At 40.2% G+C, this 60,948-nt stretch overlaps 2 protein-coding genes across 3 annotated transcripts; one reads left to right on the top strand and one right to left on the bottom strand.

Moving 5' to 3' along the window:
• The first annotated feature begins 416 nt into the window (after positions 1 to 416).
• Positions 417 to 17,153, top strand: SERINC1 (serine incorporator 1). Its single transcript, XM_054822852.1, has 10 exons — positions 417 to 574; positions 6,426 to 6,587; positions 7,962 to 8,155; positions 11,332 to 11,411; positions 11,612 to 11,749; positions 12,708 to 12,877; positions 13,001 to 13,091; positions 14,153 to 14,294; positions 14,406 to 14,636; positions 15,497 to 17,153. Exons 1-10 carry the CDS (start codon positions 536 to 538, stop codon positions 15,633 to 15,635), a joined length of 1,386 nt encoding a protein of 461 aa, XP_054678827.1. The 5' UTR covers positions 417 to 535; the 3' UTR covers positions 15,636 to 17,153.
• A 994-nt stretch (positions 17,154 to 18,147) lies between these two features.
• Positions 18,148 to 34,126, bottom strand: HSF2 (heat shock transcription factor 2). Of its 2 annotated transcripts, XM_054822850.1 has the most exons (13): positions 33,908 to 34,125; positions 30,104 to 30,212; positions 29,766 to 29,893; positions 28,830 to 28,954; positions 26,391 to 26,466; positions 25,198 to 25,259; positions 25,002 to 25,086; positions 23,969 to 24,138; positions 22,445 to 22,714; positions 21,820 to 21,925; positions 20,169 to 20,222; positions 19,467 to 19,551; positions 18,148 to 19,102 (listed from the first exon to the last, which is right to left on the bottom strand). In XM_054822850.1, the coding sequence occupies exons 1-13, from the start codon at positions 34,040 to 34,042 to the stop codon at positions 18,813 to 18,815; spliced, it is 1,695 nt and encodes a 564-aa protein (XP_054678825.1). In that variant the 5' UTR covers positions 34,043 to 34,125; the 3' UTR covers positions 18,148 to 18,812. The 2 variants fall into 2 exon arrangements, with proteins under 2 accessions (XP_054678825.1, XP_054678826.1); XM_054822851.1 differs by lacking the exon at positions 20,169 to 20,222 and having other exon boundaries at positions 33,908 to 34,126.
• Positions 34,127 to 60,948: the final 26,822 nt, after the last annotated feature.

Here is a 60,948-nt window from a genome sequence, read left to right as displayed (position 1 = left end):
CTCATGGGATGACACACTACCCTTTAGTATTGCTCAGGTGTGGGAGACTACAGCCACCCAGCTCTGGCCCGTTAGCCAGTTTCAAGAGGCGCTGGGAAACAGCACCGCGAGCACTGGCGGCTGTCGCAGGGAAGCTGGCCTGTTGCTCCCAGCGACATCTTCCCAGCCTTCGGGCACTCCCTGTTTTAGGTATGTGTGGGCTGGCAATGAAGAAGCACAGGCCGACTCTTAACCACTTCACATCCTTTTAACGCATCAGGGGAGGTGACCGGACCGCCACGGCGACGCAGCCGCCTTTTCCAGGCCCCGTCTCAGGCAGAACGAGCCCCGAGCCACACCGGAGCGAGGGCAGAACCGGCCACATCACGCCCACGGAGCCGCCGGGCCCCGCCCCCTGCCTTCCTCCCCCCCGGAAGTGACGTTGCCCGCTGCCGTCACAGCAGCCGGAAGCGCCGTTGGGAGCAGTAAACAACCTCGTCGAGAGCCTGCGGCCGCCGCGCTTCCATCTGTGAGGAGCCGGAGTCCGCCGCGGACCATGGGCGGCGTTCTGGGCCTCTGCTCCATGGCGAGCTGGGTAAGGTGGGGGCCGGCGGCGCGGTGGTTCTCTGCCTCTCCTTGCCCGTCGCAGGCCTTGAGCGGAGCTGGCGGCCGGAGCTGCTACCCCTCCCGGGCCTCGTCCCCCCTCCCTTCCCGGGCCTCGCCCGTCCCTTCCTCGGGCCTTTGTCTCACAGGAGCGGGGGCGTCCGTGGCGCTGCCGTTCCGCCTCCTCAGGCGCGGGGAGGCTGCAAGCCCCCTTCCCGCTCCCACTCAGGCTTTCTCCGCCCCAGTGGCCGCCGCCCCCGCTCCTCCGGGGCAGGGCTTGCTTCTCGGCGGGCTGGAGGAGGCGGGCCCTGGGGCGCGCTCCCGCGGTGGTCCCCCCACCTTGGGCTTCTCCGGGGGTCCCAGGGATCCGCCGAAGCCATTTCGCTGGGGCGATGGGGAGCTTCGTACTTATTCAGACAGACGGGTCTGTCGCGCTGCTGGTCGCCGCTTAATCCGCGTTACTGTGCGGAAGGTGTTACCGTGTCTGCTGACGTTCCCCCTGCCCAAATCTGTAAAGGAGTCAAAATCTAATTAAATGCTTTTGAGGTTCGACGTTTCTTTCGGGAAGAGTAAAACTCTCGTGTTTCTCTGATCCTAATGATTGTATTTAATTCCTCTTTCTTACGGCTTTGTCTTGAGCAGCTCCACCCTTTCTGGCACCTTTGTCTTGTCGAGGCATCGTTTTCTCACTGCACAGTAGTCTGTGGTGATGTGTCACCACCATGCTAAGCATCGTCAGGTGATTTTTTTGTAACGGGAAACAATAGTTTGAGAAAACTTGAAAACTGTTAGCACTATGCATAAAAATGTAGACTTCAGCAGAGATCCTGCATGGCAGTCCTCAGTTGAGGCGTTGCTGTCTTATCCTTAAGTGATACGTCTTGCCAAATCTAGTCCCTGTGTGAATAGACATAATCAGGTGGATTGTGACTCTTTAGACATTTGGGTTAAAAATGTCAGTGGGAGTGTGAAAACCTGAATTTTCCATGCCAAAAATATAGTATCATACTTGGATTAAATGTAATTATGTATATTTAAACAGTTCACACACACAGCGTAGTGGTCTAACAGAACATCATATTGATTCAAGCTCATGTTTTTTGTGCCAGCAAAATATATGACCTTCAGTTCCCCTAGTAGAGAGTGATATTTTATTAGAAATGTAATAGTTAACTCCTTAATCTCCTATATAAATTCTATGAAATGATCATAGAATTGGTAAATCTGTATGAACTAAGCTTCCACTGATATACGTGTGAATAAGCACCTAGACCACCGATAATATCCTGTTAAAGAAATACTGTCAGTGTTCATTTTGCTTTAATTAACACTTTAAACACTACTTAATGGTTAGGTAGTTAGGCTGTAATTACTAGCTGAATATAGTTAATATTAACATTTTTAATTATTGTCAAAGACTAAGTGACAGTATAAGTTCTAATTCAAATACTTGACTTAATATATAATGCATTTTTAAGTGCATAAACAGCCTTTCTGATAACTGGCTGATGTTTGTAGTGCATGATGAATCCCTGTATACTTCTTCTTGGGTTTGAGTGTTTATTCCTGTACAGAGAAACTTAGCTAATGGTCTTTTAGATAAAATGATTTACGTGAGCATGTAATCTTGATTAAGTCAGATTTACTGTGGGTAACTAACCTCCATCCCTTCCTTTAAAGTGCCCAATCAAATCAGGGGGTTTTGGTTAGTGTTTTTTTCCCCCTCTTTTTTTCTTCCCTGATAGCTTTAAAGTGTTGATTTTGATTCCACATTTAAAACCACAGCTAATCAGCACTTAAAGCCTATATGATAGCTCGTCAGGAGAAATCTGTCTGCGCTGGTCTCTAAGGATTGATATCCGTATAAACACCATTTGTGGCTCTGAAAGAGAAACAAACTGTAAGGGTGAGGTAGCAGGGGAACCAGATGTAGCAGATTTTGTGGCAGTGCAGGCTGTGCCATGGCCGGGATAACTACTCCTCTTGTCTGGGAAGATGCTGCTGGCATAGCTTTGGCTGTGGAGCTTCTCCACAAAGCTGCGTCTTGTGCCATGCAGAGCTGCTCTGGGTAACTGGCCTCGGCATCTGGCCTCATACCTTTATTTCTTCTGGATTTTTTTGTGTGGTGTTACCGGCGGTTGTAGCTCTGCCCTACTGTGTGCTGATCAGGCGGTGTTTCAGTTTAGTGGTTTTAAGAGCAAAGATAAATTTGTCAGAGATAAGAGCACTGTCATCTCACCAAAAATCTTCTGATCCTGATGACCTAGATTGGTCAGGCAGTGCTGTTTTCACTCTGCTGGGTCTTGCCTCTATTGCATTGTTCTCTGAAATAGCTCAGCTGCTGTTTTGCTCACTTTAATATTCTCTATCAAGGCAAAGATCTTGATTGAATCAGTTCCTTTAAGCACATGAGCAGGGATGATGTAGCTAAAACCTGACTAGGCCCAGCAGGGGGGCTTAGTGTTTTTGCAAATACTTAATTCAGTATATAATAATTTAGTCATTACCCCAGTAATAAGATTACATTTGATATTAAAAACTTGTTCTGTGTGCATCAAGGACAGCAACACTTCACTTTCAGTGTTTTTTGTGGGGTTTTCTCTCTCCTCTCTCTGTAATATTCATCTTGTTACGTGTTCCTCCTGCAATTTCCACTGCCCTGGAGAATGAAGTGACTGGTTGAGCAGGCATGAATTAACTTGTCTGCCCAGCTGGCTGCTCCCAGAATAGGTGCGTGGGTCATCTTTTCTTATTTTGCCTCAGTGAACACCACTGAGCTGCTTATTTTTCTCAAAAAACATGTAAGGGTGTGAGTTGGTTGGTAGGTGCAAAAGTTACTGGATGACAATAGGTTTATGCAGTTGTGACTTAGTAACTGCTGTCTGAGCTTCCTTAAGAAAGCAAGCTCAAAACTAATTGCAGAGTAACTTTGCATCTCTAAGCTGGGCTTCACCTGGGGAGTTAATATTAAAGCTTTGATCAGTGTAGTAGTATCTTACTGTTTGTACTGTAGTATTTTTTTTGTAGGAGGCGTGCTCTGAATTTAGGAAGAAAGTGACACAAACTCTCCTTGCCTCCTCTGCTGATAAACTCTATTTCATGGGCCAGATGTTTTTTGCTGTCTCTTCTTTTTGAAGTCTGTTACTTATTAGAAGTGGTTTTGTCAGTAGTACAATAATATTATTTTATTGGAATGGTGTATATTTTATTCTGTCTTGCTAAAAGAAAGAGGGACTTGGACTGTAATGTGGTTCTTTGTAGAAGTGGCCAACTTGTATAAATAGTATCAGTTATCAATGGGTGTCTCATGTTCAGAGATGTACATGATCATAGCTGGTAAGGATGAGCTGTTTGGTGGCAAAATGTTTTAAAAGCTTGTGTTGGAGCTCGGACGCTTAAACATGGCCTCCTTTGAGGCACATTGTTTCCCAGTGAGGGGAAGACAGTCATCTCTATTTCAGCCACTGCAAGTCTCCCCTGTCTCTAAAAACATGCATTTGTCTGTGTTCCCCTTGATGCACTCAGGAGGAAGCTGCTTGAATTACTTAGATATTTAACAAACAATTGAACACTGAGATTCTCCAAAGAAGTGACTTTTATGCCAGAAGGTCCTTGCACCAAATTTTCTGCAGCAGATGAGCCCAGGCTTATATTCCACTCTGCCAAATTCAACCTTTTATTCAACAGTATCTTTAAAAATATTAATGCAGACAGAATTAGTTCAAGAAAGTAATTTTTTGAACAGAGAATAGAAATAGTCTTCACCAGAAAGGTTATTTGTGTGTGTCGAGGAAATGGTGTAATACATTAGTACTGTAAAATCCTGATGCATCCTAAGCCAATATTCTCCATACACTTCCTGCTTACTAAGCATAGATGCCCCTAACGTAGTTGCTTGCAGTCATAGAACAGCCTGGAAGGATCATCTGGCCCAACCTTTTGTGGGAGAGGGAGCCTAGATGAGGTGATCTAGCACCCTGTCCAGTCGCGTCTTGAAAACCTTCAGTGATGTGAACTCAACCACATCCTTGGGGAGGTTGTTCTCACTGTAAAAAATATCTTTCTTACATCAAGATGAAACCTCTCCCAGAATCAACACCTTCATATGCTTTGTGCTATAATTATATTGAGTGGAGGAAGTAAAAAAGGGCGATATGTAACTGGAATAGTAATAATGAAAATCTGCCTCATTTTATTTTTTAGCAAGGAAAATTTAATAGTGAAGTTTGCTAATTTAAAAGTGATTCTGTAGCATAGTGGAGTGAAAAGTCTTGGCTCCTCCATCCTCGGAAAGGAACACAAATACAAAAAGAATACAAGAACATTATTTAAAAGACCACATTTGTGGGTCCAGTGTGAGAGTCTGGTTGAACCTGTAAGAACAAATAATCTGAGCCTTTCCCAGAGGGCTTCTCAGGAGGCTGCCAAGAGCGTTGTGGCAGTTTGTCTGTCTGCTCTTCCCTGCAAACCCTGGGGCCTTCCCGGTAGCAGCAGACTGCTGGCGTTTTTGTTTGTCATATGACTGGACTTTAATAACTCTCTCTGACACATGCCAGTCATACTGGATGATTGACATGTGGTGGTCACGTGGCCATGTAACTAGTCATGATGTTATGTGACTTCACTGGGTGTTTTTGACACAGTGATTAACACCTGTGGCTTTTGTCACATGGCAGAAGTGTCCCTGTGTGTGTGCACTAGGGGAGAAGCTGAGTTTTAGCACCCTTCAGTATCTTTGTCAGAGGTTGCATGATCTGTTGGGCAGTGCTTGCTAGGTAACCTTACCTTAGCTGAAGACTGTGTGGCCTCCAAAACTTAGCTGCTAATTGCTCTCTGGGATATTGTCTTCTAGGCAAAATAATCTATTTGTAAATAGGAAAAAAACCCACCAAAAAACCCTCAAACATTTTGATTGTACCTTTCCTCTTTTGGCTTATGTTTACTTACAGAATCTTGCCCTTCTTTCCCTTCCTGAGTTGTCACTCAGCAAGCAGCAGAAAATTGCAATGGGATGAAGGTTTTTAATTTTTTTTTTTTAATTCCCCCCTGGTGAAATGGCACTATCTGCTCCCTTTCCTTCTTCCCACAGTTTTCTATTTAAGAATTGAATACAGGTAACTTTGGTCCTAATTTTTCCCTCATAGTATTACAACTGTACAGCATTCCTGTCCACTTTTGCTGTTGATATTTGGCAGTGATGATAATGTGTGCTGTGTGTTTGCTTTGTTCTTGTGGTTTGTAACTTTTTACATTGCATAAGTTAATTTTGCTAGTTGACAGAGAATTATGTGATACATGAGTAGTTGCTAAATATGCAATAATTTGCAACCTAAGCTTTAGGCTATTTTAGTTGTTGTTTGTGCTCCAGTAATGTTTATGGCCCCAGTGAGGATTGTGGCCCTACTTTGCCAGAAACTGCAAGTGTACCTCAATCCCAGTTGCACTTCATTTTTCTTCTGTGATGTATCTGCTTAATCTCTGCAGCTGTGGAAGGGAGGATGTAGTTGTTAACTAAAAGCAATCCTTGCATCTCATTTAGCTGAAGTGAAATAAAATTCAAGAGAACAAATAAGCCTGAATCAGTCTTTATTTCCTCTGAATGGAGAAATGATTACTTTTGACATAGCACTAATTTCACTATACAGTGGTGCATTAGGAAGCGCTGCCGTGATTGTTAGGGGGCTGTGTAACATGTTTCAGTGACTTAGTCTACACTAGTGATGAGATGCATAGGATGAGTAATTTTCCATCATAACTTCTGATAATCTATACAGCCTGATTAAATATTGAAATCTAGTAATGCAAAATTTTTTCAAGAATTTGTTCTGTGTTCTGTCTGTCAGATACCGTGCTTATGTGGAAGTGCCCCGTGCCTGCTCTGCCGATGCTGCCCCAGTGGAAACAACTCCACCATAACTCGGTTGATTTATGCATTCTTTTTACTTCTTGGCGTGAGTGTTGCCTGTGTGATGTTAATACCAGGCATGGAAGAGCAGCTGAAGAAGGTCAGATTACTTCTTTGCTAACATGTTTGGTAGAACAAATGTCACAGATAATTGTAAACAACATCTTGAATGCCTGGATTTTATTTGGAAATACATAATTGTGCTGACACCTGTGCTTCACAGTCACCATTAATTTGATTGTCGCATGAGTTCTTTGTTTCTGATGTACAATCACCACATAGATGAAAAAGACTATTTAGAAATAAAGTCGTACTTCTTTAATAGCTCAGAGCAGAAAAAATAAAATCTCATCTAAAACGTGAAGAAAATATAATTTATATATGTGGAGTTTTAAATTAAATATTATCAAGATGACTGTATTTCTGGCACTTGATTAATTTTGATTGCTGTTAATAAAAGAATGAAGGATAACCACAATCCAAGATATCTTCCAGTTTCATTGTGCTGTACTTCTATTTTAAAGTCTGCAAATGCATAACAAATATTTTTTACTAAAGGTAGTAACATTTTTCAGTAAAGATATTAGGAAATGCTTACAGAATTTTAAAGTTTATTAGTTATATGAAGATACTATATAAAATTGAATTTTTATAAATTATATACCTTTTAATAAAATTTTTGTGTAAAATTATAGAGTGATAATTTCAGTTATAGGAGAGCTTACAGGTTCACTGAACTTGGGTTGCCTGTGCTTTGGTTCTGTTAACCTTTGTTTTGCTGACTTGAATTTTCTTCTGATAGGTAGTAACTTCTGTTAGGCATGCTTTTGATTTTTCTCCCCTTCCCCAAATGATTCATCTGAAAATGTTTATTTCAGTGTGGCATAGTAACCATATTAGAGCTTCAGCGAGAGCCACATTAGTCACCTAGGAAAGAAAATTACAGCCTTTTGGAGTATGATTTAACTTCAAAAAGGTGCTGCTCATGTCCTGGTAGTAACTGGAAAGGATATACTCAGCAATTTCATATGGAAGTTACAGATACTTCTAATTGATTGTGATGTTACTTTTTTGGGGAGGCTGTTAGAGATGTAAGCAGGCTGCCTTCTAGCTATGACATGAATTTGATAGTAACTGTCAAGTCAAATTTACCAAATTCCAGATCTTTTATTTATTTCCTGATTCAGATCAACGGGTGAAAATTGCATTTGTTTGAGAAGATCTGAAATTGCTAATAGCAAAAAAACCGCACACCACTGATAATAAGATTTTTTTGTTTGTTTAGAATTTGTCTATGCGTGATTTTTTCCTTGAATGTGTTTAATATTCTGGTTAGTTTGTAACTAACAATACAGCCTTTCTAGCAATGTTAATAGTTGCATAATTAATGAGTTTTATATTCATAAATTGCTAATACATACTTACTCACAGGAGACCTTTTACAAATCGCTGAAGTATCTTGCATTTATTACAGATTCCTGGATTTTGTGATGGAGGGATGGGAACAACTATTCCTGGTGTGCACGGCCATGTGAATTGCGATGTACTAGTTGGTTACAAAGCTGTGTACCGTGTGTGCTTTGGTATGGCCATGTTCTTCCTTCTCTTCTCCTTGTTGATGATCAAAGTGAAAAGCAGCAATGACCCAAGAGCAGCAGTGCACAATGGGTAGGATACCAAAACAAGAACTGAGATGGGTGGTGTGTGCGTGTGAGATACAGCTACTGTGAAAATAAAGCCTGTGGCTGAGCATGCTGGTCAAATTTACTGTTCCACAAAGAATTTCATAGTGGCTAGAGGAGTGTTGTTGCAGTGGAGGGCATTCAAAGCTATTAGAGTTCTTAGACATGGCAGATTAATTTGTATAAGAGGAAAAGATACACATGGCTGTCACTTTTGAGAGCCTGATCTGTGACAATGGACAATCTGTCCAGAGGCTTCCCAAGATTAGAGATTTTGGTTTTGTCCAAAGATGACAAAATTCAGAGGAGAATAAGGGTACTAAGTTTCATTCCACTGAGATTTTTTTCAACATATAGATTAAAAAGCCTGATCTGTCCTTTAGGAATTATATTTCTCTTAACTTTGATGTTAGTAAGACCTTGCTCTTTTCTGAACAGTTTTATTTTAAAGATTATAACCATTATATATATGTCTATATAGATATGTAACCTATCTCTTTCCGCTCTGCTATCTTTTCTTCAGTCTCCCTTCTTCATAAAGAGCTACATATTTAGTTTCTGAGCTTCCCAGTAAATTTTTCTTTTGTATTTTATTATAGTTAGAATTATCAGATAGAAGATAATAGTGGAATTTCAGCAAGTGATAGTTTTCATCCAGATTCAGTCTATGTGTAATGTAGCATCTTGAAACAGGGAGATGTAAATTTTTGTAGTAGAGCATGACACTAAAAAGCATAAAATGATTTGTGGTGCCTAGTCTTGGTGGTCACAGTGATTGCTTAGACTACTACTTTTTCAAGATGATTGTATTTAATGGAAGCTATGAACAGCTAAACCATAAAAATGAAGAAGTAATTTTATTTTATATTCAGCATAATAACATCAAACATTTCTAGCATAAAATGAGAAAAAAACCCCTCAGATAATTTCCGTAGGGGAAAATAAAATAATTAAGACTGAGCAGCATATCGGTCTGTTTACTTCTTTCTTTGTTTCAGTCTAAAGAAAAAGAGGCCAGGTGCAGTATTAAGATGCGTTAACAGCAGTAACTCAGTTCAGCCTTTCCCTCCACCCTGCTCTGTTCAGGAGAGCATACTTGTTACGAGCAAGAAGAAATGGTTCATGTACATTCTACATCAGCACTTCGTGGTTTTAACAATAACAGACACCTTTTACGTGATGTGGAATCTTTTTACTTAAAACCGCTTCTTAAGTGTTTGGGATATTCTTGATAGCCTTATCTAGAGTTGTGCTTTCCAGCACAAATTTTGGTACTATTTATGCAACCCATAGCAGTTTCCTCTTCTTAGCCAATCTAGTGTCAGCACTAGGATAAAAGGAAAAATGATACTTGTTAACTGTTACTGGTAAAATATTTAATAATGTTACCTTCCAGCACTTCTGTAATAACTAGTTGCTTCAAACAGGTAGCTTTATGAAAACCATGGCTTTTAATTTTTGAATTGTAGGTATCTTCAGTAATACCTTGCAGTGTAATCTTTCTGCCAGTGATTTGAAACATTCAGAATATTAGGTTTTCCTATGTATGTGTACTAAGTTTTTCATACTTGCATGCAAATTAAGCCCAGTAATGTGGTCCAGTACCAATGTTTTGCTTTTGTAACAGCAGTCAGAATCATTTCTTGCCTCAGGTTGTTGATAATAATAATAATCATAATAGAAAACAGTTATAATGTATTCACAGGATTGTTGCTGCCTTGCACAGAATGCATAGCAACTGTAGATGTTATTTCAGATGAGTATTGTTTTTGCCTGTCATGCACATTATATAGGTAGAGCGTTAAGACCCATTAAGAAGTCTGGAATTAGAGATGAAATTTGTACAAATTCGAACCTATTATTTCTATAATTGAGAATTACATTGATTTAAAAAATAAATCTACATGTGTGTTCAAAAGCTAGTTTAAGTGGGGTATGTATTACACAGCAAATGTTATAAGTTAATGCAGCTTTCAAACTGGGTATAGATAGTTTATATCCCACCGAATTAGTCCATTTTTGCCCATATTCTGCACTTGTGTCATCTCACATAGTTCCTCTCCACACAAATGGAATTTATTCCTCTGGTCACCATCCCCTGACTGTAACAGCCAGAAGGAGAGATTAAACTTGTTCAAAGTATGGGAAAAGATGGGAAGGGATAGAAAACTTGAGAACCCTGCAAGTGTTTGGTGTCACAGGGGTGTGGTACATGTCTTTGTGCTATATTCTGTTTTGAAGTACATGTAGATGGTACCGTGCCTATATTTGGAGCTGCCTGTCACTGTGATCAGAAGAAGTAGTCTTCACCTTCTTAGAGTTTTGTTGGCATATTTTTTTGACTTGAAGTTCCCTATGCAGAGTCTATTTCTACATAGTCTGTATTTGGGGTGAGTTTGGTGAATCTTTGGTGGAAGGTATTTCCTTGCCTCCTTTCTAGGAAACATACGATCTGTTTTGTTTGTCCATGAGTGTTTATCTGTTCCGGGGGGGGGGGGGGGGCGGGGGCGGAAATCTAATGCTACTGCGCTGGAAGAGGGACTTAAAATTTGATTGTGTCCTTTCTGTGAAGGATAAATCCTTTGCTTTTGTTGTTGTGGTAAATCCTCACCAGATGTAGGCCTAAAGAGTCTGAAGTTATGTAGGAAGAATCCAGGCTTTTGTACATCTCTCCCTTGTAGGAAATGAATCGAGACTGGAAGGGAACTCCACATGTGTTCTGTCATTGTAGGCACCAACCAGATCTTCTACCTTTTTGGTTTTGATACTCAGAACAGATAGAGGTTTTTGGGTTTACTCATTTTCCCGATATGCAGGCAGTTCAATATCAATAATCTCACTATGCTATTTAAAAACTTTCTTTAAAAAAAAAAAAAGCCTTCACAATTATATTCAAGCCTGGCTTCATTTGAAATACATCAGTGAGATGTGTCAGATGTGACTCTTTGTCAGTCTTAGCACGGTTTAAGCATATTTTTCTGGAGAACAAAAATCTTGGGCACATAAAATAAGATTTTTACCCTACTTCAAAAGAAACGAGTTAAGAATGAGTGAATTAAAAAACAGCTCTTAAGGATGTTCATTTTGTGTACTTTTGAGTTTTTTGTGAATTAGATCAGACTTCAGCAGTTGCCTGACTTTTTATTTTTTATTTCCCTCTAGATTCTGGTTCTTTAAATTTGCAACAGCACTTGCAATTAGTGTTGGAGCCTTTTTCATACCAGAGGGACCGTTTACGACTGGTAAGGGAACATTGTCTTCCACTGTATCGTGGTGCAATCATAACTGGTTTTAAAACAAAACTGAGTGCATGTTGATGTTTTAGTGGTGGTTGTTTTTTTTAATTGTAGCTGTGTAACTATAGCACTTTTCTGTGTTTAGAGACATTAAGACAGGGTGGTAAATTATCTATGGTTCTGAACTGGTTTTATTTCTCTTTTAGTGTGGTTTTATGTAGGTATGGCTGGAGCATTCTGCTTTATTCTTATTCAGCTGGTCTTGCTTATTGACTTCGCCCACTCCTGGAATGAATCTTGGGTTGAAAAAATGGAGGAAGGAAACTCAAGATGCTGGTATGCAGGTAAAGGACTGTCCTACAATCGAGTTTTAAATTTCATTGTGTGTTATGTTAAATAAATTATTCACTGAGTAATGCATTTTAGCAGAGTGCAGAAGGGCTGCTTTATGCATACATATTGTTTTCTCAGATGTAGTTCAGCTCTGTTGCCTGGCAGTCCTTTTGATGTCAAGTTAAATGGGGAGGGGAATGAGAGGGAGAGGGGCAGCAGCCTCTGAGTAGGAAGATCTAATTCCTAGGAGCAGGGCATCAGCTTATGATAGCAGAGAAGTGGCAATTGTAGGTTTTTGGGATTTTTTTCCAGCCACAGGCATTGTTGCACTTTAGTGCTGATTAAAACCAAACTAGCCTGTTACTGTTTCATAGTGAGCATAAGTATCTCATCAAATAATTGTTTTTTCTTTGTCTGCCAGTCGGTCATTCTTCGAAGATATTAGTGAAAGGCCAAGATAGCAAAATAGAGTACAGGTCATCTCACTGGAGAAACTATATGTTAATTTTAATGAAGTGTTTCAGATGTGAAAATTTAGGTACTTCAAAAGACAGCACACCCTGTCTTTGTGCGATGGCCACTTCACTCTTTAATGTTTTTAATAAGATCGAATTTGGAAATAAGAGTTTATTTTTTCCTTCTATTGGAGAAGTAGTTCTTCAGTTTCTTTTTTAAGCTTTTAGCCACAGTGTATGTAGTATAACTGTATATTCCTTCATACTTGTTCTTCTTGGTTGCTGTTAGAGCACTGGAGAATCTAGTATGGCTTCAGGCTTCCCATTTACTGTGTTCTTTCTTTCTAATACTTCAGAGTATTGAGAAGAACTTAGTTCCTTTACATTTCAGTGCCCAGAGCTGCTCTCTAATTGTTATTGTATACCATATCCAAAACATAATTGTGCAACATCATTTAATTTTTAATACGCTCCATTATTAAGCAGTTTAACTCTGTTTTGTCTCTTTTCACAGCTCTGCTGTCAGCTACAGCTGTCAATTATCTGCTGTCTCTAGTAGCCATTGTCTTGTTTTATGTTTATTACACTCATCCAGAAGGCTGTTCTGAAAACAAGACATTCATCAGTGTCAATATGCTGCTGTGTATTGGTGCTTCTGTAATGTCAATTCTGCCGAAGATTCAGGTACAGTTTTAATTCTGTTACCTTTGGGGTTTTTTGTGTTACCAGTCCCAGAAACCTGTAATATAATTGTGCCTGAGACCATTTAATTGCCTAACTGTGCTGTTTCGTGACTACTTTGCACAGGAATCTCAGCCAAGATCTGGTTTGCTGCAGTCTTCTGTCATCACTATTTATACAATGTATTTGACTTGGTCAGCTATGACCAATGAACCAGGTAAGTGTAGTAGCATTATATGGCTTTTGGGGTAACCAGCAGTAAGTTGTATCTTCACCTTTTTGTGAGGCAAAATGAAGTACTATAATGCATGCAAGTTCAAGCTAGGACTTATTGGTTTGTGTTCTCCCCCCCACTCCAACTTTCTGTAATAATACTGAAGAAATAGTTCTTCCAAAGATAACGTGTTTTTCACTTGCTCTTATGTTTATCGTGTGGAAGAATTTCTGCCTATTATTGGCAGGACTACAGTATTCTAAAACTTAGATTTTGCAGATTACCACAACCCTTTCAAGCTGTTGGAAAAAATCATCTCCCTACCAAGTTTCAAGATGCTACTGATTATATTTTTCTGAACTGAGGATTTTAAAAAATGTATTAATGTTCTCAAGGATTCTTGTCTCTGAAAACAGAAGAGCATCTCTTTAAAAAAATATAAATAAATTCAGAAATTCTGGTGATTAAATCAAACTACCAGATATTGATTTTGGTGTTTTTAATTGAGTCTCTGGCCCTTTTATCTTAATTATGGACAGTCTTCTGTGCAACAGCATACATATGAGTCATATCTAATTACTGCAATAATTATGGGGAAATGAGATTGCTGCTTTCATCTGTGTTATCTGTAGATGTTGGGTTGGGAACTGTTGATAATATGAAGCTCTGAGATGACTCTGGTACCCCATCTATAGAGTATATATGTTTGTCAAACTTGTTTTCTAGCGGTAGAACTTCTGAAGTTTCATATGCAGAGCATTTGTATTTTGTTGCATCTAATATGAGCTGGAACAGTAAAGCAGTTAATGTGTATCTTACATAAGTTTGAAAGCCTTTTATCTGCTCTAAGAGACAAATTTTTATGCCACATACTGTCATTTACCTGCTTTAGAGAGACTCAATAGGCTAAAATAAGATTCGAAGCTTTTTTTTACTTCAAGACTGTCACAATCACAAAGTTCCTTTCTATTACCATGCTGAAATTCAGTGTGGAAATGTACTATTAAATATTTGTTCTGTTCTGTTCTTGTTTTGTGTAAGTTCTAATGTAGTTTCCCCCACAGACAGGCGCTGTAACCCGAGTTTGCTGAGCATCATTGGTTACAACAGCACCACCACTCCAACCCAGGGGCAGGTAGTTCAGTGGTGGGATGCACAAGGCGTTGTAGGACTGGTTCTGTTTTTGCTGTGTGTTCTCTATTCAAGGTAAGATTCTTTAAAAAAAAAAATCCTTTTAACTTGTATTACTTCTCATTGTTGGATACTAAATTGTATTTATATGGGTAACTGTACTGTCTCCTTTCCTGTCGAACACAGCATCCGAACATCCAACAACAGCCAAGTTAATAAGCTGATGCTGACCAGTGATGAATCAACACTGATAGAAGATGGAATGCCCAGGAATGATGGCTCCCTTGATGAGGGAGATGATGTTCACCGAGCCATAGATAACGAGAGGGATGGAGTCACTTACAGTTACTCCTTCTTTCATTTCATGCTTTTCCTGGCATCACTTTATATCATGATGACGCTCACCAACTGGTACAGGTATTTACGTTTGATAATATATTGTGTTAATAAAAAGCAAACAAGATGCTATCTTTTGCTGGACAAGGAGACAAAAGTTGTATGCTGTGAGGGATGTAGGTCTTGAATGGGACTTCTCAAAGGAAGTATGCTGTTTATCTATCTTAAATTAATTGTATTTGAAAATTGGAGTAGCCAGCCTTGTTTACAAGTGCCTATCATATTTTCTAGGATAATTCTCAGGATTCACTGGACTGCTAAAATATGTCCTGCTGAAGTGAACAGGAGAGAGTCTTAAATTCTATAACAACTAAAAATAAGTAAACACCAGGCCCATGTCTGGTACAGAGGGCTGGAAAAAGGAGAGATAGGACATGTCATATTGGTAGGTTGAGGGAGAGTTGATCCTTCCCCTCTGCTCAGCACTGGTGAGACCACACCTGGAATGTTGGGTCCATCCTGGGCTTCCCAGTACAAGAGAAACATGGACATACTGGAGAGAGTCTGGCAAAGGGCCACAAGGATGATGAAGGGACTGGAGCATCTGTCGTATGAGGAGAGGCTGAGAGAGCTGGGGCTGCTCAGCCTGGGGAAGAGAAGGCTCGGGGGGATCTTGTCAATGTATATAAGTACCTGAAGGGAGGGTGCAAAGGGGATGGAGCCGGGGTCTTTCTAGTGGCGCCCAGTGACAGGACCAGAGGCAACGGGCACACACTGAAACGTGGGAGATTCCTTCTGAACATCAGGAAACACATTGTCATTGAAAGGCTGACCAAGCACTGGCACAGGTGGCCCAGGGAGATTGTGGCTTACTACACAAGTATGTCACATTGAAACAAGAATTGCAAATTAACTTTTTTTTTCTTTTCCTTCTTTCACAGTCCGGATTCTTCTTACGAGACAATGACCAGCAAATGGCCGTCTGTCTGGGTGAAGATATCGTCCAGCTGGATTGGCATTGTGCTTTACGTGTGGACTCTGGTTGCTCCACTGGTTCTTACAAACCGTGACTTTGACTAAGCTGCGCGGCTCTCCAGGGGGATTGTGCTAGCTTTACCGTGTCTTTGAAACAAACAGTATTCCAGATAATAGTGCAGTTGTAAATATGTGTGTGTGTGTGCGCGCTATCCATGTAGTATACCCTGCTTTATGCTGCATGATTACCTTGAATCATGTCTTTTGTCATTTCACTAAATGACTTTTTCTATCTGAGCTCAGTGACAATTGCTATAATGATGGCTTTCATAGCATTACTCCTAGATTGAGTGCTTCGGGAGCATTAGATGTAAGATCAAGCAAGACCTTTTGGAAAGAGGTTTTTTTCCCCCCTCAATTGCATTAAATAGTTGTAGGGAAGAAAAGTGCAAGTGTTAATTAGGGTAAGGAGAGTATTAGATCAGGCTTTGCAAGGAGGGGCTGGCTGCCTTTGATCCCTGTTGCCTTGATTCCAAAGTAAGTCTTGAGTAAGTGTGGTTAGACTCAAAACTGTGTGTTGGAATGACTGGATGTCTTGCAGCATTTTGGCACTAAAGCCTGACCTCTTCCCGCACGGAGGGTGGCAGTACCTTTAGCATGGATGTTGGGTGGGGATGTTGGGTGGGGAGGCTGCAGAGGAGCTGATGGGTGCCCTCCTTGGTGCTGTGGGGCCCACTGTGTCCCCTTGCAGACAGGAGACCCTGGGGAAAAACATCCTGGTATCAGATGCTCAGAAGCATGTTTTTAAAGCACCTGTTTACAATGTGCATCTATGTATTATTTTTTTAAAAAGTAGTTTAAATGGGATAGTTGTGCTGTAATTTATTGCTGTTTTGTGTACCACTTACTTGGCTAAGCTACAGTCACAGAGTTTGCAAGGAGATGAGTGGTGAAAACTGTGTAAGCCCTTTAGAGGAATTTTTTGAGTATTGTGGTTAAGAAAAAGAAGTGGAGGAAAAGGAACACTGCAATGACAGTAACTAGAAGAGGCTTACAGTAACTAAGAGGCTTGCATTAACTGAGGCTTCAACAGAAGTGTTTCTTAATATATTTGAGGCTCTAAATTTTGAAATCTTTTACTGTATTAGGCATTTACTGCTTGTTGGCCATTGCCAGAGATGGACTTGAGCCTAGAAGTCTAAATCTAGGCATGAGGGAAGATATTACTCTGATTGATTGAAGTACCATATAGTTCCTGTGCAGTTAGGAAATCTTCAGTGCTTTTGTGCTTGCAGCTTTGTAACTGATGTAAGCTGCTGCTGCTGCATTTCTCTCCCCTTGCCACTTCCTACAACTTGAGCCTGGAGCAGCCTGCCTGGGAGTGACTCTAGAGCCCTCAGCAGCTGTCATGCTGACCCGGTACTGTGGTGTTTATACCGCTACTTCCTGTTGCCAATTATTCTGTAAGCTCTTCTTTTAATTCTGCACCTAAACACTGACAGTTATGGCAGAAGTATGACATCTCTGCCAAACTTGGGATGGTAATGGAATGGTTAGTAAAGGCTTGTACTAATTTGGAATATATTATGTTATTAATAAAAAAATTTGGATGAAGATGTCCAATTACTTTGATGTCTCATACATAGGGGATAGTATCTTCTCATCCTGGGATGGAACAGCAGCAGGTTTATAGTACTTGTTGCCTGAGGATAACAGCTGACAGTGCCACAAAGTACACCTGTAAGGCTGTTGGTTCCTGGCTCCCAGGAAATCACCCATAGCCCCTGTGTGAAGTTTTCTGTCAGTTCTCTGTACCTTTTTCAGAGAGGGATGCAAACACAAACATGCCTCATGCTTGTACCTGCATTCCTACTTCAACTGGTACTGCACTGGATTGCACCTGTGTGTGTGTTAGGTTTGAGTAAAATACCTCAGCACCAGTTTTAATAGAGCAGTTCCCAAGTCCTGTGACAAGTAACTAGTCACTGAATTAGGAAGAGGGGACAGCTCTATCTAAAAAAAAAAAATAAAAAAAAATGTTGAATGCAGTGCCAGAATTGTGGAAGGTGGTGTTTTTGTGTTGCATGTATGAGATTACTACAATCCCATTTCTCCCTTCACTGGAACATCTTCCACATGGGAACTTCTCAAACCTCCCTACCTACAGCTTTGAGGGCAGAGAGGGTGAGATGATTTAGTTACAAGTGGGTGAAATCCACCTTCACCTGGTGGTATAGCAACCCTTCTGGCATGCAGCTGTGTAACAACTACTGCAAGTTCACATAACAGACATGCAAGGGCTTAGTAAAAGTTATAATGGAAAGACCTTTCGAGCAGGGGTTAAAGCTCTTCCAGCAGAAGGAAAGCTCCAGGGCTCTGCCCCATCTTTCAGTAAGGACAGAGGAGAAAACAGTCCCTTTGTGTAGTACTAGGGCAAAACAGAGTTTGCTGCATTGGCCACTTGCTCTGGAGGCTTGTAAGTAAACCTTCAAGGTTGGAGATAATGAAACCATTTCCCCATGAACACACATAGCAGCAGACCTCATTGCACAGCTACTGAGGCATAAAAACCACAGGCTGTTAAACCTCCATGGAATAAGAGCTGACTCTTAACACATACCACACTTAAGTAACATTTATTCTCTCAGAGTAGATGGTCCAAGTTAAAAGTACTCATGCAGTCAAGGGGCCTGGTGGCTGTAAGGAACTTTTCCCCAGTTTGTGCTATGTATGAGCACTTCCACTGAAGTGAAAGTAAGGCAGAACCAGATTTAGCAAGGTACAGGCACTTTGTTCCCAGTTCAAGCAGGGAAAAAAAAAGCCTACATCAGGTCCTGGTCCCCCCCACCCCAAAAAAAGCCTCATGTTTGTTAAACAAAATGTTGTAAAAAATAGAAAAAACCCAAGATACAGAAAGTCAGTGCTCCCTAACCATACACTACTAGTTTACATCATCATATGTAAGACCAAAAGTATAAGAAATCATAAATCAAAGCTTACTATTATCAAGTGTTTGGTTACCTGGGATATTTAGCGATATGCATAATACCAAGTGTTTGACATCAGTACAGTAACAGTCTGACTTGGTATTGCCAACCATGTCTGACAGCTTGTCTAACCCTGTAGTTAAAACAACTGCTTGCAGGAAGTAACATAGGAAAGGTGTTTTAGATTCCACGTTACCTGGTTACATAAAACAGTGATTTACAAAAAACTCATATACCAAACAATATTCTAAATAAATAGTTCATCTTCATGACTATGTACAGAGTCCCCATTACATCAGTTATCCAAGAAGGGCATGTCTGCATCCATGGGTGCTGGGGCAAGTTCACATAGATAGAACAACGTGGCTTCGCTCGCTTCTGCCTCTGTCAGTGGCTCCAGCCGCACCAGTTTGCTCTGAGTGGGCTGGGGGTCCAGGCTGCTCTCCAGGAGCTCGTCCACCTCCAGGGCTTTGTCAACAGAGGAAGGAGTTTCAGCTGCAGAGCTCCCACTCTCCACAGCAGAGCCAGGGTTCCCATCAAGGAATGCAAGGAGTGGAAACGCAGTCCACTGTATGAGCTGCTTATCTGAGGGAAAAAAAGAATCCCAAAACATGATCAGTTCACAAGCCTTTCTACATGCAGAAGGAGGAAAACCAAAATTCAGCCCACAATTTATTTAATTAATAAAAAACATTATAGGTGTTTGTGACAATTCTTCAGTCATTTAAAACATTCATGCATGACATTATTTGATCAGATTCTCCTGCAAGAAACATCAGTTTCGCTGCACCTGGTGCAGTGCCAAAAACCTAAAAAGCAAGTATACTAAGTATTTTGTTTTGGTTATTTGCTTATCAGCATGACACAATACCAGACAAAGAGCAAATAACTGAGACAGTTGAACAAGCACTGTTCTAAAAACTTGTTTCAACAAAACCCTACAACTCACCTGATTTAGGCTTAGAAACTTGTGTTTCCTGTGAAGCCGCTGGACCAGCATTATTCTTGGTAGTTTCTATGCCCTTTGCCTCCATCTGGAAATGAAAGCAAAAAACCACGTGCTTAAAGCCTTTTACAATGCCACTAGAACACAGCTGACCAACTACTAAAAAAATTTCAATTTCTATTTGTGAAGGGATGCAGTGGTATCAGTTACCCATACTAATAGACCCTGGCTTAGAAAACGTGAAATGGAAACACAGACTTACTCAAGCAAGAACCAAAACTAATGCTCATAAATGAACAGAACAAATTCAAAGAGCTTGCTAGATCTTTGTTCTACTGCCTATTCTCGCGTTTCTTTTCCCACCAGACAATACAGATGAAACTGTTCTGACTAAGTGTGTAACCATGTTTGTAAGTACTAAAATCTCAGAGGATACAAAAGTCGAGAGACTGGTCTAATGTACAGGTATTGGCCTCAAGGTAAGAGTTTTAAAGAAAGAACATTACTAATTAGCATGCTTTTCCCTTTTCTGTTTAAAACCTAACAAACAGGATGAATTCAGCTGCAGCCTTCCTATTCTCATGGAAGTCTTCAAAGCCAGAGCATGAAAAAAGTGCTATTATACCAGTAAAGAAAACAGTAAAGGATGAATAAAGTTTCCATCTCTCACTACTGTGTACATTGAGCAACGGATTTAAGACTTACTTTGGTATTAGTGATATGATCTGTGGGATTCATCTGCACGGAGCTTGTAAAAAGCTGAATAAGACAAAACACATCAAGTTTTAGGTATCTCGATGTTGCTAGTAAGAATACAAGAACATCACATCTGCACATGTGAGAATAATCCCTGTGCTTAATGTTTTCACCCTCTATCAGGACTAAAGTTTATTTAAAGGTAGTTAGTTGCCACTTTTGCAAAGAAAACCTCACTTTGGAGCGTAATGGTTTGGAATTCCATGAACCTCAGTCACAAAGGAAACAACTGTATTACATCTAACTTAGACTAACATGGTTTGCTGCTGTCTTACAATACTGATTCCTTCTTATGTTGCCACATGGAAAATTCTGTGTACAGTAAGGAAGAATACATCCTGACCAAGTTTGCAAGTGATGCCAAACTGGAAGGAGTCATCAGTACATGGGAGAGCAGAGCTGCTGTTAAGACGGATCTCAGCAAGGTGGGAGAGGGGCCAACAGACACCCCATCAGGTTCAGCAGCCAAATGCAGTTAGGATGCAATAACCCCATGTGCTGGCCCAGGTTAGACAACAAATGGACAGGCAGCGGCTCCTCAGACAGGGGACTTGGGAGTCACGACAGACACCACCCTACCATAAGCCAGCAGCACGGTCCTGCTACAGGGAGGCATGCTCAGCTACAGGCAAGCATAGCTGAGAGGTCAGTGGAAGGTGTAATTTCTCTCTGCACAGCACCTGAGGCCAGTTGTGAGAGAGTGTCCAGTTTTAGGCCTCCCAGTACAAGAGTTTTCAAACTAGAGGGCGTCTGGAGTGCCACAGATGTTTGGAAGGTTACCACCGCATACAAGAGGGTGAGGGAGCTTGGCTAATCTTGTCTGGAGAGGGTAGACAAGGGAGGATAACTGGTCTCTTCCACTGCTTCTAAAGAGGTGTTACGGAGAAGACAAACTCCACGGATGCAGACAAAGGACAAGAAGCAAGAGCTACAAGCTGCTGCAGACAAAACTGTGACTGACATAAGGAAATTCTTCACGAAGAAGAGTCAAGCACTGGAACAGGCACCCGAGAGGCTGTGGAATCTAACATCTTTGGAGATTTCGGAATTTGAGTCAACAAGGTCCTGAGCAACGTGATCTTTCAAGCTGGCCCCTGCTTTGAGTAAGGGGGCTGGACTAGATGACCTGTACAGGTCCCTTCCAACCTAGACCAATCTACTCAATGTAAATCTGAAGAGAAATTGAAAACATATATGTATTCCTGAGAAATAACCTGAAATGGCAGAGAAACTTGTAAAATACACGCCCAGAGCCTTTTTAACCCCAGTTCATTGAGAAGACCACAGATGACAGATGCTATTTCAAAGCAAGAGTATCTAATTGGTATCTGAATTCACGCAGCAACAAATATAAGCATTATTTCATTAAGGTGGCCATTCAATCAAAAACTTAAGCGTTCACTTGCGTACTGGTGTAGCACTGAGAATTATACCAGTGCCCCAGAAACACATGTTCACAAATATTTATAACTTTCCTTTTTTTAAAAGGAAGAAAGGCAAAAAAAACCTGTTGTGTTTTAAGTCTATTTTAAACAGTAACAACCCACACAAATATGTTCTGTAACATATTACCAAATACTTAAAAAACAGTGAGAATTACATCAACCAGGAGATCTGGACCTATGCTGAACTGTCGTCCTGATAGCATAGCCTGGAAGTCCTCTAAACTGCAGTCGATACTGTCAAGATAATCCAGAAGTTCAACTCTAAAAGATAAACAATATTTTATTGCTGTATCCCTTAACAAAAGGAAGAGAAATCCACAATTAAGCTTTACACAGATGCACTACATGTATCTAAAAATCTTCACCAGAACTAGAATGAACCAAGCCTTTCATTAGAAACAACCTCTGGAAAAAAATGAAAACTTTTAGCCTCTTTAGAGTAGAACCCAAGCAAAACAGACAGGTACTTTGAAACAGCTATCACATCAACGTAACACTATGACATGACTTTAGCAGAGATGCAATTTAATGGAGTCCCATCTGCCTGCAAGAGCTATGCAGATAAATCCTGACAGTTGCAACAACTACATCCACAACATTACAGTGTCAAATTATGCACCCCAACTCACTTGCTTCACGATGTAAATTGGAAGTCTCATCTTAAAATACTTTAAAGGTGACCTATAAATTTGAAGTTCTCAACAGAAACTACTATTCAGTTCTTTTTACTTCAGTCAATCAGTTCTAATACTTGAAAAAACAAAAGACCAGGCTACTCACTTTCCAATAAGATTTATATTCTGTGAAATTACTCCATTCTCATTGAGTATGGAATCCATCATTGAGACCGGATCTTCTGCAGTTAAAGTCGACTGGTTATTCAGCTGTACAGCACTTGACATGAGTGGGCTTGTACTGTCACTGACAGGGCTGAGGGGATCATTAGCTGCGACAGCAATCGATTCTGTGTTTTTATCCCCTTGAATTACAGGGGCATATTCTTCTTCGTTATCATCTTCCACAATTACAATATCGGGAGAATGACTACAGCTGCAATATGGGACAAATTAATTAAGGCATTTCACACACTCATTTAAATTGGTACTATTCCACAGGTTTAGTTACTTGTCATTTTAGTCAAGTTACTACAAGGAAATAAATTTTCCTACTGCTTTTTATTATGAAACACAGCAAGATACTCTAAATATCTATTTTCCATTGATATGGTGCTGTAATGCTCAATACAGTTAACGCAGCTCAACTAGCAGACACTGGTGTGCTAGACCACAATAACAACTACTAAAAAGATACAGAAGATATTTTCTGCATTAGAGCAACCATAAGCTCGCATATAAACATAAAGTATGTACGAAGTGGACTAAAGCATACGAGGTCATCAAACTAGACAGATAACATGCATTTTGCATCTTTCCTGTCGAACATAATCAATGCTGGAGCATCAATAATGTAAAGGAGCTCAGTCAATTAACTTTCTTACGTATACCAGGAAGGCAATCTAAAAACCAAGAGCGAGCCTCAAATAATTTTCTGTCTTCCATATTCTGGCTTTCTTAACCCTTAAGTAGCTGTTAGTTGGGCTGCCTCTCTATCACAGCCTTATCTTCATAAAGCTTTTGTATCAGAGAATGCATTCCCAGAACAATGGTACTAGAACAAGCTAGAAATATCCAAGTTTTATTCCTTGAGGCATAATACAGGCCCTATCAATACAATGCAACTCAGGAAGAAAGCTGCATCTCAATCCCCAGACCAAGTTTCAACTGCTCAGAGCTGAAAGATGAACTGCTTCTGTAGTGCTAAATACAGACAGGAAGGAACACAGTCACAAAACACTTCGGATTGAAAAAAAAACCCAGAAATTAACTGGCTTAATGAAGTTCAAAGACCACACCAACACCTGACAGCACATGCAAATTATTCTCCATAAAAATCTGTAAAAACAAGGGAAGTCATTCCTGTCTGTATTCATAACCAAAAGTAAGACGACATTGCTTACTGTCTTCGGACAAGCAGTATATTTAAGAGGAGTGCAATAATACAGATTGCTGCTTACTAGTTTCTATCCTCTGCATATTAAAACTCCAACAGCCAATTAACTATTTGGAACAAACCCAGAGGTCAATAAATCAGAACCTAGTGTGAATTCACAGATGAAGCTTCTATATGTGCAAGAGCACTGAACAATTCCGACCACTTCGTTAACAAAATTATCTAAGACATCTGAATTATTGCATTTTGTACAACACAGCCGATTATCCATATAGGCTTCTAGCAACTTCTTACTTGGAAGAATCTGAAGTGATATCTTCATTTGCTTCTGGTGTAATGGGAAGATTTTCTTCATCACACATGGGATTTTCTTCATCACCCACATCCTCAGTGACATCATAAATAATGATGTCATCTGAAATCTGTTCCCTTTGTTTTAAGCCCTCATTTCTGTTGAGAGGTACCTGAAAATTATTTTAAAAAGAGTCAGGGGACAGAAGGACAATGAGCTTCAGCATTCTGACAATTATCATTGCGCCCTACAATGCTTCAATTCTAAAGAGGTGTAAGAGCCTTCCTACGCCTCAGAGAGTACAAGCTGTTTGTACAGATCTACATTTAATAGAAAAACCAAATGAACAAGCTGGAGAATAGCAGCTACAGAAAAAATGTGCGGCAAATACTACAGGCATAGAAATAAAAATATACTAGCACTGTCAGTAAAAGCAACAAAAAACTGCGACAACAGGACTACACAAGAACTAAAAATACTAAGCCAGTGACTACCATTTAAACAGTACTTTGTTACGATGCTATTAATTCTAGTACCATGCTACAGCACTCATCCTAATGATTTCCCTACCAATCATTATTTGGACAGCAGAAAATAACTTTCAGTGGCGTGACACATTCAAATGGCACAGGAATTTGACATGATTTTGCTGGGTTGGATGCTGCCTTGCAGAGCAACACGCTGGATCCTTGTCCCTGTATGGGGCTAGGGGCGCTTAACTCGCAGAGGTAACAACACAACTTATATATGCTATTTCTAACAGCATTATTATTAAAAGCAAACTGCTTTCAGTAGGATCACATCAAGCTGTATTTAATATACAGGTAACTGGCTTATACATGTTTATACTGAAAGGTGATTATCAACCCACTTGGCTTCTGAAGAAAACACAACATGGCATATCATTTCTAAATGTTGATAGTTCTCAGTACACAGCTATGTTTTATTCCCCATAAGACAAGCTGCTTGATCTGTCTGCCCCCCCTCCACTCCTTCCTTCATTGTAACAAAGAGTACGCACAAAAGAAAACTTACATGGTGCTTAGTGTCAGCTGGTTCTTTCACAATCTGTTGAAATACATTTGACTTTGTAGGTCCATTAGTGTTCAGAAGTAGAGGCCTAAACCAAAAAGAGTAAAGGAAGAAAGCCATCAAAACTAATTCTTTGGGTTTAGTCAACAAAACCCATCAGTGTATTGACTGGACAGCAAGTTTTCAAGACCATGTTTACCTCTTGCGTTTCAGGCTCACTAGTTGGTTATTCTGCACCAAGGTAACAATAAATTGTACAATCTGTAAGGAAAAGAACACTATTATTAGTTGCTTTACTCTGTAATTGTTTCTCTCAGAGTATCAAGATACCTTATAGGAGAAGACATCAATAATAAAATATATATGTAAACAGCAGAACACTTATTTTGCATAGTAACTCTCATATAGAAGTGTTCAGAAAAGTTAAAAATCATGATGGAATAAAAAACACTGCTGGTAATATCTAAAAATAGTTTTTCAGTTGTCTGAGAAAGGCTTTTCACATAGCAGGCAGTAAGAGTAGACTTTTACACTACATCATACAGTACACAAATCCAACATCCAGTAACTCAAACTATTAGAAGAATTCTAACAAACAATGAGAGAAGGCACATAGGGATGTTGACTGTACACACAACCTGTATGTGTAAATACTGGTTCTGGTGAAAGACATTTTTGACAGATTCAGAAAAAATTACATGTACACTTAACAGTATTCATCAGCTGCCTTTCCTCTTTCCTTGTGAAATGTGAAGACTTTCTTCCTTTATGTTTGAAAGGATTAAATGTATGTACCTGGCTTGAACAAACTGGAAAAAAAATCAGTATGAATCTCTGCTATAAGGCTGCTTTCAGTGTTGCTATTTCTGATTATGTAAAAAAAAAAAGTATCTGTAAACTCTTTGTATTTACATCAGTTTTGGTAGATCATAAATCTAACTGTTAAACTAAGCTAACCTATTATCAGTGGGTTCCACTCAATAATCTATTCTGATAACTTCACAAATAAACTGACCCAGTGACTGTAAAGTGGGACAGTAGTGAATTTCCAATACAGAACGTTGTAATTCTTGCAGTGAGAAAGAGTTTTTCCTGAGATCATCCAACACAGAATATTAGTCATCTGATTCCTGAAGTAATAAAAAAATGGACGAACCATTTTAAGGGCACCTTAATGAATGATGTATGATGTTCTTGAACCTCTTTGGAAACGTTTAGAGTGTTTGTTTCACAAAGATTTCTCCACCATAAACCACCCTGCTGGTTTTTTCTATAAAAGACATTTCATACATTACAAAAAAAGTGAGGGCAAAGCAAGTTAACATGTGGCACACTATTCCTTGTTCAGAAGCATTCACTCATTCACATAACGACACATGAATGAAGCCTTACCTTCCGAATAACTTGCTGTTGTTGCAAGTGTTTTGCTCTCAGTTCTGCCACTTCCCTCCAAAGGGATTCATTCTCCCTGTTTGAAAAGGGTGATTTAAAAGTCAAACTAAAACTAAGTTTTTAAATATTTACATTAATTATTTTTGTTCAAGATTAGTTGGCTTCATTAAAGCTCTTTGAAATCTATTTTTAGATTGATGGGGGGGGGGGGGGAAGGGGAAATAATTCACACATTCAGCAGCCTTGGCAATTAATTACAAAATGGAGACCCAAATACAACAAATAGCCTGCAGAGAATTTCCAGCCCCCTTTAAAAAAAAAAAAAAAAAAAAATCCCCAAATTTGGCAGTACCTATTGCACATACAGCCAGCATTTAAAAATTAACTATTTTGTTTCCTTTCCTGTAAGAAAGTTACCTTCTCCTCTTCCTTCTAGTAATTAAATCCTAAGGAATTAAATAAAAAAAAATAATCAAGCATACAACTGGTTTCTGGCAGCAGCAAAGGATCAAACAGCATAAGAATGCAGTTTCACCACTAAAAACCAGAGTTCTTTATCTATATCAAGCCTGTTTGTCCTCTCTCACACACCCCCTTGCTAGATGTAAGCCACCTGTCAGCAACAGTACATCTACTTTGAAAGCATCTTTACAGGACAAGCTCTCAAGTCACACATGCAGCTGTAGGTCATCCTAACAGCTGCCTCTATTAGCTCCAGTAAAGGGGCATGTCAGGTGCTAAAAATAGAAGCATAGCAGAGATGGCAGTTTTCATGAAACACTGCCATTTTACAAACCTTAGTTGTTAGCACTCACAGGAGTCCAGTTACTGAGACAGTATAAAAGCTGCTGTAACACAGCCCTTGCTATCATAGCCATGAACCTCATCATCTCCAACAGCATAAAGCGCATTAAGAAGTAGATAATGATCCCAAAAGTTTCAATGAATAAGGAAAGATAACATACCACCTTATCTCTTTTGCAGTTTAGTTTTCAACACAGATATATGCTAAAAAAGGGGGGAAAAATCTCTCCACTGGTGTTTGGGGTTTTAGGCAACCTTAAGCTAAGTTTTCAGAAACAGCTGTTTATATGCAGTGTGATGAAGTTTATCGCTTACTCCTCAAACTACTTCTATGTCCAACATACAATTTAAGACTACAGTTCCATCACAAATTTAACAACTGAGGTCAGGGATTCTGCACTTTCTCAGTTTTCCCACCAACTTTATTAATATGTTTTGTAGGACTAGGTCTTCTGATTTAGCTCCAGTTTCTACCTCAATTATTTTAAACTCATGGGACAAGAAGAAGGATGTCAAAGACCAACCATTCTATCTTCTCCTCCCTACAAACCGTCAAGTCATTAGCAACTGGATGTCATTTCAGCCAAAGTCAGCCCTGCTCTGGGCAGGGTTTAGACCTGACAGCCTTCTGAGGTTCCTTCCAACCCAAATTTGTCTACGATTTAAAAAGGGTGAATATGAACAATTTTTACTCTAGGCAGGACGGATTCTAATAAAGACTCTTCTTAAGCAAATTAAGTTTGCTTCTGAGTATTCTACCACTTAAGAAATTGGAACCAAAGAGAAGAAATGACAACATTCACTTCTTAAAACTTGAACTAATCAGTGATCTCTACCACAGAGATACACAATCATTTATGTTACCAACTTACATAAGGAGCCCTGAGATAACAGTTACTGTTGAGGTGCTGTGACTTACAGTGCCTGAGCTTATGTTCATGTAACCTGTCTGTAGCTAAATACTGTAAAGGATTAAGTAATTTATGACACAAGTCTCTCATTGTTGATAATAAATTGTAATTACTAGATAGGTAATAATGCAATTCTAAAAATACTCTATTTACATTTGGGGTTTAGATTCTGTACCTCTGTCGCTGAGGTAACTAATGAATTTCCAAATGAGCTTTCTAAACAGGTTTTCCTATGCGTCAGCTCTTCTGCAATTTTTAGCAGTGGAGGAATGAAGACAACAACAACAGGACAATAAAAAGCAACGAGCAAAGACATGAATTGTATAAGAAAGTGTTACAAGCAATTTGTACAAACCAAACTCTGCCTCAAACTAAACACAGTAACTACTTCAAACTTGAAGATGTAAAACAAACTCGAAGACGTACTTTATGTTAAGTGCCGAGTTAAATATTCAGCCTCAGCAGCATTATAGCACTATTATTAAAGGTATTTTTAATTGCCCACTACTAAACTGTCCTTCAAACACCAACACTGCCTATTACTTTTAGCCATCTCAGAATATTCAATTTCTAATGCAATTCTTTTATTGAAATTTACTTTCCTAAAGTGCTATTTAAAGTGAGGCAGTAAGAAATCAAGACACACCTAAAATTAGGTCTTTGTCCAACATCTATTATCAGAATTACTCAATTTTTGGGATCAGTTGCTGATGGACCAACTTACCTCTTCAAAGCAGACAATCGCGAATCAATAGTTTCTTGTTTACTTTGAACCTTTTGAGCACTACTTATTATTTTGGAGAGATCTTCCTGACGTATCTTGTTTTCTTCAGGTCTTGAAGAAGAAACCTTTAAAAGATTAGGATTCAGCAACACCACCTTCCTTTACTCATTGTAACTGTTACTTTCTTTTGGTGATCAAGTATATTTTCTTCCAGTGTTGACAAACTATACATTTAAGTTAATAATAAACCAAGCATCAAAATAAAAAAAATACAGAAGCACACTGAAATTTCCTCTTAACAGCTGTCACATTAGCTTTAGTTGTTACAAATATCTGGGTACATTCAGATTCTTCAGGCATTCTCCCAAGTGCTCCACTTCATCATAACTGCTTCATGATAATCCAATCTTAGTAAGTACATCCTTCTCACCATAGTTTATCTTGCCATATTTCTATTCGATATCTGTCTTCACCTGACTCACAGTAAGCGCAGAGCACATTTCAGAATCACATTTGGCAGCGTAACAAACATGTTTATAGGTTTGCCCTCTGTTCTCTTTGGTGCAAAGTTTAATGCTTAGAGTAGCTTTGTTTTGAATCAAGCTACATAAACATGCAGATTGGTATATTACTGATGGTAAAGCCAAAGCATGCTCTGCACTTCTAATACCCCTTTGCAGAATGTTGTACTTGCATTACTCACTCGTTACTGCCACCTGTGAAACTTACTATAATGACAGCAAAGCAGGTTAGATAAAGGACCCTAGTCAAATCCCCCAAAATATCTTTAAAAGATTAGAGATATATATGACAGCAGCACAGTTTGCTTCCCCAAACTCATTTGTGCTCAATATCCTGCAATTAAACTTGACATGAATTTTGCTATTCATTCATACTTACTAGTACAGGTTTTCCACATACTGAGTTTTCACTAACCTTCCTTTTAATGTGTTCCAACAAGTCCTCCCGGCCCTGCTTAAAATATGGGTGCTGAAATTCTACTGGACCATCTCGTTCCAGTTTGACAATCCCAGAATCAACATGGACAACTTTACGGAAGCCATCTTTAAAAAAGAAAAAAAAAGAAAAACCTCTCAAAAGCCACATTAAGAAATTCAAACTAAGCTGTTCCAACTATCCTGTTACCAGTTTTGAGGATGAGATAGTAACCTACTTGCTGAGCACACAGGATCACAGTTCAAAGGAAATTGTCTGTAACTTAACATGTACAGGATCTAGAACTATGCAAGAAAGCAAAAAACCCAAGAACTTACACATGTTTAACTGTCTGACAAAGCTTGCCATGTTGTTGTGCTTGAAGTACTTGGGAAGAATCTCTTTTGCGAATCTCTGTTCATCCAACACCAAGAAACTCTGGCCATTCTAAAATGAGACACACACATTAAGCTACTTAAAGACCATTGCAGAAAACACGCTGGGCTTTTAGAATTAATCACCAGATAGGAATGTTTCCTTTGTGCACGCAGTACGTAACTGATCTGCTTGCCTGCAATTTTCCACAACAACAAGTGTACAAACCCCGCAGTTGCAAAGCAACAGAGTATTATCAATTTACATCGTTATCCATATCTGAAGGGGAAAGTCTCTATTGTTACTGATTGCTTCCTGAAGAAATGAATTAATTGTTTACCAACAATTACTTCAGTTTCACTACAGGACAACACTATCAATTTTGTATGTAGCTTCAAAGTATTGGGAAGGAATCTAACAAAGAGACTGTGCAAGGGAAAAAACCCAACAGCCAGCTGAGACTCCCTTCTGCTTTCCAGTATAAAAGCACGATTAGTTTGATAGGACTTGTAGAGCAGATGGAGCTGTCAAAGAGCTGAGGGTGTCCACTAGGTTTCGGAGTTACCAAAAAGGTAACCACCTAAGGCCTCCTCCTGGGATGCCAACTGTGAGGGAGGACCGATCTTTTATTTCAGCCACAGGCTTTGACTAAAATAGAAGGCTCAGCTCTTTGTTCTTCAGTGACTGTGCTCCATTAACTAAAGGACAAGTAACTGGCAGAATCCAAATTAGCTACTTCAAAATGGTTTAGGTTTTGTCTGTACATCCACAGTACCCTCACTCTGTATTTAATGAGAAGCCTATCATCTTCGACAAATGACAATACTGATACTCCATCTTCTCAGAAGCCCTTTTGTTCAACAAACATATGCTTCTTACCCCTAAATGCCAGCAGTTCTATGATCCCAAGAAGTCTGAAGAACCAACCACAAGACTATGAAGATCCTTGCCTGAGAGCTTGTTCCTGACAAACCAGCAAGGCTTGTCAGAAGCAGGATTTATCAATAGCTCACCATCGGATGAGTTAGGAGTTTAAGTCTGGAGAGGAGGGCAGGAAGATGAAAACCTCCCAGTAATGCCTGCCTACCTCCTGCTGAGAATCAGTCAGTGGGAGGGAAAAGGGAAGCAAAGGGAAGGGCAGGGACAGATTATTTCAGCCAATGCATTAATGACACTCACCAGCTGAAGGTACTCAAACAAGCAGCACTACAGTGATATGTGATGCCAACCGACAGCTTTCATGCAGCACCTCACTTTATTGTCGCTCTGATATTGTTCAGGCCTAGCACAGAAAAATCTGGGAAACAAATCTACTAGTTCTTGTTGCCCTGACAGTCATTTACAGCAAAGCTGTACAGACATTATGGCCTGACTTGAACTCACTGAAGCATTACTACACAGCTAAATACAGTTTTCAAGTCCTAGCATTACTGACTGCAGCATACAGCAACCTTCCAAGTACTTCATTTGGGACTCCTTCTACGTGTTTCCATGGACAACAAGTACCATGGCTCCACCAAGGTATGTATGCAGGGAGACAAAGTTTGGCTGTTCGGTTTCAGATGGTGTTTATCCTTACAGTGTAAGGATAGGGATTTGTATAGGAGGAAAGTTAAATATTAACAGTAACTGTACTCCTCCTCCCCTTATGCTTGATACACTGTACCCCATAATACTGACATAGCGTATTTTTAAAAGATGTCATTACTTAGGTACCAAGTGATCCCAATACCTTCCCCTGTCAGAGAACTGCTAGATGCTGATAACATCAACTGTGATTAATGGATTTTCCACGAACAGCCTTGCAGAATCTCAATTAGTTGTTATTTTTAATTAAGAAAATAATACAAAGATACCTAATAATAGCCTTGAGGACAAACATAAACAATGAATTTGGAAACTCTCCAATTAAAAGTGTAAGGTGGCAAAAATGGCACTACTTAAGCTAGATAACATCTGTATCTTCACATAACCCTCAGCATCTCTCTTCCAGAAAAAAAGAAAAAAGAAGTAGAAGGAAAAGCTGCCATAATCTACCGAGTCTACCTGCTTCCTTCTTCAGAAAGTTTTGGCTCAAGTTATTGGTAACTCAGTAAAAACTTTAAGAAAACATTTTAACACTGCTTGACCATTTAAAATGAACCCAGCTGAGAGCTGCCATCTCAACGCCACCTGAAGATGTTTATATAGTTTGAGAACAGGATTTTTTAAATTATTTTAAAAACATCTAAGATATAGAGAAAAACAAAATTATTAAAAAAACCTGCTTAGCATTTATCACAAGAGTTAACGATGCTTACTGCAGCAAACCTGCCAGCCCTTCATTACATTGTAAGAAGGTGGTTACTTCCTGCCTTCCAATATTTTAAGATACTTATAAATTTTGCGCTCTGATAATGCTTCTTTATTATTTACTACAACAGCCTGCATTTGAAAACAAAGGATTCAAGATGAACAGACATCCAACTCAGGTTTTACTTTTTTTTTTTTTTTTTTTAAAAGACAACCAAAGTAGATGTGTATCAACACGGCCACTCTACATGTTTAATCTGCAGTTCCCAGGACAGGGAACTTTAGTTACTGAAACAGGCAGAACAACCCTTGTGCCCCCCCCCACTGATAGGTACCCAATTTGAGAGAGGTCTGTCATCCATCCCCCTTCACGCTGCTCCCCAGCACACCCGTCCGTGCACAAGACCAGGCGTGGGTGTGTGTGCCCGTTCCAGCAGGTGGACACCAAACCAGGGAATACGCCACGCGAGTTCAACAGTTGTCGCCCCACGTGGCCGGCCGCCCGCCAATGAGCGCGGGCCGCTCCCAGCCGGCCCCTCAGCCCCCGCGGGGAGCACACCGCGGCGCGGCAGCCCCCGACCCCGACCAGCCCCGCGGCAAACGCCGCTAGATCCGGATCGGCGTCGCACGGGGAACAGCGCTCCTGTCTGTTTCAAGTGCAGGAGACGCAAACACCCCAATTTTCGCCCTCTTCTTTTACCCCCGAGCTGGACGCTATCACGCAGCTCACGGCAGGGCTGACCAAAGGCGAGCCCTGCTATTTACGAACTCACCAACTCGCAGTGGAAAATCCCACCGCAGCTCTGCGTTTCTCGTACTACGGCTTAATAAAAACTGCGTGTTAGCGCACCGCAAAACCCCACTGCACTCGGATCCTTGCCCCCCCCGCCCAAGCTCACGAGCGCCCGCCTCCTGGGGAAGCCCCCAGCCTGCTCAGTCGGGGCCGGCAAACAGCCCTCCCCTTCACACCGACAGCCACGGAGTGGCGCGGGACGCACCCCCACCGGCGGGCACCGGCGCTCCTACTCCCCAGGTACCCACAGCCGGAGACCAGGCAGCGGTTGAGAGCCTGCGAGGCGAACCGGCCTCTCCCCAGCAGCCCCGCCCGGGGCGGGGGGGGGGGGGGGGGGGCGCAGGGGCAGCCCAGAACAGCCGCACGGCGGCTCGGCCGGGGGGGCCGCTCCCCCGGCTCGGCTAAGGGGAGCCCGACCAAGCCGAGCGGGCGTGCCCGGTTTTTCCGCCCTCCCCACGCGCGCCTAGGCCCGCGACTCCCCGCCCGCCCTCCCCGACGCCGCGGGCCCCACGGAAGGCCCGCCACCCGCCCGCCCAGCTCTCCCCTAGCAGGCCCCAGGTGCCCGCCGGGCACGGAAGGGGCTGCCCGGCGCCGCCGGAGGAAGGGTGTGTGGCGGAGAGACCTCCCGGCGCACGCGGGCGGGGGCGGGGCGGCCAACCGCCGCTGCTAGCGCGCGCCGCACCTGGCTCCAGGTGATGAGCTGGTTGCTGGGGGCCTCGCCCACCAGCGCCCACAGCTTGCTGAGGAAGGCCGGGACCCCCGCGCTGGCGGAGGGCAGCGGCTGGGGCTGGGGGGGCTGCGCATGCTGCTGCTTCATTGTCGCTCGGGAGCCTCCGCCGTCTGGCCGGGGGAGGGGCGCGGGGGGGAGGAGAACCAGCCCTGCCTTTCCCCGCCCCTCCCCGCGAGCGCCTGCGCATCGGGCGGCCCCCGCATGCGCAGCGGTCTGCCGCACGTGCGCGTGCGTGCCGGCCAGCCGCCTCCCCGCCCCTTCCCCCTGCACTTTACATAACGGCCCCACGTGCGCCGCCCTCACGTGTCACAACAGCGCGGGCCCGGCCGGCCACCCGGCAGGGGCGGCACATGGAGAGGGAGGCCGGAGGCGGGTGGGTCCCGCCCATGCAAATGCAGAGGAAACCAGGGCCAATGGGGGCGCGTCTCTCCCCCGGAGGTGGGGCCACGAGGTGGGCGGGGCGCCCCTTCCCGCCGTGATACCGGTCTCGTGGCAAGAGTCTGAGCAACAGCTGAAGGAGCTGCCGGGGGCTGAGGAGAGCTCTGAGGCCCCTGGCTGTGGCGAAAGGCTTTCCTCTCTTCACGGAGGTCACGCAGGACAGAGCAGGCAGTCATAATTGCAGGTACTGAGCACCTCAGTATCAAACGCGTTGCTCAGGGCACGTAGCAGCTGTGACAGCATCTGCTAAGATATCCATCAACTTCTCCCCCCCCTCACCATGGCCCAGCCCTACACACATGACAGGATTAACCCTTATTATATACCTCGTGTTAATATCAACTTATAAAATGTTAAGGACAGTACTGGTTCCTTGGGAGGTCCCTCAGTTGAAGAAAGACTATGTGATCCCTTCCCTTCAGAGAGTATCGCCCTTGCTGCAGAGATGAAGCCTGTGCCTCGAGCTGAAGCACCACCAAACAAAAAGCCTCAGCACCATCCCCTTCAACCTACTGCTTGACTTCCATTTTGGCACGTTACCTGTCAACATAGGCATAGCTGGAGACGCCTCATCTACCATCCCCAAGCTTCTCATGGTTGTAATAAACAAATGAATAAATCTGACTTCCAAGTTCTCAGCTTCTTCATTTTGATGATATTTTCAATGAAAATAAGTACAAAATCATTCATATTTTTCAAAGCTAGTTGAAACAGTCACTTCTGCTGCCAGTTACCTCTCAGCAGTCTGCTCTCACCTGTGACTGTGATCCAGGGAGGGCAGCAGAAGAGCTTGGCAAGGTTTCAGCAGCAACTTACAGGTGCAGAGAGCACACCTTTTTAAAAGGCTACCCAATCCTATGTTTTCAGAAAGGTCTAGTAGAAAGGTTAAGAAATAGCTAGTCAGCTGAAAAACATGGGCACACATAGCATGGTAAATCATTATGTACGTTACCTAAGAAAATGAACATACTCTAATACAAGCACAAACATCGAAGCTAACTCTCTAGAAAGTCAGGCAGTCCCTAAGGAGAACTCTCCAAAGGATGTTGTGTTTAGACTTCAGACCTACTGGCTACAGAGACTCTGAAAAGAAACTGATTTAAACGAAAAGGATATCTCTAGGAAAATAGTTAGCCTAATGAATGGTAAAATGCAATAAAATTAATTTCTTTCCACACTCTACCAAATATTTTCCTAAACAATCTCAAACTTAATTGCAAATAATTTTAAAGAAATTGTTCTATGGAACTAAAATTAGTATTTTCACAACAAATCCTTATTGATGGATGTTTTATTTTGTTAAGAGTTCTCAAAAAAGTCTCAAAGAACAGAGGTCAGCTTGATCTGCTGCAATTTCCAGTGAGAATAAAGCAAAATGGCACAGGGGAAAAAAGTGAGAACCTTCAGCCCAATAGCCTGCAGGAAAATGAATTTAAATATTCCTATTTCAGGCTGTATATCACAGCTTCTCTTTTCTCGTAGCATTATCAGGCTACGACAGCATGTAACAAACTCGTTGACTGACATTCACTAGATCATTCCTGAGAGGAGGAGTCACAGTTACTAAGTTTATGGCTTAGCTTTTCAGGGTCAGTATTTGGAATGATAAAACTTAAAAGAATGCCTTTTAAATTTAAGTTCAAGTTTACAGTAATTGTCCAAGTAATTTTTCATCCTGACATGCAAGCTCCTACCAGGTTCCATTTATCTAGCTACAAATGCTAGATAAGCAGAGGGAATATGGTTGTGATTTAATCTGGATACAGTATTGCTCTCCTTCCATCTTACATTTTTTGTTTACAACATACATTTGAAAATAGGAGTTGATTTGCAGAACTGTTGGACAATATTTCAAATTTTGCTTGTAAATGTTGAATTATTTCAAAAGATAAAATTCTATATTGATATCTGTTGCTCAGACAGAAGTGGAACCATGTGCTTGATTTTTTGCATTTCACTAGTAGATTGAACATCATCTTGGTGAGAAAGACCATTGTATAACTTGATTTCTAACATGTTACAGTCAAGGGAAGTCTTTTAAATTTTTTTTTTTCCTAAACTGAGGTTTAGCAAGAAAGGTTAACCTGGGCCTATTTGACTTCCCAGCATCTTCATGAGTACTATCAATCACCTTTTTCCACTCTGCAGTAAAATTTTCCTCCATTCAGCTTGCAGAAATCTGGTAATTATCAGTTCTGAGACAGGTCAACCTATTTAAATCTTTCACAATACAGTTTTCACTCTCCCCTCATCAGAAAAACAGCACTGTGCAAATTTTGGAGTATTGTGAAATGTTGGGAATTCAAAAAGAACAGATCTCTTCCCATATCCCTGAACTATCAGCAGCAGATGCTGTTCCTCCTCAGCCTCATTCCCCCTCCCTAGGGCCCACAGTCCCCCCACATACAGAAAGAGTTCCAACTATTACCTAGTGCTTGGGGACTAAGAACTAAGAGATGTTCTCCTGCCCACAGGGAACATCTCATTTCTACCTCTCTTTCCTACAGCTTTCATAGAGAGGCTACATAGGCAGCAACACCTCAAATCTGGGCAGGAAGCCAAGGGAATAAAGCTAGATATCTGTTCATATCACTACCTATTTATTTTGACATCACACATTCTTACAATCATAACCACCACTGGTCTCTTTCTCTCATGCCAGAGCAGCATGCAAGCCCCACAGCAGTCCTGTACTCTCTCAAATGTGCATTGGCCACTGACAGTCCGGTTTCAATGTGGTTTAAGAAAAAGAATTTGGGTTGGGGATTCTTTGTTCTACAGCATACTTACAAATAGAAGTCACAAAACAGCCCCCATGTAACAACACTCTTCTGATATGAACTTCACTTATCTCTCTCAATTCCTATTCCACTGTAGTGGAATATACAGCAGGGGTCAACAGCCAAGCTTTCCTTACAGGCTTGTTGCTATGGCTCTCGTAAGCCTGAAGCACAACCTGCATGAACTCCTGTTAAATTGGACCCCAAGTAAAGCCTAAGTCAACTTCCCAAGGGATACTGGTCTATAGATTTTCCTTAAGACAAACAGCATTATGCAAAACAAGGAACTGAAAATGACAAGGGAGCCAAAGGTAGGGTGACAGATTTCAAGGTGATACTCTCCTCTTTTTGTGACCACTGTTTGTCCTGACTGAAATGCATGACACATGAAGGTTCGGGCAATGATAAGGTAGTAAAGAACAACACGGTTGTCCTGTAACTCTCAGGCATGCTATAATTTGTGTTTCAGATCCAGTTATCTTTATTGATTTGTCTATATCGATCCCTGTGAAAGCAAAAGAAATCAGTCACTGAGCTTGCACATATGCTGCCCTTGGAACAAGCAGAGTCAGCCACCAGTAAACCATCCTGGAACGTCTGTTGTATCAAACACTGTGCATAGCACTTCACAGCCAAATTTGATGCAAGCCTTCCACCTTTAAACAAGGTATCTCACCATTTACATAACTGAAAGTGTTCGTAGGAGTCCCAACCCTACACATATTAGGATCTCCTTGAATTAAAAGTGGCCCCAAGAGGCCTAGCTTTAAATTAATCTGCCTTGAACCTGGGACACCCTTTGAGATTTCTGTGTTCATGATGAAACTGGCTACAGTAGGCAAAGTAGAAGAAATTTCAGAGAGGTTCTCAAGAGATTGTTCTTTCAAAGCCAATATCCTTTCAGTTAGCTTTATGCAGTCCTTGTGCATCTCATTCAAGTACTGTTCAGTTTTTTGGATGGCTAAGTGATTCATTTTCCTTCTCCACACGCCCTGCAGGAAAAGCAGATGGCACAATCAGCACACTGGATATCTAATAGACAATGATACAATAAAGACTGGCAGTAAGTTTTAAAATTAAGTTATGACAACTGTTCCCCACAGTATATTTAAAATTAAGCTATGGTAGGTGAAACCCACTTCCATTCATGATCAATGGCTTTTTTTCTTGAACGGAAAATTCAGACCTACATTCATATTTGCTACTAACCCTTCAAGATAGCTTGCTATGGAAATGGCACAGAAGTGGTATCCATTTCTTACTTGCTTTTGTATGAGGAATAGTTGATTTAGGCTTTTGCCAGTTAGACAAGATTGTCTATACTCCTTGACAATGGTCAGTGTATCTTAAAAGACTTTTCCTTGTACTATGAGGAAAAGAGTTACAAACTTGAAAAAGGTGTACTGTAAGCTAAGATAGCATTCAATTAAACGCAGTTTCTTTAAAAAACCTGAGTCTTAAAATGCTTGAAGCCATAACGCCCCCCACCCCCTTTAAAAAGGGGACAAAACCCCCACCCCCGAGTCTAAACTCATTTCTTAACATGCCAAGAACAAGTTCCAAATTCAGGCCAGATAATCTGATCTTCAGGGTTTTCTGCAAAGTTAATCTTTTTATTGAAGCTTTTGGGAGTATGGTAGATTTGGAGGGAAAAAAAAAAAAAAGGAAGGAGTCTTCATGAGCAGCATGCCTTACAGAAAACTTTACAGACATTTTAAAGCAGTTTGCTGTGGCAATGTGTTGGTAGTTGTGGAAAAACAGTTCGTATAGTAAGAAAACCCTGAGCACATATGCTCATTTGGTCATCCAAACTTAACGCTTTTATTCCAAAATGAAAAGTAGATACAACAAACTGTTAGCACGATTTTTTTCAAGATATTGTTTCTTCAAGTAAGATTTCATAACATAGAAGTTATGAACATTATGGCAACAAAGGGCTCATAAATCAAACCAAGTAAGGCATGAAAAGAAGCTGTTATCTAACCTGAAGCTAGTTCAGCAAGCACATACTGCACCAATGATTTAGTTATTCAAAGGCCTCCATGTCATGCTATTTCACATTTCAAACATTAGGACCTCCATAAAATAACTGTTCTGCCAGCTCAATTCCAGAGCACGGGAAAGCTTTCTTCAAAGAAAGACATCCCTTCCATTGGTTTACTCTTACAAAAAGCAGAAAGCACAGTAGAAATTCTTCACAAAGTACCAGTGAGCAACTTTAACCATGTATTTGACATGTAAAATTAACAGTGTTCTTATGAAGTTTTAAATTAAAGTTTATTTTCAAGAATAAATTAGATTAGATTAGTCTGCTGCTTAAGGCCAGAGATATGACTTGAACAGACAAAAAACACCTGCTCTGTGGTTGTGGAGTCTGTCATGTCATATCTCCCCCCACACTAGTGGACATTTAACAACTCTTCAGCCTGTTTAAACTGGAAAACCCTCAAACTGAAAATAGAACAAACCAAACTGATTAATCTCAATCTAATTTACCTGAATCTGAACAGCTGGAACTGTAAGCTTCCATGTCTGTGTCTAGTCCGCTGTTGTTCATTGTTTGTTCAGATTCCTGTAAGTTTTTAATGGAAAAAAAAAAAGTTACTTGATGTGCAAAAATGTGACCCCAATTACTAGTTTTCATGTATTGTTAGAGATACTAGAGAAAGTAATGACTTGCTCTAGGATTCTGCTATTTCCTTCTCAGTTTGGTTAAAACTACTGCTGTAGCAGCCACACACCACAGTTCAGTGGACAGCTGGTGACTGAAATGCTATCTATGCTGCAACTGCAATTGCAGCTGTCATCACCTTTGTTTAGTTAGTAAAATGTAATCAAGCTATTTTTGAATTTGCATCAATATTTTTTTCCTTGGTAGGCTACATATTCTTCCCCACACAAATTGGCCATTATGTTGAGAGCTTATGTTAAAAAAAAACAAAGACAAAGTCACAACTGGTAGTCTTCTGTATTTTGCAGATGTAAGAACTAAATACAGACAGAGCATCTAAACTTCACAGTTCTGGCAGATTCTGTCTGTGGTTTGCACATGTTTGGTGCCTTATCCTGAAACTTTAATGTAGTCTCAGTAATGTATCACTTCCTCCTCTCCTTTAGAGAGGAGCTAACAATCATATCCCAAAGTCACCTCCTTTAGGAGCATTACAAATAACAAATTAGTATTTCTTTCATTTCCCTACTCATCATTAAGGTCTCTCACTCCGTGCTGAGGAACAAGTCTCAAGCTATGGCATTCTTTATTAGTGACGAGTATTATGAACCTGAATCCATCCTCTAAAGCTGTATACTAAGTTGTTCTTTTACCAAGCCAATCACACACACACATACACAGGACCACTAGGACATTCCACTTGCAGGTTTACTACTTATAAGCATAATAATCTTTTTTCCCCCCCTGAAGAAACAAAGCTTTTTCCCCATGTTACTGTTCAGAAACTGCTGTCCTCTAGTTCTCTTCAGCTAAGTGCTGCTCCTTCAAAAACAGAGAGAACACTACAAGCAGCCTCAGGACATAAAAGGCTGTAGTTTGATAACATTTTCCCCACCCTACTTCCCCCTACAATGCCATGTTACTCAACCCTTTCCACTCCCTCCCTGCTGTGCTACCTCCCACACTATGCTGCAATAACTATGAGATCAAGGCAAACTGGATTTAAAAAAAAAATGCAACAAAAAATTTAAAAAATTTGTTAAACACATGGGGGAAAGTAAGTTTTTAACCTGTATCAGTTCTATAATCCAGTTCAGGTAATTTAGATGCAAAAGCAGTTGCATCATCCCATCTGAAAGAATGGCCTAGGAGTGAAAGTTAAGAGCTAGGAAGCTTGAGGTAGGGCATATTGTACACCTTGAGATTCTCTCCTCCCAGTGAAGGATTTATGAAGAGGGGTAAAGTACAATAAAAGCAGACAATTCTGTTTTCAAATACTTCAAATCATAAGCTAAAGCATAGGTTAAACCATATTCCAAGTGCTTGGTATTTTCCTGATCACAGACAAGTGCAAAACAAAATTTGTGTCCACAAGAAAAAGAAAGTATTAGAAACCATATAGCCTTGGGTTATAAGAAATCTCTTTATGTAAGTAAATAGCAGACAGAAGAATACAGTATTTTTTTCTTACTAGATGTTCTTGATTTTTGCAGCTTCTGTTCTCATGTCTGAGTACCCAATCTGTATTGGATGGATGTATTCTGGAAAGAGAAGGTAAACCTGGGTGTAAGCTGTGTGCGATAACACAATGTATGACTTCAGCCATGGAAAAAACATACTTTTAGACCAGTTTTCTTAAAGTTTTTCCCAACCGTGAAAACAAATGTAGGAATTAAATCTGAACACACAGCAACTCTTCCACTAGTTTTAGAAAATATCTTAAATTGCAGAAAATATCTGGGATACTTTCTATAGAGTATACCCTTGCCTGGTCTTAAAATACTACTGCTGTGCTGCTTTACTCTCACTTTCTTACATGCCTCCCCTACCATTTGCAGGGAAGTTGCATCTGTTCTGAGGCCAGAAGAAAGATTACTTTAAGAGATTTATCCAATTCCATAAACTGCCTCCTTAGCAAGCCTTTACACTTAAAGATTTTCTGCCCTTTTAGCTTGCCAGTTCCTGTAACTTTTCAAGATCTTGGTTTGTCAAGATACTCTCCCAGTTAGTAAGCTTGAAGATTTTTATTGCAGTTTGGTTTATTCTGACCTTGACTAAAGCAGATGTCAGGCATAGCATCTTTATTATGCAGACTAGTTTCTTTTCCCAGCTATTCAGCAGAGTATTCCAAATCCAGCTGGCTTTAAAAAAAAAAATCATCTTCAAAAACAGTTGAAAATTTTATGATTACTGCTGTAAAAGCTGTATTTTTAAGAGGACAATTAAAATGGCATTATAAGGCTAGGACTAAATCTTGTTTCCTGTATTCATTTCTACTGAAGCCTGTAGGAGATACTGTGGAAGTAAACTGAAAGCATTGTTTGTGTAATACTTTTAACACTATACTAAAAGCAAAAACAAAACACAAATGTGTTCAAACATGCAGCCAGGGTAATCATCAACAAAACACACAAAACCAATGTTTTACTATGCCCATAGACCTAAAATTACAAGTCTATCAATATTTCATTTAAAAAATTTCCGAAACTTGCTGTTTTATCTGTGGACTTTCTCTGGAAAAAAGAAAAAAATCTATAACCTGACAATAGCAGTTTGAAACTATGGCTAAATCAAGATGATGTAACTTAAAAAGAGAAAAAAAATCACGCTCTTGTATTGTGTACACGGTTGCCAGGTGACCACGAAGCGCAGAGCTCTCCTTTCAAAGGTTCAAAGGCAGGGAAGGCCACAAATCTGACATACGGGCTCTAAACATGGTTTTGCACAGGATGACATGACGAAGTCGTCTTTTTATCCTCATTGTGAGGAGAAGTGTTTCTACTTAGCATCCGTAGGACAGTGCTACCAAAACCAGTATCAGGCATGTGGCTGGCACCCCCTGCTCCTGTAGTTAGCATAACTAGCACCATTTCATAGAACAAACAGCCATTCTCTAAGACCAAGCAGGTCACATATTTGTTCCCTTTCCCTCATTATCAGGCCCTGAAGGCCCCAAGTAGACAAAGCAAACAGATTTCTTCTTCCCCTCCCTACCAGCCCCAAGGTTCCTGGGCGCCAGGCCAATTACTCCCTCCCTTGCCAGCCTTGAAGGTCCGGGGCACCCGACCAGGCAGGTGCTGTGATGACCCTGTCACAGATAACAGCCCACACAGCACTGTCTGTAAAACCAAGCAGTTACAAGGCCTAAGGGGGAACTGGGACCCCAGCTGCTGCTGGACAGTGAGACCCCGGGACGCCTCCACTGTCATCTGCTTCCTCCCAGGATCGAGGGAGCAACTCGTATTCTTTTATATGATTTTTGAGCCTAGATTACGATTCTTATACTGACGCAGCAAAGCCTGTATTAATATTTGACCTGACCTACAGATGGTCCAGGTGGTTAGAAACCATAAGTTATGCTGCATTATAAATGCTGTATTACGCTACTTATAAATTGTACTACATTGATTCTGCTTGTAAAAATCCTGTGCCATTCTAACCATAAATTCTGTGGTATTCTAATCATAATATCCTGTTAAGAAAATAAAGCTTTAATTGTAACTACAGCTTAGTGCCATCATCATTCTGCTGGGATCCCTAAAAGAATCTCTCTGTCCCCTTGGCGTTGGGATACATCAGGATACATCAGGACTGAACACATGAACTCAGTTTGCACGTACGCTGTATCTCTCTCTACTAAACAATAGGGATGCCCAATTTTTCCAGAGACCTTTCTGACTGGCCAGCCACCTACTTACTTTCAGGCTCAGAGGGACTGCAGACCAGTCACCTCCTGTATCATGCATGTGCCACAAGTTCAGCACCTTCCCCCAAATACCAGACTGTCTGCAGTGAAAGTGAACAAAGTGTTCACCATACAACCAGCCTGAGAAGTTCCCATGAACACTGTTTCTATTGTTAGCCCACAGTCAGCTCACAGTCAGCTCACAGTCAGCTCAGTTCTCCTGGAAAATACTGTTTTCACTCTCAGTGTAGAATAAAACAGAGAACCAAGAGACTTCTCTTTCCCCTCTGAAAGATGTGGCAGCACTCCAGAAAGGCTGCTGTCGCCTCAATAATGCACCAGTCCACATCCTGCCCCAAGCAGCCAAATCAGTTATGCTAACAGTTGAGCCTTCCAGATTTAGTGAGTGTTAGTTGTAGGACTCCAGCTTCTGACTCATACTCACTGACAGGACAGCTGGAGAGGTTAAAGACATCTGACAAAGGCATTTTGAGTCACCCTACCTAAAGTATAGAATCAGTGAGATTCTAACCAGAGCCTAAACCTTTAAATATCCGTTTGAGATAACTCACACAAGCTAGACACTGCTATACTTAGTAGCACAAGGGTTTGAAGAAAAAGCTGCATCATAGAGGAAATTAATATAAGGGGGGGTAGATGGACATGCTTTTACAAAACAGTCTAGTTAACTCACCAAATTTTGGATCCTGACATGCCAGAAGTAGCATGTTATACACAGGTATTTAAGACTCACTTTCCCAAGCATTCTCCCAAAGAAGATCTTAACCTGGATACAATGTTCATTTGAGTGTTGAAGGGTTCTGACTTTGCATCTGCCTTGCTGATCCAGATGAAGCAGCATCAGTTCTACCCGTTTCTTCTTTTTGATGTAATCTAGGTTTGCACCAGAGATATGGTGGTTTCTGCTCATCCCTGAGCAGCTGTTGATGAGAACAATATGCCCATTTACTAGTACAAAGCTGTCTATACCAATTCAAGCACAGCACAGAATTCTTAACCTCGAAAACTTTTCTACCCTGGGGAAAAGTGAACTGTGCTAGAAAACACTGATATAAAATACAGAAGTATTACTACATACAAGACTGTGGGTGTATGCTGCTCTACTATTCAGATACTGATCTGGAACTGGTAAAGAGTACAGAGAAATTGCTATGAATCAACTGCTTACTCAAGATTTTTTAGGCGTTGACAGACAATACTAATTTACCTACAGTGTTACTGAATGAAGCATGCCATACACTGACAACAAAAGATTTTGTTTTATTTTTTTTTCAAACAAAGAATAAAATTGTTGCTGCATAAACAAGTAAAGACCCAACTCCTAAACCCAAGGATTTATACTGTGGAAGGTACGAGTCAGAGGCTGACAGGCACTGTGTATAAGTGGCCAAGTTCTATTTACTATTTTACCTTTTTTCTAGAGAGAAAATTTCCTAGGTAAAAAAATGGAAAGAACCATTATATTTAGCCCTAACACCTGTTTTCCCTTTTTCCCCACTGTGGAATCACAAGATCTGGGACTCTTGCTTAACAGCAATTTAATTGTGTCCAACAGGCATGTAATCTCTTTCAGGCTCCTTCATGTCACGGTGACTTGGAAAAAAACACTCAGGGAACTCAAGGGAACTTGTTTTATACTGCCTGCCCTAATCACAAGTAATCTTTTGATCTTTCCTCTCCACAAAACACTAGGCATTTTACAGGAGAAAACTTCTGATTTGCTCCCAAAGGTGCTCTCAACAAATGTGACAAATGCTGATTTTACATTAAAAGCTTCCAAATAAGATAAGTTAAAAACTAGAGGCTACTTGATTTTGGGGTGATAGTGGAATGTGCTCGGGCCAAACACACCACAAAATTTTATGTTTGATTTTTATTGTTAATGACTTAACACATCAGTATCTTAACATCATCATTCGATGTACTTTAAAAACATTTATAGGCAGATGGACTGCAAGGAATGTGAACAAGGAAAGCCAGCTCATGCTGTAGGGAGGAACACATAGTTCTGGCATACTAAAAATAAAAAGAAAGCATTAACACACCATATGCTGTGCAACAGCAAATAGCGTTATTTAGAAGTGTTCCAATAAAAGCTAATGATGGCAAAAGTTCAGACTTACTAAAAAAAAAGAAGGTGACTTAAGTCAGTCACATGCTTTACTGCATAAAAGTTAGTTTTATCTAACAATTTAGTTTCTTTCATTTTACACAAACCTTAGGATAACATATACCCAGTTAAAGAGCTTTCCTTGTTAACAAAGTTACTAAGCACGGCTGACGGGAGTTGAAATGCAAGTGGTGAAGCAAATTTTGGTTTGTAGACAGCCCGTGACTATTTTTCCCTTAAATGACTGACTTGTCTTGCACCTCAGTTTTAGTATCTTTCTATGGAGTAAGTTCTGTTTTAACCTCTGTATTAGCACTACGATGCAAATGCACATTCTCTCTCAAGCTGTATGAGCAAGGCAGTGAAAAAGGGAGAAGGTCTTTTCTTGTAACTAAATTCAACTCAAGTAATGATCATTTTCAGCATTTTTGGAAGCCACAGGCAACATGGGTGCAAGAACATGGGTGCCTCTGTGTGTGTGCATAGTGAATAGTGAACAAACAAGCAATTTCTTCCATAACTTTAAACTCAAGATAGCAACCAGGACTGGATTATTTTTTAGAATGCATCAATTGCAAGATTATTAACTGGGGAGAAGCCTGTGGAGACGTGTATCTTTTAAGCAATAGAAACACTTCAAACTGCCACACGATAGACAAGGTCTAACAACTGTAGCATGGACCTAGGTGAAAAACTCATAATTTAATGACACCACAGCCTTGTGCAAATCTTAATCTAATTTCCACTTTGTTTATAAAATGGTGGTAGTTTTACATACTCTGCAGCAGAGATGTGAAATCAGTTAGTTACACTCTGAATTCTTCAGGACGGGCAGCAAGCTTCTCAATCTCAGCCTCACTGAAGTGCTCGCTCACACTGTTAGGGTAACCAGCTCCAGTTACAGGAGTACACAGATGGCAATCACTGCATTTTGTTAATTTTTGTTCTGTTCTCTTGGTGTCAAAACACAACACAGGTCTTCATATTGACTGACTTGGTCTTTTGCTTTGTAGCAAAATACTGAAACCATGGAATCAAAACAGGACACCTTTGTTCAATAGCTCTTTAACTCCAGCCCATCAGAAAACATGGAGGGAAGTGCAATAGACTTAATTCATACTAAAAAGCTTCAGTAAATTACCATTCTGCAGTTGAGCCTGTGAGCTAACCTGACATCAGCAAAAACATATGTCAAGGATTAAAACACTCTTAAGCATACTCTAGAAAGGAACATTTAAACCAGAAGATGCGTGGTTCAAGTTTATTAGATTTTTACCTGACAGGTCTTAAATATTCCTGAACTGTTTGAAAAGAACTACAGATGATTCAAAGCAGCAAACAATGATTTCACATGTCTTTGTTATGTACCAGAAGATGTATTTCCTTAGCATCTCAGATGGAAGTTTCAGAGTCCACAATGTATGTTCATTTTGGTATCCCCCTATGCTGAATACTACTTAAATTCCCTTTTAAAAAATATAACTAGAACATTTGTTCTTAATGCAACAGAGGAGTTGCACTAAGGAATTAGCATTAGCACTCTCATCAGAAAGGGAAACAGCATTCCCACTTCAGACCAAGACTGAACCCAACCTACCATTTCGAAGCTTTTGCTTTTGTACACTGCAGAACTCCATTCACATTCAACAAGAAGAACTAAAATACACGTGTGTCTCATTTGGAGCAACTGTTGAACCACAATAGCTTATATTCACTGAATGCTTTTCCCTCACCACTGCCTGCTTCTGCTTTAACTCCACTTCCAACACTCACAGAAAACACAAACAGAAAACCCCCAAGACTCACTTCTGAACTCATAACCTGCCAAGTGAAAAGCAGTAATACCCTGAGAATCAGAAGGCCTGTACGGAAGAAGTCTCCACAGAGACAGAAAAAGGGTCCCTTTTCTCACTCTTGTTCCCATCAACACAAAGGACTGGTCCCAGCCCCTTCATATCTGAACGGAGCTTTTAGAAGCTCCATTTCTTTTTCTTAATTCATGAGTAGAACAGGCCAGACAGGGAAGGGCCTACACACTTTTTTGAGCAATCTCATTCCTCTTTTCCCACATTCAAATACACGGAATGCCTAGTAACCCTCCCCAACATATACTCCTGCCCCACATAATATCCTTCCTTTCTCCTACTACTTACCCATTTTTTAGCCCAAAACCAGCTAACACAGAACAGCTATGACCACAAGCTAGAACATGCTGAACCAACTGCCATGAACCAGAACAACTTCAGACACAACTGAAGGCAAACAGAAAACAAGGAGGAAGAATATTAGTGTGACTTGCTGACAGCAAAGCTGTCCCCTCATTGTTACACAGAGACCAACAATGCTCAACTCTAAGATCTGTCTTTTTCCTCGCTTAGATAGATCTAAGAATTCTGGTACTGTTTTCCCCTTAAAATTAAATGCACTGTTCTTACTCTTCAGCCATCCTTTTCTATGTCTGAGATGTGTCTGCTCCAACTCTTCACTGATTGAGGCCACCAACTCCAGCTTAAACTTTGTTTCTGCTTCCTGTCCCATCACACTGATTTTCCAAACTCTGAAAGAAAAAAAAAGGCAAGTCAGTGATTGCTTGTAGGCAAAACCAACTTTGTCCTATACCAAACAGCCATTTTCATTGAAATAATTAAGTTTTTATTCAATGTAAAACAAAAAATTCAAAATTATATCATATAACGGTTTAGGTTGGAAGGGACCTTAAAAATCATCTAGTTCCAACCCCCCTGCCATGGGCAGGGACACCCTCCACTAGACCAGGTTGCTCAGAGCCCCATCGAACCTGGCCTTCTGGCCTTGAACACTTCTAGGGCATCCACAACTTCTCTGGGTCTTCCTGGTGGGGTGGCCTATAGCAGGCCCCCACTATAGTGTTCCCCGTCCCTGCTCTCCCCTTAATCCTGACCCATAAGCTCTCAGTTGGCTCCTCATCCATCCCCAGGCAGAGCTCCATGCACTTCAGCTGATCATTGACTTAGAGGGCGACATCCCCTCCTTATCTCCCCTGCCTGTCCTTCCTAAAGAGCCTGTATCCTTCCATTCCAACACTCCAGTCATAGGAGCCATCCCACCATGTCTCCATGATGCCACTAAGATCACAGCCCTGCAGGCATGCACACGCCTCTAGCTCCTCTTGTTTATTCCCCATGCTACGTGCGTTTGCATAGAGGCATTTAAGTTGGGCCCCAAATGAAACTGACTGACTAGCTAGAGTGGCTGGTCCTTTGTGCTGCACTCCAGATGCTCTCCTGCTGACGTGGGATCCTTCTCCAGGCTCTGGGAATCTATTGCTGGCGCTGGCGTCAAATTGGTAGAAGTGGGATGGATGGATTGAGGTTCCCCTCCCATAGCAACTTTAGTTCAAAGCCCTCTTCACCAGCTTGGCAAGCCTATGACCAAAGATAGTCTTCCCCTTCTCAGACAGATGGACCCCATCAGCCCCCAGTAGACCAGGTTTCTCAAAGCGAGTCCCATGGTTTAAGTTGTTGAACCTATGGTCCTTTTTAATTTATTACAAAAGGAATTATCCAAGTTTAGGTTATTCAAAGAATGTGAGGAGGAGGCTGCTACAGACACAAACACAGAAATGAGGATACCCAATGACAGTACTAAATAACCTCTAAGATGCCCTTGCTTCAGCATTGCTAAAGGGACAGAGTGGATGGACCACAAGTAGTCTGCTCGCTCTAAGTGTAGATATTACACCATGTATGAGGGCTTTGAACTTCAGTCATTGATAACACAGATTTGCTGATTACTATCAACAAGGATCAAGAATAGGCTTCTTAACATTGTATTTTCAAATTCAGAAGTGTGATACATTGAATTTATCAAAATTCCTTTTCAAGAGAAAAGTAAATTTTCCATGACATCTTGATCTTAATCACTACATCTAACTCAGTCATTTTTGTCCTCTTAATTGTTTAGTGTTTTTATGGGAACCTTTGTAGGCAAACTATCAACCTCATTATCCAAACGGCTTGAGCAGCAACAGCTTAATATCTGTCATGGAAAGGAACATGGTCCTCTGATGACTAAAGCTGTGAGGCCACAAAGTTGTTGTTCTACTCTTTCAGCAAGGCACACTATTTTTATACAGTCCCTCAGAACCCTCTCATCTCTTAAGTCTCCAAACTCTATTTCAATCAATACTTTAATTGTACCATGAGTTTTCAATAAATAAAGCTTTTCAAACTAATCCAGAAAACAGATCTGGCACTTTAAAATTCAGTAGGGAACTGCATGATCCCAGGTAACAATCCCAAGAATACTAAAAAAAATGTTTTCATTTAAGTAAATTCTATCCTTGCTTGCTAAATTACAGCCCCACACAACTAGTATGTAAAAGATTAAACTCAGGTTACACAACATTCTTTCTCAATATTTCAGATAAAGCATCAAATACCATAGCAATACTTAATGTAGTGTAACTTTCAGGAAGTATTTTCCAAATGCGTTTAATAAGAAAAGCTAACTCCTCAGTTTCCATGTATTGAGATTACTGTGCTAACAGTATAGTGTGACGACTAAAATATTTTTCTACTACTTTGAGATTCTTTGTCTCAAGACTCAAGAAATGTCATTTCAATGCTGCATGATATTACCTTAAATGCTTACAAATAAACTGTGTTCAGTTTTGGTCCCCACTATACAAAAAAGAGGTGGACAGGCAGAAGAGGGTCCAGAGAACGGCCACGAAGATGATCAAAAGACTGGGAAGCCTACCATTTGAGGAAAGGCTGAGAGAACTGGGTTTGTTCAGCCTTGAGAAAAGAAGGCTTAGGGGAAACCTCATCACCAGGTTCCAGTACTTAAAGGGTGGCTACAAAGAAGATGGAGACTCCCTTTTTACAAGGGGTCACATGGAAAAGATAAGGGGTAACGGGTACAAGTTACTCCTGGGGAGATTCTGATTTGACACAAGAGGAATTTTTTTTTCACAATGAGAACAGTCAGCTATTGGAATAATCTCCCCAAGGAAGTGGTGGATTCCCCAACATTGGACATTTTTAAGATTCAGCTGGATGGGGTGCTGGGCCATCTTGTCTACATGGTGCGTTTGTCTAGACGGAGCTTTTGCTAAGAAAGCTTGGACCAGATGATCGTTGAGGTCTTTTCCAACCTGGTATTCCATGATTCTATGATTGATTCTATATTCTCAGGAACACCAATTTAGAATGACCATATGTAGGTAGTAAGAATTACTGTCACATAAGGTGTAATTTCAGAATGTCATGAAGAATATGCTTTTTTTCAATCAGATATTTGACCCTGAAAAATACACATCAGAACATATTAGAACTGATCCAGTTAAGCTTTTAGTTTTTAAATTTAAAAAAACCCAAAACATTAAGACTACCCAAAAACTGCACTGGTACTATGCAGAATGGTGCAAGAGCACTCTTACAGTAAGGTTCCAAAAGTCACTCAGTACTTTTCAGCTGTATACATTCATTACTGCTTTCATATAAAATTATTTACATCTTACGTTGTTTTTCTTATTACCAAACACACTGTAAAAACTCCATTATCTGCATCAGTGTTGTTTTAAGACCACAAAAAGCAATGATGATCATTACCAAGCTAAAAAACAAGCAAGTTAGAGCTCAGGGGAAAATGAAACATCTCTAAGGCAATTCTTTCTCTATACCCTTGGGAAGTGCTGAGCAGTACTGACTCTATACTAATTAACTACTATGCTCACTGTAACATCTATCCATAAGCTATGAATTCAAGTGTAGACTGAGTGTAGCTCCAGCCATGACACAGCAAATAGGTCCTGAACACCACAAGTTACTCCAGAGAAGAACTCTAAGTTCTTGGAGTTTGTGGTAGAACAGTTACTTGTTAAGAACACAGAAAAAAAAAAAAAAAAGAAACATAAGAAATTTTCTGGGAGTTTGAGACTGGTTGTTTGCAATAGTGTCTCAAATGTGTGGGTCATGAATTACTTTTAAGGGACCTGCGAAAAATAGCTAGTAAAACCAAACCTAAATCTGCTAATATTGCAATCCATCACACATTTTCCAGGAGTTCCATTCAGAAAGAGGCTTGAAACAGATTTAGACATAAACTTCAAGCACTATGAAGTTTACTATGTTAAAAAAAGTTCTGAAAAAGGTTTCTTCTCATTTACAAGCACTTGTATAAAAGTATACATTTTAAATCACTCATAGGTATGGAGTAAATCAATGATTTGTAATCAAAAGGCCTTTTCTTCAAAGTAATCGCTTATCACCTTATGCATGTATTTTGTATAAACACTACTCTCACATTTATATTACTTCAATAGCAAGATAGGAATTGTTTCCTGGACTCAATCTGACAGAAAGAGATTAAATTTCTAAGAGAAACCTATAGGCAATACCATTTTAATGACACAGATCAATGCAGAAAAACACCTGGGTTGGTTGTTTTCAGAAAGTTAAGTTTTACCATTTGTTTCGCTTACTGCTTTTGTGGCAGGCCTAGAGTTTGACTAAGACTGTAATGCAACATTTGTGGAGCGTGGGCAGCAAGAACAGGTGAACACACCACTTGCCACTCAACAGTTAATAAAAATAATTCTTCCTACATCAGCCTAACTCTAGATGTTCATTCATCATGAAGACAAGCAACACAGAGTTATTGTTTGTAATCATAAGATAAAACACTCAGAACCATGATGTGGAGTTAATTATACTAAATTCCTCTTTCCTAAGATTAAGGGTGCTCTAGGTTCCAAAACAAAAAATACCTTGAAGAGATCGTGAAGTGAAGGAAGAGTCAGAGTACTGATGCCCAGTGAAGGTTAAAGATAATGTACTAGGAACTGACCAAAATTCATTTACTGTATCTTCTTCAATAGCCATAATGAAAGCTACAGCATTTGGAGAAGGCTACAGCTACAGTGATATCAAATACTTCCCCATTCTTCTATTAATTACTAAGGTATTGTAATTTCAATAACATTGAAAGCACACTGAAATCTAGTTTCTTCAGATAATCATTAGACAACTTAGGGAGTGTTTGTATGCTTTACTAGAAAAGTAAATGCACACAGTTCATGAAAATTTATAGATGTTGGGGCACTATAGCTATGTTTTCTGCTCTTAAGAAAAGCAGTTCTCAGTAACTGATGAGATTGCAGTAAAAAAAAAAAATCAACGTACTTACTGGAAAGCCATTAGCCATTACATTGCCAGCACAAAAATTTTTATTCCTAGTGGAACAGATGTACTACAGGGATTGTTAACAGCATAAAAACCATCACAGCAAACACCCATGGCAAAGGAGCCTTGCTGGCTCCATCCTCTTGATCATTGTAGCTGCCTAGACAGATATGTCATATTGATACTATTTATGTACACACACACTCATTTATGAGAGAGGAAAGACATTAAATATTCCACCTGAAATACCTCAGAGTCACCAGGTATATTCTGAATTCTGAAGAGTAGTAATATAAACCACTGCTATTCTTCTTTATTTAAACCAAAATATGTCTTAGAAGTCCATACAGCTCACAATCACACCAGCATAATCCTCAGTATCAGAGCTACATAAGCTGGACATAATCATACAATTTTAAACTACCTAAAGTTTTATAGTTTAGCATCACTCAGTAGCTATAGTTATGCACTGCCTCAGAGCTGTCAATGCCTCATTCGTTTCTGTTTAAGATCAATAGCTTCCTTCCAAAGAATTTTTTTCCCCCGATTATTCACGGAAAACATTTCGGTAGATCTTAAAAAAGCCCAACATTGACAGAAAAAGAATGAGGGCAAACTGGGATTTGTAAGTAACACTAAACTCCTCAAAACAATCATCGAATGCTTCATCACAAAGTAAAACCTATTTACATGAAAACAGAGATGATCTATGGAGATAAAATAGGGCAAGTGAAGAGACCATTACGAACACATCCTAAAAGCAGTTTAGCTAATAAAGTGTTAAGTTTAGTAGTTATCTCAAGCAGGAAATACATTCTGTGTAAAGTAGGCATCAGAAACAAGTTTCTAGTATCCTTTACTTAGTAACTGAAAGACAACAACAAATGTCATCCCATGAAGCACTGTGTTGCTCATAAACACAAATAAATTTTAATGCAAACAAACATGACAGTGATAAACTACACATGCTCATACCTGAAGCATGGATGGCCTTTAGGTTCCCAGAGTTATAAACCTGGGTCTCATTTATTAAAAACATCCACTAAAGTGATGTTGAAAGATGCCAGAGGCACTGCAAAGTGAAAATTTCCATTTCAATTTAGAGAAATTAAATTTTGTTTCAAAATTTACTTAAATAAGAGACCATATTGATTAAAGAGGACTTCATCACATCTTGACTATAAAAACCCTGAAAAGCGCATATGGCAAACAAGAGAGGAGGAAACTGGAAATAGTATGCAGAAGAATATGTTGGTCAGCCTTGGTAATGGTTGCCATGTTATTGCATCTTTAAATCACAAAGTTTGCAAGTCAGGCAGTGTTTCTATGGAGAGGTAATGCCTTTTATTAGACTAACTAATATAGCTGGAAGAAAGACCTGATGTGCATCTGGGCACATAAGCCCTTTGAGGTCACTGTGTGACCAAAAGCTTGTGTGGCACTGTTCCATTATAAGCCAGTCTAATTAAAGATAATTACCTGATATATATTATTATACCACATGCAGTCTCTGCAAAGAGATGATAGTGAAAAATCAGGATACTGGTTTAGCAAGAGTCATGTTCCATCATAATACATAATCTCTCAAGACTGTTACAGCACTTCATCAAAATGTCATGAGCAGCAAAACAGCTATGCCAAACAAGCAAAAAGCCTTCATATACAGAAAGTACATTCAGAAAACTCCCTAGATTGAGGGAGCAGCACCCTACTTGCTTATTTTAAGTCTGTAACGCAATGCTATCAAAAAAGGCAGCAGGAGGAAATTCAATCCCTGGGAACAGGGAAGAACTTAATTATCACAGTGGTATTTATTAGGAGTTCCTGTATTACAGGAGTTGTTTCTCTTAGAAAAAAGGAGCAACATGGGACAGAAAGTTAGAAAACAATCCATTCTGAACAGATGAAAAGAGACAGTACTTCACCTGGAGAAGCAGAGATTATGTATGTCCAAACTACTCAGATTGACAGCCTCCTCAATTAGCTTCAAAGGTCAGCTCTTCAAGAAAATACTCAAAAGCCCTGAAGAGGTCTCAACGAGGTACTGGTCTTCAGCTGGCTCCTGGGCACTCACCACCAGCAGTTCTCTCAGAAAAGCCTCAAGTTCCACAACAATATGTTATGCAATTTAAGTTTCCTAACTTTCTTTTACACTACAGGGTTTAAACCTTTGCTTAAGAAATGCATTCTCATAATACAATTGCACATCAGACATAACTGACTAATTCTGCAACAAGCATAAGGCACTCCAGGCACACTACATTTCAGCCACCTTCAGGCATCTAAAAAGATGATGTCTAAGCTCCAGATTCAGGAAGCCATGCACATCCAAAAGGTAATTTATCCCAAACCAGAAGGTAGTGACTTAAGAATTTTAATTTTCAAACTAGAGTTCCTCAGTTCAGCTTATTTCTTCCATTGTCTACCCTGCCAGATGCATGAACACAAAGAAAATTATTATTAATTCGGCAAGTACTGGGATCCTAAAAGACATTATTTGGGAATGTGGTTCAACATTGCTAAAAAATGACAATGCTTTGCATAGCAGAGATGCAGTGGCCCAGCCTATGAAACACAGTACATAGCAGGCTGTTAGCTACCACGTTTCATTATCAGATCAGTCCAAACCCATTAAGCAGGCCCCTGTAGTAACTGACGGATACACAATTTCATAATGTAATAGTTTTCCACAATCAAGAGTGGAATGAGTGTTTCCCAACAGTATCCAAACAAAGAAGGATTTTGACTGTTGAGGATGGTGGTACAGAAAAGAAAACAAAAACCTCCCACCCATAAACCAATAAAGAACCCACATGCTCAGCGTCTTGATACATACCAGCTTTAGAAGAATTCAACATACTGCTTTAATGATTAAAGTATGGAATCCATTACATCCTGTTTTACTTGAACCTCATGAACAACTGCTAACACCATGTCAATCTCCTCTGGATAATGCTCACCAATTACTATACAAGGTAAAGGTCCCTAAAACAACCAAAATAGATCACTAAATAAAAGCAATAAGAGACAAAACTACTGCTTAAGAAGTTCTTTTCTTTACCATCTCCCTCACATTCTCAAAAGGTTCGTGAAAAGGAAAGACGCATGTATACTTGACTGGTATCCCCCTGCTCCTGAGCCCTGGTACTGTAGTTAGCATAACTAACACCATTTCATAGAGCAAACAGCCATTCTCTAAGACCAAGCAGGTCACATATTTGTTCCCTTTCCCTCATTATCAGGCCCTGAAGGCCCCAAGTAGACAAAGCAAACAGATTTCTTCTTCCCCTCCCTACCAGCCCCAAGGTTCCTGGGCGCCAGGCCAATTACTCCCTCCCTTGCCAGCCTTGAAGGTCCGGGGCACCCGACCAGGCAGGTGCTGTGATGACCCTGTCACAGATAACAGCCCACACAGCACTGTCTGTAAAACCAAGCAGTTACAAGGCCTAAGGGGGAACTGGGACCCCAGCTGCTGCTGGACAGTGAGACCCCAGGATGCCTCCACTGTCATCTGCTTCCTCCCAGGATCGAGGGAGCAACTCGTATTCTTTTATATGATTTTTGAGCCTAGATTACGATTCTTATACTGACGCAGCAAAGCCTGTATTAAGATTTGACCTGACCTACAGATGGTCCAGGTGGTTAGAAACCATAAGTTATGCTGCATTATAAATGCTGTATTACGCTACTTATAAATTGTACTACATTGATTCTGCTTGTAAAAATCCTGTGCCATTCTAACCATAAATTCTGTGGTATTCTAATCATAATATCCTGTTAAGAAAATAAAGCTTTAATTGTAACTACAGCTTAGTGCCATCATCATTCTGCTGGGATCCCTAAAAGAATCTCTCTGTCCCCTTAGTGTTGGGTGACAGAATAGAAGGAAAATGAGGTCGAAGAAACAGAACAAGCAAGCTTGCACACTTCTAACATTCACATTAACTGAAATGGGATATTTAAATTCCAAAATGCGAGTGCTGTTTATATGGCTCTCTAGACACAGATGTTAGATTTGCAAGAACTGCCTGCATTTCAGGATCACATACAATTGTGCCTTCTGAGCCAGTACAGTTTGTACTTTTGAGTCTCTCGACATTTTTAACTGAAGATAACGTATTCAGTTGCTCACCATGAAAGTTTTCTTGCACTACATTACAAATACTGAGGACTACAGAAGCTGTACTCATACTGTCTGCAACCAGAATAACTTACTAGTAGCTATATTAACTGACGCTCACCAGCAACATTTGATGAAGGCCTCTCATACCTTACATGTGAATATGACTAACCAAGAGTCCAAGACTAGAATGCATCCATATCTGAGAGATACCCTAAGACTAAGCACAATATTTAAAACCAATGAATAAACTCAGGATATTATTACCTAGAAACATAAACTGAAGTTACTTACTTTCCTTTTTATCTTTCACAGCAACTTGTCCTGTTCTTTTTTGAAAAAGGGATGTTGGTGCTTGCTAGAACCATACTGTTCTTGCTTAGCAAAGCCCAACTCATATAGCATAACTTTATGAAAGTCATTTAAAATGAAAAACAAACACAAAGTTTGAGTTAAGCAGCATCTGTTTGTATCCAAATAAAAAGGCAAACCAAAACAGTTAAGGCTTGCTTTAGCAAGGACAACAGTACACTCAGCTGCCAAAACTGGACATGGATGTGGCCAAAGCTCATATGACCTTCTGTGAAAAAACAGACTGAAGTTTCTCCTTAAAATGGGACAGGGAGGTGGGGAGACAGGGGGAAGGAGAGAAAGAAATATTCTCCCTTCAGAATTTGAATTTACAAATACTCTAAATGATAATTGAGGATTCTGAGTTTAGAAAAAGCCCCAGAGCGAAAAAAACCAAACACCTCCCACCCACCTGCTACTGACAAAAGCATGCCCTCATAAAACCTTTGGGCTGTAGTCTCAGCTTCCATAAGCAAATACTGCCCAGATGCTCAGTTCAAGTAAACTGCACTATGCATCTTGATACCCACTGAGAAACTACTATAAACACAAAGTCTCTAATACAGAAAAGTTCTTCAGCATAATTCAATTCTTAGAAAGGATCGACTCCCCTACACACCCCTCCCCCACCCAAATAAACCAAACTTACAACCTAAGAACAGAAAAGGACAGCAGTTCACAGCAAAGAAAGCTACAGAGTATTAGTTGGGGGAAGAAAATAGTAAAAGGAGAAAGTTAACAACGGAATTGAAAGAGGACTATATGACAACTGTACTCTGCCAAAATCGGAAAAGCTTATGTTAAGTAAATATACATATACCTTCTTTTTCCTCCCCCAAAAAATCTTATTTTTCAGTAAGTAGAATTTTTTTTTAATCTTAAACTTTTTATAGCTGTTTCTGATAGCTGCCACTGAATTACCAAGCATAACAAATAAAGTATTTTTTCCTGTTAAGATAAGATGTATGTAAGAATTAAGGACAGAAGTAGTTGAGTGCAAAAAACCACACCCAAAGATTAAAACTTTGTTACTGTCTTAGGATAACTAGAAATACAAAGCAAGTACTTTCCAAACAAAGGGCATGAATGCTTTAAGTACTGGGCTTTGAAGCTAAAAAGATTAATCCTGCCTTTGCTTCTGATCATCCCCTGTGGCTGTGCTCTGAGATAATACATGGGACAAGACAATCAAGCAGATATAATACAACAAATCTGACAGAAATGCAATTAAGACAAACCAATGTATTTTTAGGGCTATGGGAACAGATTTTTACAAATTCCCAAATTCCAGATTTCGGCATGCACAAGCTTAATCTTTACATAGGGGGAAAAAAACCCAACTCAGAGGAACAGAGAGAAGCAGAGGAAATAGGCAGTTGAAGGCTAACATATATGGAAGACAGGGTAGAAAGGACAGATTTTTAGTAACTCTTCATTAATAGAAATTATTTGAAATACCAAAGCAATATAACATCTTAGATAATGCTAAGCAATTTACAAAATTGAGCTAGTTATGTATTTTCATTCTTGCTCTGCACTTGTCAGAAATCTTAGCACAGTTTTCCAAACATGTTGCTCTTCCTGCCAGTAGAATTGCTGAGCTAGTACTACAAATACCCAGAATGGCACACTGCTAATCCAACAACTTGAGCTTTTATTTGAGATTTGTTTTAATAAACATACTCTGCTTTCAGTATGTTGAGTCACAAGACCGGGTTTACGCTTGTACATTTTAGTTTCTTAAAAAACCAGTATCAATCATCATTCAATCAAATGGTCTTTCCATGCAACTGCATTCAATTTTCATTCCCATCCTTTGGCTTACAGTTACATACGTATTATAGGCATCCTCTTCCCATGAAAAATTTCTCTTGAGACAGGTCATAATTTCTTAAAAGACAAAAGCAAACTCATTTTCACCTTTTCAGTGTAGAGGTTAAATTACTAGGCAGTGATTTCAGTCTTCTTGACATTATACTCCAATTCTAGATGATTACTTCCACTTTGATTTAGTGCTCCGATTGAGAATGATGGTGTAGAAGCACTGAGTGCTTTGGCTACATTCTTTCCCAAGCAAGGGAGTCAGACAATAAATACTAGAGCAGCCTGTTAGTCTTGGACTGTTCTAGTTCTAGGAAGTGTTATGTGCAGAAAGCAGAGGGAGTGCATAAAATTGAAGATCTGTTTTTTAAACTTAATCAGTAACACAAAAGTCATGAAGAATGTGCTTGAAGAACAAATCAAGTCAGTAAGCATATCAGTTCAGGCTTCTGTAGGAACTTCAGTACAAGTAATCTTGATTTTGTAATTTAGTTCAATCATTTTAAACCTTCACAGAAATACTTAGTACCATCACTAACTTTTTTATTGTTTTGTCTTTTTAAGCATATTCGCACAGCAGACTACTTAAGTCAAAAAAGATATCCCAGCCAAAGAGTGATAACTGACCTGGATCAGCTCCCTGACCCACTCCCCTGCACATCTGGCAGACCCTGGAACACAGTGCAAGGTCAAGAAAACATCACTCGTGACTCACCTGCATGCTTCTCAGCTCATTAACGGCAACCAGCTGCAGTTCAGAGTGCTCTCAGGGGCTAGTTCTGCCACTATGAGGAGGAAGCAGGTTCTTGGAAGCTTTAACTGATTCTGTCATCACAAATAGGGAAATGGGAAATTTAGCTCTGGTCCCTGAAGCTCATTTGGCAGACACTGTTCTAAAAAAACCCCAGAACACCACAGACACACACCACAACCACAAAACTACAAATAAAGAAAAAAAACCCCACACATATGAAAGAGAAAGGACTGATGGAATAAAGATACAGAGAGATAGCAATAAAAAGGACATTATAGGCAACTTCTTCATCTCTCTTTAAACACAGGATTCATGGATCTGTTACAGATCATAATGTTCTATACTCGTTGTATTAGCGGCATATTTACATGCTGCACTGAAACTACCACAACACCACATCAGACAAGAGCTTGTAAATACCAGTAACTTGTAACAGGCATCTTACTTAAAAGATGCACTGAGGGGCCCAAATACATTTAATTTACAAAATAAGCCACAAAATTAACATTTTAAAAGCTGAAAAGTTTTTCTGACTCCCGATTTCACAACTGTGGCATTTCAGTAATGAATGACAAATTAGTTTCCACAACTCTTTCAGAATTTAAATTCCTTATTTCACTTATTTTAGTGGAAAACTGTTTAATATTAAACTTACACAATACTTCTACCATCACACGGTGTGTTTCTGGAATCAGAGTTACTCGATGGCAGCACTCCATGAAATACCTGCTGGTCAGAGAAGCCTTCATCAGCAGTTCACAACTAAATATCCTCTTAAAAAAAAAAGTGTAAATACTTTTGACTCTACCCCTTCAGCACACAAAAGTCTATAAGGCAAAGAAGATCAGCCCTTGTTTTTAACTATCATCCTAACAGAAACAGTTAGCCACCCTGACTTTTGAGTTCAAAGTGACAATTCTGAAAGTTACCAAAACAAATAAACCCCACACAATCTAGCCATATATAGAGATACACTCCTCACTGTCTCAAAAGACATCCAAATAGGAATCTCTCATACTGGACAGGTTGGAGGTTTTTTTTTGTTTTTTTTTTTAAATACACAGAGAAGAATCACA

The sequence above is a fragment of the Grus americana genome, chromosome 3 (genome assembly GCF_028858705.1).
Source record: "Grus americana isolate bGruAme1 chromosome 3, bGruAme1.mat, whole genome shotgun sequence".
NCBI lineage: Eukaryota > Metazoa > Chordata > Aves > Gruiformes > Gruidae > Grus > Grus americana.
The sequence above is the reverse complement of the archived record's forward strand: the minus strand, read 5'-3'. Positions and strand labels throughout refer to the sequence as shown.

Coding starts and splice junctions, on each gene's coding strand:
- SERINC1 (XM_054822852.1), top strand. CDS start 536: ATGGGCGGCGTTCTGGGCCTCTGCTCCATGGCGAGCTGG. Junction 11,412..11,611: donor AGAGGGACCGTTTACGACTG/GTAAGGGAACAT, acceptor TTTCTCTTTTAG/TGTGGTTTTATGTAGGTATG. Junction 13,092..14,152: donor AGCTATGACCAATGAACCAG/GTAAGTGTAGTA, acceptor TTTCCCCCACAG/ACAGGCGCTGTAACCCGAGT.
- HSF2 (XM_054822850.1), bottom strand. CDS start 34,042: ATGAAGCAGCAGCATGCGCAGCCCCCCCAGCCCCAGCCGCTGCCCTCC. Junction 28,955..29,765: donor TGGAACACATTAAAAGGAAG/GTTAGTGAAAAC, acceptor AATCTTTTAAAG/GTTTCTTCTTCAAGACCTGA. Junction 21,926..22,444: donor AATATAAATCTTATTGGAAA/GTGAGTAGCCTG, acceptor TTTATCTTTTAG/AGTTGAACTTCTGGATTATC.